This window comes from Corvus moneduloides, chromosome 16, assembly GCF_009650955.1.
Source record: "Corvus moneduloides isolate bCorMon1 chromosome 16, bCorMon1.pri, whole genome shotgun sequence".
In the NCBI taxonomy this organism is placed as follows: Eukaryota; Metazoa; Chordata; class Aves; order Passeriformes; family Corvidae; genus Corvus; species Corvus moneduloides.
Window position 1 is genome coordinate 3,993,415 of NC_045491.1, and position 70,700 is coordinate 4,064,114.

At 49.2% G+C, this 70,700-nt stretch overlaps 1 protein-coding gene and 2 long non-coding RNA genes across 6 annotated transcripts in view; all 3 read right to left on the reverse strand.

Annotated features, from left to right (window-relative positions):
• Positions 1-12,695: 12,695 nt before the first annotated feature.
• LOC116452202 lies at positions 12,696-30,947 on the reverse strand. Of its 2 annotated transcripts, none has more exons than XR_004243433.1 (9): positions 30,878-30,947; positions 30,049-30,215; positions 28,912-29,098; positions 27,241-27,408; positions 23,751-23,844; positions 21,735-21,888; positions 19,428-19,706; positions 18,859-19,086; positions 12,696-12,754 (listed from the first exon to the last, which is right to left on the reverse strand). It is a non-coding gene; the product is annotated as an uncharacterized LOC116452202 (long non-coding RNA). The 2 variants fall into 2 exon arrangements; XR_004243434.1 differs by lacking the exon at positions 12,696-12,754 and adding an exon at positions 16,950-18,705.
• Positions 30,948-33,840: 2,893 nt separating this feature from the next.
• Positions 33,841-41,140, reverse strand: LOC116452128. The gene is made up of 5 exons (XR_004243409.1): positions 40,894-41,140; positions 38,045-38,277; positions 37,414-37,467; positions 36,851-37,022; positions 33,841-33,934 (listed from the first exon to the last, which is right to left on the reverse strand). It is a non-coding gene; the product is annotated as an uncharacterized LOC116452128 (long non-coding RNA).
• An 18,886-nt stretch (positions 41,141-60,026) lies between these two features.
• The window catches only part of MICALL2 (MICAL like 2), a 1,158,523-nt gene continuing 1,147,849 nt past the window's right edge, over positions 60,027-70,700 (reverse strand). For 2 of the 3 annotated variants that reach the window (XM_032125977.1, XM_032125979.1), the window contains 12 exons: positions 69,738-70,409; positions 69,359-69,528; positions 68,406-68,481; positions 68,145-68,260; positions 67,464-67,613; positions 64,691-64,746; positions 64,077-64,200; positions 63,406-63,496; positions 62,999-63,072; positions 62,563-62,677; positions 61,603-61,649; positions 60,027-61,511 (listed from right to left, as the gene is read on the reverse strand). In XM_032125977.1, coding sequence (XP_031981868.1) covers positions 61,432-61,511; positions 61,603-61,649; positions 62,563-62,677; positions 62,999-63,072; positions 63,406-63,496; positions 64,077-64,200; positions 64,691-64,746; positions 67,464-67,613; positions 68,145-68,260; positions 68,406-68,481; positions 69,359-69,528; positions 69,738-70,409 — 1,771 coding nt within the window. In that variant the 3' untranslated portion in view covers positions 60,027-61,431. The remainder of the gene's footprint in view (positions 61,512-61,602; positions 61,650-62,562; positions 62,678-62,998; positions 63,073-63,405; positions 63,497-64,076; positions 64,201-64,690; positions 64,747-67,463; positions 67,614-68,144; positions 68,261-68,405; positions 68,482-69,358; positions 69,529-69,737; positions 70,410-70,700) is intronic. The other variant, XM_032125978.1, reaches the window with a different exon arrangement.

A 70,700-nucleotide genomic window follows, 5' to 3' on the forward strand; every position in this document is an offset into this window, starting at 1 on the left:
AGAGGTGATTTTTCATGGGTTACTACTCCTGCCTCCAAGTTTTCCACTCTGCTGAAACTTTGACAGTGCCTAATAATCCATCAGTGAGTCTTTCCTTGTTCTGCTTCCACTCCATTACCACCTTCGTGTTCCCATTTAGCCTCTTTCTCACAGACCCCGGAAGAGTTGGCTGTCTCCCACCATTCCAAAGCAGTTTGGAGGGTGGGAGCAAGGGCTGGGGTCACTCCACACACTTGCTCTGAGGAGAGGAATCAAAAGGTGGATGCTGAGATGAAGGGAAAGAGTTACGTCATGTCTACAAAGCTGGGAAGAAACTCATTGGTGAAACCTTTAAGAGTCTCAGAGGAAAAGCAAAACAAGGCTGGGATGTGATGATGTGATGATGTGAGAGGGTTAGATCTCTTAGGGTTCATTTGAGCTGCTCTAGAGCATCTGCCCTGCTGGGAGAATATGGGTTTTGTACAGGTCTTGTCACATCTTCCAGCCATGCCTGGTGTCTTGGATACTTTAAGATGTCTCGAGTAGTGCAATCCATCTGGGGACCTGAGCAGAGTCTTTTGTCACCTCCTTTTTCACCAAGGACTGCTGTTCAGATTTATTCTCCAGGCTCATCATTTCTCTTGACTGTCCCTTCCTTCTACCTCCTATGGATTAGACCGAGAGGTCGCATGCATTCAATTTTGTGCGTTCTGCCTTCTGAATGGAACTGAATCCTCGGAACTGCACTGTTTTCTTAGACTAATGAATTCTTTGAGGGGAGTAAAAACCACCTCAGTAATAAATCCAGACTGTGAAGGCTTGATGTATCTGTTTTTCTGTTCGTCTCCACTGCTGCTAGACAGAATTAGCCCTCACCTAATACAGAGTGCAGGCTTGATACAACCTTGTTTAGCACAATTGGTTTGAATCCATTATATTGACAATATCAATTTGTGTAATTCCTGCATTAGGATTTTGTACTAAACTGTATTTGAAAGGAGCTGTTGACCTTGATTAGCTCTTTAATTGTGGTTAAAATCCAAAGTAATTCAGATATCAGCCCTGACTGTGGAAGGAAAGGGCCACGCCACGAGACAGTGCAGTCAATATCTGCCACGTTCCCCACGGACACAGCTCCCCTGTTTTATGGGCTCTGGGTCTCACCACTTTCAGAGTGCATCCAGTTGCCTCCACTTTGACCATACCCTTGGGGCTTCACCTCTCAGGAGCGTGTTGTAGGAGCCGGCACTCCAGGTCTCCTGGACACATTCCAGCTGAGTTATCCTTGTGGCTCACACCATCACTGCTTCTGCATGCAGGTGGGATTTTTTCCTTCGTTTTCCATCCTAAACAGGACTGTAACAAGGCTGGGAACTACACAAGGGCTGCTCAGGAAGGGGTAGGGAGGGGCCTGTCTACAAAGAGAAATTTCAGTGGCAAACATTGCCTGACTCCCCCCGTTGTCTCTTAGCGTCAGAAGAAAGAGAAGAGCATGATTAGAGTGCATTGAGAAGTCTGCACCTGCCTTTCAGAGCCCAGGTGACTGCAGGGGATGTGCAGTGGGGTTATGGACACCCTGGAGAAGGGATGGACGGGCCTGCAGGCACCAAGCTCTTACTGAAACTCAGCAGGAGATGGGTGCCTCATTCTCCCAGGTCTGCAGGAGAAGATCAGCTGTGTGCCCTGAGGTCTGTGCTGCTGCAAGTTTTCTGTGTGAAAAAATGCCAGGCGGGAGGAAAGGCCATTTCCAGGATTCCCATGTGCTGAAAGGGAAAATGGATGGGATGAAGCCGGGAGGGGGGGAACCCTTTTAAGTCAGTGAGGAATTCTGCCAGAAAACAGCAGAAGGAGCAGTTCAGCAGGAATTACAGAGAAGAAAAAAAAATCTGGCAAGAGATATGGCCTGGAAGATGGAGCACTTCATTTTGGGCAAACTGAATGTTTCAATTAAAAATGACAGAGCTGCGATCCTTTAAGAGCAGTCAGAATTTAATAAATTTTTCATGAATGGGAGTAGTCCGTATCCTGAAGACCTGACAAACTCTCTGCTCTTTGGAGATCATATGTTCTCCTGGATCTATGTCTTCCTGGCATCAGATGGCACTGCCAGCCACAGATCAAAGAAAAAAAGCACAAAAAGGCCCACCAGGCATCTTGTGCTACATATGTGTGCAGAATAGAGTGTGCAGAGAGGAGATGGATGCCTGGTGCTACAGCAGGCAGGGAGAGGGTTCATGGGAAGGAAGAGTAAACCAGCAGTGGAGAATAGGACATGGAGATGAAGGAACAGGCTGTGAAGAAAACTAATATCAAGGAGAGGAGTTTGTGAAAGACAAGAGTAGAGCAGTGGAAGTGGAGGGAGGGAGGAAGGAGAAGGGGAGGGAGGAATGTCCCCTCTGTGCCTGGGAAAAAGACAATAAAAGCTGCAGACTCTTGTCACGCAGGACAATCCCAGCACTATTTACTGTTTGCTCATTTAACCTGGTTAATTTTTAATAATGTTGAAATTTTCATTTTAATAATTTAGGTAAATTATTTATTAAACCACAGGATAAAGGAATCATAGCAATTATGAATTGACAGTGTTACCTGAGGCTCATGAAAAGGTAAGGGGTTTTGCAAAGTCCTTGTTATTGGATAAACATTAAATTAGTAACAACTGCACATCCAATTCAAATTACCTTCTTCCAAGTCTAAGATTGCTCTCTCTCGGTCTCTCCTGGGAAGGAGCACTGTGGGCAAAGAAGGTGGCATGAGTCAAGTGCCGTGTAGGGCTAGGATGTTGCTCCTAGATGTCCTGGAGGAGGGGGTGAGGCTGTCTGTCCATCGGGGGATGGCAACAATTCACTGCTCTGACCATGTAGAAAAAGCCAGTCTGGTTAATAGAGAGGATGACTGGATGGGTCTTGTCTGGCTGTGATTGCCAGAGGAGTGGTGGCTTTTCTGGTGCAAAAAATGCCAACAGAAGCATGTTGGTACTTCCTACCCCTTGCTTATATGAGTGCTCCTTACAGTGTTTTGGTGAGGCAGACTCTCAAACCAGCCCAGTGACCAGGGGAACAACCATCTAATGCCAGCTCCCTCATGAAGTGTTCCTGAGGAAACACAGACCCAGTTCTGCAAGATCCCAGGGATGTTCTGGAGATGTTTGTGTAGAAATCTAGAGGCTGCCACTCGAGGAAAGCAACCTTTGCTGAGCAGAAATGGATGCTCTGCAGAGAGACACAGCTCTCTGCTCAAGTAATGGTATTGGGATTGCAAAATAAAGCTTTAAGTGTTTGGAAGGGTGAAACTGATGAGCTTTAAAAACACCTAGGGAAGGTGGCATCCAGATACTCTCAGAAAGAGCAACAAGTTTTGCTTTAGAGTAGAAATCTAAATGGAGAATGGCGAGAGCTGGGAAAGGGAAGAACAAGGACAGGATCTGGAATCTGGTGGCCTCAACCAGGAAAGCCCTGCAGCATTTGCCCAACTTTCAGCATTAACACAGACACACAGAATTCAAACCAACCATCTACAACTTAATAGCAATCCCAAATTTTAAGTGCTGCGATGAATCAGAGCCGTGTTTGCAGTTTCATATTTTTGTGATGTTTAATTTTCAAGCATTTTATTTTAATTACCAGTTTCCAATCATTTTTATGTTAGCTCTGAGTGCCTTTCCTACATTTTCTTCTCAATAATTAAAACTTTTTAATAACATTACTTTCAATCAAAGAATTTCAATTTATCTTCTTCGTTCTATCCTAATAAGTTTTTTTCCCTGGAAATTTCCTAGCATTCAGTAAAGGAAATAAGCATTTCTGAAGATAGTTTTTTCCTTCTAACAAATTGACAGCTCAGTTGTCTTGAAAAAGTTATTTGGCAAAGCAAAAAAGACACAGAGTCCCAAGTGTTTGTACACAGGGTGGCTCAGATACAAATCAGTTCTACCTTCTCTTTGGTTTAAATAACAAAAGCCACTGACCAGCGTGTGAAACCAGTTGATAAACAAACAAACATGTCCCATAGGCTTGAGAAAACGCCCTCTCCGTTTTGAAATCTGCTCAATCACATTTTTGTATCATGCCTGACAGGTGAGAGAATACAACCTATTAACTGAGAAAACAATGTTAAGCACAGTATACAATAGTGAACAAAGGTTTAATTCAACTGCAAGGCCTGCCTGGTTTATAATAAAATAAAACAGCCTCATTACAACAAAACAGAAACAAGTGAAAACACAATTGTTCAGAGTCTCTAAGCCTCAAATGATTCTAAACTTGCCCACCTCCAGGGTTTATAAGCTGCCAGTTTCCAAGCTCTGGAGAGTTTAGCAAAGTCTCTCTGAGGGATGCTTGCACCTCACAGATGAAATCAGAGAGAAACCTTAGAAACTCATAGGCAGAGAAGATGTGGGAGATAAATATGATTCATGGAGATCTCACTAATATGCTAAGGCACTAATCAGCCTTGTGGACAGTCCATTATACCTGGATCAGCATATTCCTGAGAATATCACATTAACTGAAAACAAACAAATCACCAGCCACGGGCATCTCAGCTCTCCTTCCTTTGCCCTCGATGCTCTCTCAGATTCTTCCTTCAGGAGATCAAGTGATAAATTTCAAGTGTAAAAATATTTTGTTACTGCGACTCAACGACAAAGAAAAAAAGCTGAGCAGCTTTTCACCAGAACATGCTTATTCTGCAAAGCCATGGGGTTTGTTAGGGAACCAAGTGTGCTGAACATTTCAATGAAAATTTAGCAGAATCCTTCATGCAGGTGAAGTCCAAGTGTATGTTTCAAATTAAGCAATTGTTTTCCTCTTTCTTGGTGCATAAGGACACTAATGCACAGGCCATTATTTATTTCACAGATCTCTTCCAAGATCGTGGTATTACAGGAAGTATTAAAGTTTGCTCCTTTCATAGTCAATTTTTAAATTTTGGCTTTTCACTCCAATATTGAAACTTCCTACAGAAAGTCTGAGCTTTTCCTACTTTGGAGCCTAAATTCACGTTGGGAATGGCATTACTGCCATGGAGCTGCAGCCTCTGTAAGCAGCTCCTGATCCAAGAAGCACCCAAGAGCCAACCCTCTGAAACCACAACTGATTGGGGCAGGCAATTTACAGCCTCTTTAACTTCCTTTCCACAAAATTTCTCTTCAGTCTAAATTAAGACAATTTGACTCCTTTGGGTGCTCCCCAGTGTCTAGGCAGCTAACGAGCCAGGGTGGAATGAGGTGTCCTTTGGGTGGAGGCTCCCATCAGCTCTTGGAGGATGGAGGAGCTTCTCTACCCCCAGAGCACCTCTATCTCATGTGTTTTTGTTCAGAGAGTGTTTTACTTGCAGCGTGGCTGCAGCCAGAAGAAGATTCTACAGGTTTACAGCTCTCACCATAGGCAAAGAATGTATATACATGAAATTATCTGACATGTGAACCTTATATTATCTGACATGTTTTCTGCTGCCCAGCGGAGGCTGTCAGCTGTTTGGTGGGGCACACACTAAGATGAACATGTCAGAGCAGGAAGCAATTAATAATAACATCTGATTACTTAGAGCAACTCTTCCCAAACTCCTCTTTGGCTAGTAATAACAAAGCTCTCTGTGCTCTTCCATCTTCCACCACTCTTGGATACCCAAGTTAACAGCTGCTATTTTTCAGGGGTTTTCCAAAGCCTAACAGAAGATGAGAAGTCTTCAGTGGTCACCACTTGGCTTTGGTTCAGTTCACGGGCACACAGAGGACATGCAGAGAGATTCAGATGGGCGTTCAGGAGCAGCACACCTGGGAAAGGCAGCAAGGCCATGCCTTTCCTGCAAGGGCAGCTGGGGAGCTCCTGAAAAAGCCAACGTGACTAATGCTGCTGTTTCCCAATGCAAGATACCCCCATCTCCAACCCCACATGCTCTGTAGTGCAGCCCCATCTTCTGCCATCCCTCCCATCCCTCGCTCAGGTGGGGACATTGCACATGTTTGTCTTTATTTTTAAAGTTACCACCCTTTTTTTTGTTATTAAATTTTTTCAAAATGGAAAAAAAAATATATCTCCCTCTTCCCTGTCCCTCCCTGCCATGTTCCCAAGGTGCCAGCTAATCTCCGATGCCCAGCTTGTACACAGCCACCTCTAATTGCTCCTGCATTTTCATCTGGTGTAAGTTCAGTCATCGCTACAGCTGCCCCTCCTCCCTCCGGGAATTCACACCTTCATTATCACTCTTTACTGCAGAGCCGTCCGCAGGCTCCCGGCTCCGAACAGCAGCTCCGATAAAAAATAGAGCAGCTTTTCAGTGGTTTCAATTTTAATTACCAGCATCAAGGCAGCTCGCATTCTCACCAGGCTGTTTCGCACTAATTAAAGTGAGGAGGAGTTTATGGAAGGGACACCAACTCCACTTCACTCCCTCATCTATTATTTACAGACAGTAATACAAATAATTTCCAATTTAAACAGTCTGAGCTGGCCAGCAAAGAGGAGGGAGAGGTGGGGAGAACGCTAAGCAAGGAGAAACTCAAATAAAGAGCAGAAACTAAGAGAAGGGAATGGAAAATCGACTCCCAGTGCCCTCTAGTGGGATGATTTCCTGAGGGGTCGCAAGGTTGGAGGTGTGAACATGCCCAGGAGGCCCAGTGAGGTGGCAGACGTGGGTTTCTCCTTGCCCGGCCTCACCAGTGACCTTCAAGATGTGATGAAGCAGCGGCAAAAGATCATTTTGGATGAGGGTCCAGTTTGCTCCAGCTCTGCAGCAGTGCAGGGGGCTTAGTCCCACAGAATTGCTGTTCATCACTGGTGGTGCTTCATCTCTCCCACGGGCATGGCAAGGTGCTCTTGGAAATGGGCTCTGAAAATCCAGCCCGGGTGGGCTCTGAGCTGGCAGACACCCCGTTGTTGGGTGCCCAGTCCAACCTGAAAGCACTGGTTCTGATGAGGTGTGAACAAAGGATGAAGTTGGGCTGTAGATCATGAATGGGATTTTATGGGAGCCGTGGGAAAATCCCTTTTTCTAGAGGGTGGGCTGCCCACACGGATGATCAGCTCCATCTGCCAGCAGATAGGGTTCTCTGAAGCCAGGATTGTTTTCCTGCTTTCTTCCTGGGTGGGAAATGTTCTCCATCCCTCAGACTGGCTCCGTTCAGCCTCTCACAGTGCAGCGTGTGTCAAGCCTGGAAGTTTTATGGATTTGGAGGACGAGCCCTGAGGATGGGCCAGCGCAGAGGCAGGTGGTTCCATACCCATGAAAACACTGTCTGTAAACAGGGAATGGGGAAGACCCCACAGCACAGTAAATTTTACCATGTCAAAGAATGACAAATGCAATAGTGTCTCATCCACGTTGCTTTGTCCTGGTCAGCGTGGATGAGGGAGCTGGTACCAGGGAACTTGGGTTATAGCTCTGGTCTCTACAGGGCCCTGAAACCATGTCATCTGTGGGTCACATTCCGATTTCATTTAAACCAGTGCTGATCAGGAATAACTCCAATAAGAACAGCGTTACCCTGGATTTACACCAGGCTAAGGCAGATAAGCCAGCAGATCAGCGACTGAAGGAGAAGAAGTTTCAACATAAATGATGTTACTACAGAAAAGTACCTTGATTGAAGCACAAGTGTTGAATGTTAATCACTGTAGGCTTGATCCAGCATCTGTGTGAGTCAAAAGCAATATCCCATTTACTGCAGCATCTCAGGATTAGATCAACAGCAGGTAGAAACTCAGAGACCAAATCATCTTTCTCTTGTACCACTTCTAGAGTGTGTGAAGTGCCTGGGACTTCAGTAAAGGCACTCCTGATTTATGCCAGGGTGCAAAAAAGGATCAGGCCTTAACTTCTGCTTCTTGGGCGCTTCCAGGGAATAATGATGGCATTTGGAGCAATTTTACTTGAGATCATCAATTTAGACCTGGGCCAGGCTGGGTGCCAGAAAAAGTTGTTGCCAAAGGCCAGCTTCTGAAATGAGTGGGGCTCTGAAGTATGATAAAATATTCCACTGGTACAAGAAGAGCAGATATTTCACAGATCCTTCTAACAAAAACAGTTTAGAGACTAGAGCTCAAGGTACACTGCTGTCTCCCCTTTGGTAAACACAAGACTTGGGGCAGATGCTTGACTTTTGTTAGAAATGTGTGAGCTCAGCCCTGGTGAAGTCTCCCTCTCCTTCTAGGGCTGGTACTGAGGAGACCATAGTTACAGACAGGGGATTTTCCCAGGACGAGCATGGAATCAATTTCCCCAAACTTTGCAATTCCTTTGTGCTAGGAGGGGTCAGGTTGGTGATCATTCCTGGGGCCCAGGGTCAGTCTCCATGTGTTTTTTGCTCCACATCAGACTGTGCCTGTCCAAAGAGAGGGGAACAGGCTTGCTCACATGCCACTGACTGGTCAGACCCAAGGCAATGCTCACTCCACACAGGCTGGCAGAGCCCAGCTCAGCTCTAGCACCTGCCAAATGCAGCTGGAAGCACAAATAATTTCATAACTGCTGGTGTTTGTATGGCTGCGCCCGGGTACTCCTGTGGCCAGGCCTGTACATCTCTGTTACGGGCAACTATTTACACTAAAAAAAAAAAAAAAAAAATACAGTGTCATATTTGCTCTCATCTGGATTGATGAGATGGATTTTGTTGTGAAAAACCGGTCATTCATGTCTGCAAATAAACCATTTTGGCCTCAATCAGCTCATCTCCAACAGCATCAGTTAATTGTACTTTGAAATCCCTTTTTTCTCTCCTAAAACGTGTTTTCTGATCATCCTCTCAGAGCAAATATGGCAAAATAACTAACCAGTGTGAGCAGCCACAAAGCCGTAAACATTTTACAGATGTTCAGCCAATGTCCATGAATGCAGACAAAAATTCCAAACTCCAGCCATGTGCAATGAGCCTGGCCCAACTTGGAGGGCGATGTGCAGCTGAGTAATTGGGTGCACTGTAAATGTGCCTGGTTAGTAAGAAAGGGCTTTTCACCACAGATCACAGGGAGCCCCTTCGTGGAGCTGAAATGCCTTTGCACCAGGTCTCTCGCTCCCAGCCAGAAAGTATCTCTCTCTCTGATGAGAAAAGGGGTTTTTCTAATTTATTGCTTTTATGGGATTGTTCCTCCACAGAGGCACAAATAGCAGCATATCAATAAAGCCAGTCGTTTGAAGTTGGATATTTCCACCTCTGTCACAGCAAAATAATTAAAAAAGGATTCACAAGATCATAAATTGCATGTCACCAAGGACACAGCTTCCTTAACCCTTTAAAAGCCAGGCTGTGCCCACCCACGGCCCATCTTACTCAAGGCATGAAGACACATTTGTTATTTTTAGCATCTCAGTCACAAGGGCTTTCTTGTCTGGAAAGAGATACAGTAAGAACCTGTCTGCACAGGGAATGAACTGGCTGGCTAGTGGGATCCTAGCCCAGCTCTGGTATGCAAATGCACATGCAGGTTTGATTTTCAGCCAGGCAAACCAGGAGCTGTGCCGCAGACCTGCAAGAGCCCAGCTTTTAGTCACATGGAAGTTAAAACACGTTACGGGCACATCAGGCATTGGGGATAACATTTGCAAACGTAGTTGAAGAGTGGCAGCATGAAGAGGGCCTAAAACCATTTGCTCTCAGTTAAAAGCTGCTCTAGCTTCAGCTAGGTAGTAGAAAAGGATGGAGGCCATCTGGGCCAGAAACCCCTGTTGTCCTGCAGATCCCTCTCTAGCACAGGCACAGCCAGAACACATCCTGAATCATTGGAAAAAAATGTGTTCATGCCAAAAAAGAAATGAATGTTATTTTCTAGGTGGGTTGCAACTTAGTTCCCGGTACAACAGCCAGTGCTCCCGCCTAATTTGATTACAGTCGAGGTTAGCATCCATTGTTAAATTCTGCAGGTCACATCCTGCCCTCTTACAAATCCAGAGAACTCTGTGGAAAAGGCTGAGGGTGTAAATCTGCAGGTCTGAGCCCTGATGGCACGTGGGAGCTGCACTCCCCAGAGCGTCAGGGCTCAGAGAGGCAGGAGGGTAATGTGTGCTGTGCTGTGGGCAGAGGAATGGACCAGGGTGGCAAGTGCTTGTTTGTGGGGGGAAGCACAACCCCCAGACAGTGGCAGGTTGTTGGTTTGGTGTTGCTGTCAAAAAGGCCACTCTTGAAGCCTGTGGAGTCTGCGGCGTCAGGAGAAATCCCACTGGAGGTGGATTAGTGGGAAGAACGGAGCTGAGTTAAGCATGGTTTATCACAGGGCAGTGTAATTATATTACACATATCCCATGGCTACATCCACTATCACCAGCATGAGCAGGAGGCATGTCTGTTTGCCTCCTTATGCCCTCCCAATCCAAGAGAAAAATCCCTGGAAAAGAGTGGGTTTTTCCTTTTTTCTTACCCCAGCAAGAGGATGGTGGATAGGGTACGGTGTGGGACCTATTTTTCCCAGCCTGAGATTTCTTGTGTAAGCTCCTTAGAGGAAGAAGTAAAGAAAACAGCCATTCTGGTATCTGCTTTTGGTAACACAACCAAAGTTTTCCTGGGAAGAGTGAGATTTGGGACATGTTACTCCATTATCAGAAGCTCAGGCAGAAGTAACACAGGTACAGAGGGTCTAAAGATGGGTTTTTTTCCGAGCAAAGAGTTACTTGCTCTATTACAGTCTCAGAAAGCCAGAGGAGCTCAAAGTCTTTACTCCAAAATAGCTTCAGTTTTTTAATGATCATCAACAAACACAATAAAATGGAAACCTTAAGCCAGGATATCGGGAGGAGGAAAGCAGATGTAGAGCAACAGCAGGGCCGGTGGGTGCTTGGTTTTAACTAATACCCTTTCCCAAGCTCACACTTTGCATGGTTGTAAAATCAGGAGCAGACCCCAGCCCTCGGGAGCCCTGCCCTGCCTTCTGGTCCTCTCTCAACTTGACACCAAATTAGGACCCTTCAGTGGCAGAGCCACAAACCAGGCAGACAGGACTAAACGGCCCCTGGATGCAGGATTACCACGGCTTTGCTGGAGGATGGGGCAGCACAGGGAATTGCAGCTCCCTTCCCATCACAGCCAGGCAGAAAGGGCCTGAGGAAGAGGCTGTGCATATGGAGAAGGGCAGCAGCTGAGCCCCATCTGGAGATCCCTGGGGATGTGCCAGAGAGGGGTGGGAAAAGCAGAGGATGAACTGCAGTGTCCAAAGCAGGAGCGATAAATGGATGCATCTCGGGGAAGGAGAAGGTGCCTGGCATGTGGCTCTGGTTAAACAGAAGGAACAGAGGAGACAGAAAAGATGGCTTCTCTTCAGGCTGACACCAAGTGTCTGCAGGAACAGCTATTTTTGCTGACCCTCTCTGGTTCCACCATGGGGCAGCAGTTAGTGAAACCCTGTGGGCTTATTGAGGCATTGGGAATCCTACAGAAACACCAAACCCAATTCCCTCTCCTGTCCTCGTGGCCTCCAGTCTAGCCCGAGGTTGTGAACTGAGGTCCTCAACAGGCCACAAAACAAAGAGATCTGTACTTCCACTGGAAACCTCCATTCAGGAGTCCACAGACTGGAATAAGTTAAAATCACAGTTTTGTTCCTAAATGGTAGGAATAAATTGCTGCCCTTCTAGACAATTTTTTTCTATTATCTATCCAAAATAAAGCATATAGATAAATAATGAGATCTTACAGTACCTATCAGGCCAGCTATAATAAGCATTTGAGCAGGATGAAATACTGTCTTATTAGGAGAGCTGAAGGTGTGAAGTTTGCCACCAGCGCCAAAGTGCAGAGATGCTCTTATGACAACTCTCTCTTAACATTCATTAGCAAACTGATGGCTAATGTAAGAAAACCCTTCATGTTATCACTAATCCATCAGTGGTACTTGTGGGGCTCCCACCACCATAGCACCCGAGTACCTCCAGCATCCCTGCAGCAGATGATTATCCACAGAGAACCCAAATAATTCATACCTGAAGCTCTGAACAAGTGATGAGGAGGTCTGAAGGAGGGGGGGAAATCCTCTTCCATGCTGGGCAAAGAGTCGTGATGACATCTGTTGGTCTGAGGGCCTAGTGACCTTCAAACTGCATCCCAATCCCACAGGACGTGGTTGTTCCAGGGGAGGGTTAGCTGTGCTCATGCTGCAACACCAACAGCCAGCCTGTGTTGGGACAGAGGGGTCTGAGAAAACCTGGGGGGAGATAAGTGAAAACGAAATTAAGAGAATGTGTCTCTTCTTCAGGTTTTTCCTAGTCGTCCTATTTGGTCTTGGGGTGAGCTGGGGGTGAGGGTGTTTTGGTCTTGAGATGGGCACTGGTCTCTGCCTCACAGCCCATGGGAACTCCGAAGAGGCCAAAGCAGAAGTGGAGGAGCCACAGCATCAACCCCGTGCACCAGGAGTGGGGCCAGAGGCTGAAACCTTGGCTGTGATTTCAAGAGCTGTGGGCTCCCCAGGTGGGGTTTCTCTGGGCTGCCAGGGACCCTGCTGGGACCCACAGTGATGTCTGCAGCAAACCAGAAAGGTCAGGAGATGGAAAGTGGGATTCAGACAGGGCCAAGCCCTCCAAGCACACCACAAGCACACGTGACACTCTCCCTTTTAGTTGAAGAACAGGGAAATGCAGTTGTACTGCAGTGAACATCAACCAGCCCCCTTAAAAAATAACTCCAACCTCTGCCTTACTCACAGAGCACACTTTTCCCCTAATTTCATCTCTGGGACCCAAGGGAGCCAGCACAGGGTTCCCAAGGGAGCCCAGAGCAAAGCTCCCCTCACTTGCCTTGCCCCAGGAGAAGTCAGTGGAAGATCCTTTTCTGTCTCCAACCCTTTGAACTATGCTGCAGAGTAGAGACAAAGGAAAAGAGAAGGGAGAAATTAATTCCAGGCAGTTGAGTGTGTTCCCTGCTCTAGCTTAGTTTGGAGTAGGTACACATAATAATAACATTTTAATAATAATTTAATTTATAACACGCCCCCCTGCCAAGGCACTCAAGGCACTACACAAACAATTAAAATATGATTATAATAAATAAACAGCAATAATTAAAACATCATAAACCAGACAATATTAGAGGCAAACCAAATGCTAAAAAGCAAAACAAAGCAGCATCTTTGGAGGAAGGAGATCCTTGCACAATTCATCTTCCAAATCTCCTGTTGATGTTAGATTGAAATTCTCCTGTGAAGCTGTTTCTGCATCTGCAAAGATTTTGGCAGTGTCACTGTCATTAAAAAAATGGATTTTATACTACCATAAATTAACTAGAGTTTTTCAAGGCTGTAATAATGCAACATTCACTTCCATTTGAATAAATTCAGAACTCAATTTGCTCAGGAAACTCAGTTTATGGTGCCAAATTTGTGTTGACTGCCCTGAGTTTGGGAAAAACACACACTCATACAGCTCGTGGTTCGTACAACGTGCCTCATTACAGAAACCAGAACATATTAAAGATTTAAAACCAAACCCCAAAACTGAATGGCAGACCAGTCTTCCCCTGGCTGTCAGCTCCTCAGAGCCAATGGGATCAGCTTGTCCCAGTTTACACAACTGGAACCAAAAGACCTAAACTAACAAAAGAAGCAATCTCCCTCCAAAACAAATGAGATTCCAACTTGTGCCAGGCGAGAGCCGTGCACTGAACTCTAATGATTAAAGGAGACAGGCTCTGTCAAGGCAGAGGTGGAACTGAAACACAGCCAGTCGGTCCCTCCTCTGAAAAACCTGGCACCAGCCCTCAGACAATTACATCCAGGATCCGTTCACTCGAGTGCCTCAGCTGATCTCAGTGGTTGTGGCAGCGCATGAAGGGAAAATCCTTCTCGCAAACCCAAACGACACAGGGATTTCTCCATACTAGGGGAAAAAAAAACCCCAAACAAAACAAAACGCGTTAGGAAGATGAAGCTGGAGGTTTTCATCCAGCACAGAGAACCAGGAGGATGTTTTTTATCTTGTTCCTCTGAGGTTTTGTTCTCGTGTGTTTTACTTTGAGCTTCAGATCCAAGAATCTTAAAAATCAAGGGGACGGCAAATGACACCACGTGGTTCTCGCACACAAAGCCATCTTTGGGTCTGGGCTCATTCAAAAAGAGCCTTCAAAAGGGTTCATGAACCTTAGCGCATGATGCCACAACTTGGGAGTTTTCAAGGCAGGTAGGATGCCTGCAGTGGAGGAACTGCTACAGATTTTGGGCACAGAGCAAGTCCTTTCATTTGTTTCGATAATCTCTTATCAGGACCCTCTAGAAAATGAAGTGAACCACAGATTCCTGCATTGCCACCTCCAGGAATGGCCCTGAACTTTGTTGCAAGACTGTGCTGGGAAGGGAGCTCTTTGTATCTGCAGGGAAAAAGGAGCTTTCGAGGAGGGGCCCACATTACCAGGGTTGGGGGTTGATTGTTTCTTACCTCTGTTGAATGCAACCTCCTCCCCTTGCAGATCTCATGTGTGCATTAAGGCTCTACTGCCTTTCATAGAAATGGTCCTTCCTGGGTGCTCACCTCTTGAAAAGGAATTTCCAAGGGCAAGAGAGCCTCATCACAAGCTATTGTTCTGGCATCTCCCTGTATCTGGGCAGCAAGGACCATTCATCAATCAGTATTCCCATAGTTTACCCAAATCCTTCACCCTGCATAGAAGTTGTTGAGCAAATTCCAAATTTCCACTCTGTGGAGGTAACTGGGAATTCGTAGCTCTGGAGCTGCTCAGTGGATGTGGTTGGTCCACCTTCTTCTCCAGTAGACAACAGCATTTGGACTCCAACTACACATGAATAGTTTCTATTTTTCATGGAGATGGAGCACACTGAAATGTAGAGCAGCTCATCCAAATCCTCTGCTCTTCCTCATGCTGGGCCACATTTGAGCTAAAAGATTCAGATTCTGAGATGAAGCACAGAAAATTTGCATTCTGTTTTCTTTATCACTATCCTACAAGTATCCTGTGTGACCTTGAACAGGTGAATCAGACACAAACTCTCAAAAATGTCAGATGTCTCTGTCTTTGGGATTCAAAGAGAGCCAAGCATCTCATGCACTGAAGGATGTGGATTAGAGCTCTGTGCCTCAGTTTCCCTATGTGCTTTGCTGCCTTCCAGGACAGATTGGACATCAACATGTCAGTGGTTTTTCTCTTCAGCTTCCTCATTCTCTCAGTCATCAGTATTTTTAGCTCAGATTTGGTCAATCGTGAGATGATGATTCTGCCCATGTCAGCATTTCACCACAGGAAAAGAACCTGGCTGGAGATTCTCCCTGGATTTACACACAGGGTCTTCTTTCCAGATGTCACTCAGGGCTCTGATTCATTTGGAAAGACCTCCCACATCCTCCAAGATTGGGGCAGCTCCAGCACAGGGGTTTGGGAGTCATTGGAAACGGCTTCAGGAGAGAACTCACTGACACTTGAGAGCAGAAATGAGAAGACAGAGGTGGCAGAATTTATTTTATGACAAATCCTAAAAGGAAATTATGCAAAGTAATAAAATAAAGAAGAATTATAAATGAGGACAAGAAATGGGTGAAATATAGAATAAATTATGGGAAAGCAGGAAGGTATGGGGGAAGAATTGAAGGCAGAAGTGCTGAGTTAAAGAATAATTATTAGAAACTGATGGATAGACTGAAGGGAAGAGGGCATTTGGGTTGGGGATTGGTACAAAAGGAAGCTGCACATTTTTGTGCACGGTGGCATTAGCAAAGCATCTCCCTGTTAGATGTGCCTTGGGGATGCAAGGGGTGACAGTCACTATTCATTATTTGGGTGCAAACCCATAAATCTGGGGACAAGGTTGCTCCTGCTTTGACCTGCAGTCAAAATAAACCAAACGTCAGGAATAAAAGGACTGGGTGGTCGCTGCTCAGGTGGTGTTGCATCCTGCAGGAGCTGCCGGCATAGCCACGGCCATCCTCCCTCCTGGCAGCAGTGCCTTGTTCCCTTCTCACCAGCCTCCCCCAGCCCCGCAGCACCTCCTGGGGACTGGGTCTGGAAGGGAGATGCTCCCCACAAAACCCCCAGCAGAGGTTCCCCAGTGAGAGCAGGAGGGGGACAGGGCGAGCCGAGCTGCCGCTGGGTTTGTCTGGGGAATCCTTTGGAGAGTTGTGAGCCCCAGGTGCGGGGAGGGGGCGAGGGAAGCCCCTGCTCTGGCCAGGGACTCTCTCTGGGTGCAGCCGATGGCAGGAGGAGCTGGTCCCAGCCCCACGGCCCCAGCTGTCACTCTGAGCGATGAATTACATGCTATAAGAAGGTGTTGACAGGAGCAGCTGGACATCAGGGAGTGATGAAAAGGGAACAAAATTCATTCCGAGTTCAGACAGACTGGCTCGTTAGGGGCACCGGCGGCAGAGGCCACAGAAGCACTGCTCCATCTCCTGGACATCCACTGAACCGGCTCCCGAAGAAGCCGAGAGCCCCGCAGCCCCTTCCCAGTGCGGGCGCAGCCTCCCGCACCCATCCCGTGTCGCTCCAGGGGAGACACCGGAGTTCCCCCCTGTCCCCCTCCTCGGCCAGCCCGGGCTGAGGTGTCCCCAAGCACAGCACAGGATTCAATCTGGATATCTTCAAAAGGAATCAAATCAAAGACTTTTTGTCCCTCTTGTTTGAGGCTGTAATTTGTATAAACTGTATGAAGAGGGATGGGGGAGGCGGGACGGGAACATTTGGCATCGAAACAATTATCTCCATTTTAATGCAAACTAAACGACATGCTGAAGGGGAATTGTTTCGTACATATGTACAGCAAGTGAACATTAAACCACACGGCTAATAATTAACTGGCTCGACATTACCCTTGCTGTGCGAAATGCGAGGGTGTCCCCTTACATTTAATGTACGGAGAAGTTTGAGGACACGGAGGTCCCGTATGGGATTATTCTTAAAGCTGTGAAAATAACAAAGAGGTTTGTTTTTTGGTTTTTTTTTTTTTTTTCTAAGCCAGGCTACTTCTTGGCATTGAGAGAAGTTGGCAGAGAGAGAAAAAAGTGTCAGTGCTTCTCCCACCCCTTTCCTCCCCCTCTCCCTCCCTTCCTCCGACTCTCCTCCCGTTCCTGACTTCCACTTCTTTCTGCCGCTGGAGAAAAAGAATAGCAAATTCAGAGAAAATTTCATTGACGTTATTCAAAGAGTTTTTCATGGATTATTTACACAAGTGCTGTTCAAACAGCCTTTGTCTGAACATCCCTTGAAATCTGCACCCAATCCTTTCAGATTCAAAGCAATAGCTCAGGGGAGACAAAGGGGAGCGGCTGACATGGGTTTCCTCTGCAAGTGAATGAGAGGTCTGGCTAAACACAGAGGGCTTTGGGATCACAAGCTTCCTTTCAGCCTGGAAAATAAACACTGATCTGAGGCCGGGCAGCTGTACCTCCGAGCAGCCTGCCCCATCCACTGCCACGGAACGGGTGGGGCACACACCTGGCTGCCCACCCCTGGGGCATGGCACCTCTGTCCTTCACCCTCTCCTGCCCTGCTGCAGTGCTGCTGCTGCCCAAACCACGTGTGCCAGCCCTGGGGACCCCGCCTGCACGATGGGGACAGGGAGACCCAGCACCCTGAGCCACCCCAAACCCAGCCCTCTGGCCAAGGGACACATGGAATCCCCCACTGGCCTCCTGGCTGAGATGGTGTCAGAACTAAATGTGCTCCTGCAAAAGCCATGAGTATAAACAAATAGACTCTCTAAGCAGGGAGAGGAAAGAGGGATGGTGGAGGGAAAAAGAGGCAAAGCCACTATAGAAATATTACAAGGGGCACCCATGTTCAACACCGACTCACAGCCCTCTCTCCATCCCAAAGCTTCTGCACAGCACTCCCTTCCCCTCTGGCAGAGGAACAGCGCTCCCCTCCCTCTGACCTGGGAAACCAGGCACCACAGGCTCATGAAACTCTTGAAATGCCCATAACAGAGTCAATTAAAATCAAGGGAGTAAGTGAAATATGTAACAAAGGCCAAGTTCTGCCTTAAATTACACCCATAGCAATGGCCAGCTGTGAGGCGGGGAAGGCAGCACAGCCCCTGCCATGTCTGCCCGTCCTCTCTGCACAGCAAACACAGCGTTAGCTACCTCCTCTTCAAGCCTTCACTACTTTGGGTTGTCACCTCCTTCAGATTAAGACATTAACCCATCCTACACACATAGTTTGATCAGTCCCTCCAAGTGCTCTCTACACTCTTTGCTTACATAAAATTTTTATTTCCTGCACCCTTCTCCCCAGCTCCTGTTTGCCTGTTTCAGCTTTCTTAGCTCACCCACTGGCCCAGTACCAAACGCCAAGTTACTCTAATCAAAAGAATCAACTTTTCTGCTTTGTTTGATACATTGTAAAAGAGTTGCCCCAAGTAAATACTTTCGGGTTTCAGTGGGAGGTTCTCGTCTGGTGGAATTGGCCCCTGTCATCCTCCTACTGCCTGTCGAAATTAATTCTTTTCCTTCTCCACCTGTTTCTCCTTTCTTTCAGATATTCTCCTTCCTCCCTTCTGGCTTTCCCATGACCACCATAAACCCAATCTTTTCCTTCCCTGACTTATCCTCTTCCTTTCTCATCTTCATCTCTATTCTGGATGTCTCCACAGAAGTATGTGAACAGAAACACGAAACTGGAGTGCAAGTTCTGATTACAACAGTCCCATTTCCAGGTGCCCCAGAGGTCTCAGGGTTCGTCTCAGCTCCGCCACTGGAGGCAGCAGAAGTTGGTGGAAGAAACCCTGTTTAGAGAGTAATGAACTTCGCTGGTTCACGGAGTCCTGGTACAGGCACGCAGAGATGCTCTCCAGACCACCACCACCACTAGTAACAATAATAACAATAATAACAATAATAATAATAGTAATTTCTTCATGCAAGTCTAGATATAGCTATCCATAAAAAAGCTGAACCTCCTTTTGAACTCTGTTCAGCTTTCAGCATCACGCCCTCACGGGGCAGAGATTTCCATCCTACCTGGGTGTTCATGAAGACGTGATCATCTTTTATTTTTCAGCAGCTCTGAACTGTTCTGGCTTTCCAGTTTTGTTCATCACTAGGAGACAGAGGAAGGAGAGCCCCTGCAAGGCTGTTTTATCCCTTTGAGTCCCACACAATCCTTGAGTCTTGTCGAATTACCACTTTTAACTTTCCCAGAATTATGCTGCTTGTGAGTCACCTTTAGTGCTGAAGAAGTAGCCTCTCCTAGCAAGAAGATTAAAATCCTATTACTTGTTATTCATGTGTTATTTAATGATATTTTTTACATTATGTATTTATTTATTTTTAAGTTACTTGCTTTGAATCTCGAGTTGGTGTTTGTAATACTAAGTCTAGTTTCTAGTTTGTTTTTCTAATGGGAATAGAATAAAAATACAATATAATCTTTTAGTGGTTATTTTTATATTTATTAAAGGAATGACAAAAGCCAACCTCAACAGCTGGTGACCAAACCCAAATGCCAGTAATGCAGCTGCACAAGATAAGAGCGACAAGGCAACAAAAAGCCCTGAAACTCCAATGTGTCCCTCCTAGAGGCCCATTACCTCTCTTGTAATGATTTGGCATCCAAGTGATGGTCATATAAACTCTGGCTTGAGGACAATCCCATCTCCACACACAGGTATGTCTCCATCCATGGGGAAGGTGGGATGAATGCACGTTCCATCAGTTTTTGAAGGGGACAAACTTCACTTTGGGGCAGGACATATCTTCTTGATAACTGGATGGCTCTGAAGATGAAATTCCACAACCTCATCCAACAGAGAGCTCATGTCAGTGAGGAGATTCCTCTGAGAAAACCTTTTCAGGGCCTGGAAGGAAACCTGAGAGAAATGGGTCATATTGCTGAGATGAAGAGCCAGATGGAAGATGGATGAAAGGGAAATAAAGATGGAAGGAGAAGAGAGGAAACAAGAGGAAGGCTCCAGAAGGAAAATGAGTCTGTGAGAAGGGTAGCCATAAAGGTGGATCCAGACAGAGCCAGGGAAGTGGAAGGTAGTCAAGTGGGAGATCAGAAAGGAAACTGCTGCAGAAAAGAGAAGACATGATCAAGAAAGGAAGGAATAGAGTGACAAGGAGGAAGCAGCAGGAGAGATGAATGGGGTGGAAGAGGCTTGGAGAGACAAAGGAAGCAAGAATGGGAGAGAGGGAAGGAACAAAGCTGGCCCCAGAATGAGGGGCAGCACCCTTCCTGCATCTCTTGGATGCTTTTAACAGGCGCCTGGAAGAATCTTCGTTTATCAGAAATTCAATTAAGTGGAATAGTCCTTATTAATTTTATAGGAATTATTTGTACAGGAAAGCCTGGAGCGAGGAAAGGCCTCCCGGAGCCATTTCTCCTGTCAACACCCTGGGTCAGGTAGGCACTGGCAGTGCAGTCTCACCAGTTGAGATATTAATGAGATGCCTCTAGGTGCAAATGATAGTTTAATAGGTGTTAGTTACCAGGAGCGCCCCTCGCCTGCACACGCCAGCATGCACAGCTCCTGACGAGGCTGCCTCCTTGTTAGAATAAGTAATTAGAATGTAGAAACACTCACTCTGACACTTTAATAAAGTGTCAGCCATCATCAATTTAGTATTTAATAAAAATAAAATTAAATATTTACTACATTTTTTTCATAGCATCGTATTTAAAATACATATTCCTCAAATTTGGGGGATTTGAAATGAGGTCCTGCCAGGGCGCTGGTCACAAAAAATAAGGTCCAAGATTTCTTCTTGGGTTTTATTTGCCGTGTGGAGCAGGGACTTTTTTATGGACAAGAAAATCCTGCAGAGAAGTGTTCTCATATGGAAGAAGAGGTTTCCTCCTCCATCTTCTGAACCTCCCTGTGCTGCCTGGAGACTAAGGATGAGCTGAACAAGCCCAGCCCACACTGCCACTGCTGATGGCAGGCAGTCACTGCCAAGGAGTGAGGGAAAACACAACTTTGTTCCTATTTCATCGGTAGAACAGCCTTCCAAACCAGATGTTGGAAAGAAAACAGAAGAAAATGCTGAAAAGGAAAGCATGATTTAATCCTGGAGGGAATCTGAAAGTTAAAACAGCTTAAACAAGTTTATTCTCTTCCTATCTCACTATCCCATGTGTGCCCTTCCTCAAGGTGCCCACCTGGCCTAGAGAAGCCCAACACTGATCTGCCAAGCTGGGACCCCAGGTGCAGATGGCATCCTGGTCACAAAGCTGAATGGACTGGCCCACAAGATGCTCAGTGGTCCAGCAAAATAGTATCTCCCCCATCTCTGCCTAAACAAAGAGCAAAGACCCGAGGGTCCATGGCAGAGCAGAGTTCTTTTGGGGTGCAGTCAGCCTTGTGCATGTGTCTGTGCCCACAGAGCTGAGATGCTCTGCTGAGCCAGGGCTGCTTTGGAAAACAAAAGGCGAGAGGGAGGAGCAGAAGGAGGCGCAGAGAGTCCCTCTGGTCAAGGTGCCTTGGCAACACGGGGCAGGGGGTGTCCCCAGATAGTGCCCTGCTAACAAGGGATCCTGTCTCAGAGACCAATGAGTCACTGCTGAAAGCCTGGCAACAATTATTTAAATTGAAGCTGCAGTCCTCTTTCTCCTGGATGGGGAGAGTGGTACTGGTCCCTGTCTTTTGGGGTGCCTGCTGGGCTGCCTGCAGGCTGTTTGCCCCTGGGGCATTGCTCCCGGCGGGCTGTGAGTGTTGTTGCACACACCTGAAAGTACCAGGAGACCTGTCCAGTGTCACCAGCCATCTCGGGTCAAGGCCAAGTTCAGCTCCTTGGGTTTTTCTAGGCTGAAAAAGCTCTTTCCTGGGCACAATGCATATTTTAACCCAGGCATCAAACAGGGATTTTCTGGGGGAAGGCGGCTGGGTGTCTCTTACCTCTGGATTAGTTTGGTTGCATTCCCATCTTCTGGAGCCTCAGCTGTCACATCTGGATCCTCACTCAGACTAGGACATCCACCGTGAAAAAGCAGATTATATCCTCCAAAACCAAGGGAAACCAACAGTAACTCCAAGTCTCATCCAAACTGTTCTGCCAGGATTGAAAACAAAGTTTCTACTCCCCTCTAAACTATTTTCCAGCTGGTCTTTCCACAAAACATTCATGATACACAGGCACACTTGTTAGGCTCTGAGCAGCTGTAAAGCATCCCCTGAACACAGTCCTGGGGCTGAGCCCTGCAGTGGCTCAGGTGGCTGCAGGTCTCTGTGATGCCCAGCCTCAGGCTGGAGGGACGGTGGCCAGAGTGGCCAGAGCAGGGTGCACAGGGGGACCGGAGCAGGGTGTGCAAGGGGCGAGTAGGGCTGAGAAAGCACCGGGGCCCCTGAGGCTGCTGGCGAGGTCAGGAACGGGATCTGGTGTGGGGGCAGGCTCCCACGGGCAGCAGGCACGGTGCTGTGGAAAAGAGTGCCACGCTGTGTCTGTGCGAGGCCTCACAGCACGGTGCTCCACGGGGAGCAGCTGCTGGCTCCAGCTGTCCTCCGTACCCGCAGCATCCCCAGCACCCCGGGTCCCTGCACCACCAGCAGCCACGCCAGGAGCATCCCACCGGGAAACAACGCGTGCGGCAGTCAAAGCCGGGGAAATCTCCTGTGCTGCCGGCAAGAGCGAGGCAGCCGGCAGCGATCCCTGCGGCTGCAGCAGAATTCCTGCGCTGCTGCCCGAGGAAAGGGAGCAAAAAGGGAGTGGTTCTGGGTAGAACCACGGCAAAGCCCTGCGACGGGCAGCTGCTCGTGGCAATGCGGCAGCAGAGAGACCTTGGCTTGCATCAGATGCTCTGCCGTGAACCCGGGTATGGACCAACTGCTGCTGCCCCCAGCACCCAGAGGGGGTCTGCAGGAGAGCCACAGATGGGCTTCGGACAAGGGAAGGGAGTGACAAGACAAGGAGGAATGGGTTCACACTGACGGGTTTAGATTACATATGGGGAATAAATTCTTCCCTGTGAGGGTGGAGAGGCCCTGGCACACGTTGCCCAAAGAAGCTGTGGCTGCCCCATCCCTGGAAGTGTTCAGTGTGAAGTTGGATGGAGCTTGGAGCAACCAGGGATAGTGAAAGGTGCCCCTGCCCATGGCAGAAGGGTTGAAACAAGATGATATTTAAAGTACCTTCCAATCCAAACCATTCTATGATTCTATGCCCTTAATGACATCTGAATGGGGGTAACACACTTGGGCAGTGATTCACTTGCTTTCTCCTCCTCTGGGTCCTAATGATGACTGCCTGCCCCTACCCAAACTAAAACCCATGTCTGTTAGGGACTCAGCAAACCCTGTGCCACCAGCAACATCCATCCCCCAGCAGCAGATGAGGCCGCTCTGCTGCCCCAAACGCCTGCAATGAAGCTCACTGTGAAGTTTGTCTGATATAGGTGAATCAATCAGGGAACAGCTTGGAGATGAATCTGATTTTGTACTCCACCACAGGCTTCCTGTGAAGCCTCAGAGAAGAGAGGAACACCAAGAGCCTCTAAGGAAACTGGAGCTGCCAACAAGTCCTTACTGGAAACCCTCACTGCCCACGAGCAAAGTGAGACCTACAACACTCCCATTTTGTAGGACCCAGCCAAAACATAACTCCTTGCAGAGTCTACAAGGTGTTGCTCTGATGCAGAAGTAAAGGGGAGTCTAAAGACAGCCAGTGTGAGCAGGGCAGGAGCTCTGTGGGTTCCCAGCAGCCTGGGCAGACAATGGGGAGTGCTCAGCTCCCGGCCCCACGCAGGGAGAGGTGTTACCGCGGAGAGGAGCTCCGTGGCAAAACAGCTCAGCAGCTGCCCACACTCGATTCGCAAACTAACACCACGTCATTTGTCACCAAGAAAAGCACCCGGCTCTTGAATGGGTAATGCTGGCAGCCTCGCATCAATGTTTTCACAGGCAAATTCATACACTGACCTCCTCGGTGAAACACGCAGCAAATGCCTGGAGTCTGGTTTACATCTGCCATGGGATCCTGTTACATTCAGAACAACCCCTGTCAACGCTGAATCTGTAACAATCAATAAAGAGAGAGAGTTTGTTTGTTCATGTTTTGTTGGTTTGGGGTTTTTTATGTTTTCTCATTCCTAATTGTGTTATTTTGCTACTCCAAGTTTTGCAAGTTTTGCAATTGCCTCCCTCCTCCCCTTCTTGTTTTCTTTTAGGACAAGCTGTCATCTTTTCACATCTTTTCACCAGGCCATTGCAAATGTAAAACTGTAAATTGCAGGACTGTGCAAATAGCACTAATAGCATTTGCATAAAAATTGGTTGCAAAGAGCAATTAGCACTTCATTAATAATCAATGAAGGGCCAATTTACACATTGCCCAAAAGCAAATTGTAAGTTCAATTTTGTCTATAATTGAGCATTTGGTGCTGGGCAACTGTACAATGGTGCCAGGAGAGACCAGCACAGCACTTTTGGAGTCAAATCTCCCCTGAGCTCAGGTTTTCAGTGATCCCCAGCATGGCTCTTCTGGAGGCCAAGCCAGCATCCCCTTCCCAATGGAAGGGAACTCCAGGAGGTAGATTTGTTCAGACGAAACACACAAATGTCTGCCTGCTACCGGTCCTGCTCACATACACCTCTAGTGCCAAGAATATGGGTGATGCTTATCTGGAAGCCTTGGTCCTGCCCAAACGTACCTTGCAGTGATGCTGAGGGGAAGGGGAGATGCACAAAGGACATCAGAGAGGTATCATCACCTCGGTGCTAAGACCTGAACATCCTCCCACTGCAGTATCTGCTACTGCTCTACAAGTGACAGCAGAGCTCTTTCCTTTACTTCTAGGTGAAGGTCTAATATAATCCTTGTGGATGAAGGATTCCTACTAAGCCAATTCATCCAGTCTCCCCTTTGTCACTGCCATCCACACGTGACCTTTCTGGGATATCCCAAATTTGTATGCAGTCACTGAGGTCAGAAAGACCAAACAGCCCCTGCTTTATCACTTTGATTTCGGTGTCACAGAAGGGTTCCTGGTCCTGATTTGGCCATTAGGCCATGCATCCCCCAGCCTTCCCCTCAGGATAAATGGCGGTATCCAATAAACCAGGGCAGCTTAACCACGGCAACAACTTTCCCAGCCCCAAATTCTTTGCTATCTCATCCTCCACTTAAAAGGCACAGCCAGCTCCATTTCATGAGCAGAGCCTGACTCTAAACCACTTGACATCTGAAGTTTTCTTATCACATTTAACACGGATCTCATGAATCTGGTGAAAAGCTAGACGATCATTTAGCAGGGGTTGGTCGCTTTATCTATTTTCCATAATAATTTGAATATTATTACAATGGCACCTTTCATCTGGGGATATACATGCACTTTACATATGTTACATTAATTTCACCGATGAGCTGGGGAAGCACTCCTTATCCCTATTGTGCACATGAGGAAATGGAAGCACAGAGATGATATACTGCTTGCCCAGGAAGCACAGGAAGTTTCTGACAGAGCCAGGAATAGAAATCGCATCTCCCATGTCTTATGCAGAAGAGTATCTTTATGTCCCTGCCCAGTAACTGAGCCCTTAATCCAGACTAAGACACCCACACAGGACCCACTTTGCTGAGAGCAGCACAGACATCCAGAAATGGCAGTGCCTTGCTCTGGGAGGAGACTTGACTGATCCAAAATTTCCCCCACCATGAAGGTTGGAAGTGCCCTCTGCAAGGAGCAGCTTTGGGGGCTCCAAGGGAGGGAGGCTGGCTCTGAGAGTGGTCTCCATCTGAAGTGGATGTTATTAGTTGGTGTAAGCAGATGCTCGATGTGGGATGCTCAGGACTTCTCAGTTTTCACCCAGCAACGTCCCTGCTCCCTTTTTCCTGCCTGTTCAATCCACCTTTACCAAGAGATTGAATTTACAATGGACTTGAACACATTTAAATCCATTTATTGCAAAATTACTTTTCAATAATTACATCACTGTGCTGACTGTGTTGCATAATGAAATTAGCATGAGAGATATTAGAAAGAATATAAAATTATAAGACATATTGAAATACCTCTTTCCCCGTCTGCCTTAGCACAGCCCATAGCTTAACTGGAAAACGAGCACTGCTCCTGGATGGGATTTAAATGCATCAAGTGTAATTTTATAATGTCTTTTATATAAATTAATTATAATGGTTATTGCTGCTTTACATTATTAGATTGAAATTTGCCTCCACTTCAGTGCATTAAAAGAAAGCTGCACCCATTTTGCTCCACAGTGCCCTGAAAGTTCTCATGGCATGGAGCCATCCTGCCCACACTGACACCATCAACATATCTGAGGTTAAAAGCTTTGGGCTCGTGTTGGCTTGGCACTGCCCACCATGGGTCCCAAACCCACAACCAGAGCCTTGGGGGCGAGTGCTGGGGTCCCCATTGCATCCTTCTAAACCCTGCTTTTTCTGCTTCGTCTCTGAGCAATAATAGGGATGCTCAGGCTGGTTTTAGCAATCCCACCTCAACTGTTCATCTGAAAATAATTGGAGGTGGTAAATCCATTGTCAAATCCATGCCGTGGCACGGGTGAAGTGTCTAACTCAGAGCAAGCACAGCCCATTAGCTGACCATGGGCTGCTATCAACCAAGTGCTGCTGGGGGCATGTGGGAGCATCTCTACAAGAGCTGGGGCCATCCTCAGGAAAAGCTCTCCTTTGAAAAAAGAGTTTGGACACTGTGCAGTGATTCCTTTGTCACACCTCCATATTCACATGCACAATTGTTGTTTTTCTCATCTAACTCCTGGGCTATACCTGCCAAACCAGCTAAGGAGAGGAGGCAGTGAGCTATTGGGTGGCTAACAAACCCCTGGCTACGCTGGACAAACCACAGTCACGCAAGGCACAATGAAGACACAGTGATATGCTTTTACTGCCTCTTAATCCTCAATAGAAGTCTACTAATATTCAATTTGTGACATTATTTGCACATTGAATTAATCCAGAAACTAAAGGGCTAATGAGTTATGGAAAGTAGCACACGGTTTAATTGCAACAACAAGGGCCTGCCGGCCTCCCTCCAGTCAGGAATGCCTGGGTAAAAATAAAATTCTGCATGCACTGGTACACACCAGATGGGCAGGGAACAGCAAACTAAACAATGTGAACTATCTGAATGACTGTTCTTTTAAATGCCCTGAGTTTTCCCTTTTTTCAGGCATGCTCCTCGTGAAACAGCACAACATTCATTAAGCATAGCACAAAAAAGTCAGGATGACCAAAGGAAAAAAAATTGACCATGAAAATAATCATAGAATCATTTAGGTTGGAAAAAATCACAGAGTCCAACCGTTAACCCAGCAATTCCAACTTCATGAATAAACCATGTCCCTGAGTGTCACAATTTCCTTACAGAAAGACACCAGGCCTTCAAGGGATATGTTGAAAACGAGAAAAGTCACTTGAAGAACTTACAGAATGAAAAGGACAGTAGATATTTTCAGGACATGATGCCACCAGCCTTTGGCAAAAGCTGCTGCTTCATTCCGTATGCTCAAGCCTCAGCACAGCACTTCCCCTGCAGCAGGACCCCAGCCTTGGTCCACACCCAGATGAGTAAGAATTAGGACTTAAACAGTCAAGCTACAAAAAGAAACAATCATAAAACTTTCCTCTTCCTCAAGCCCCCTTCTCAACCCGCTCTGCAGAAAGGTCTCTCCGCTGTTTCACACCTTTCTGGAACACCTGAATATCCCAGAGTGGTCCCAGCTTCCAGCCAGCAACGCAGCACAGTCACATTCTATGCATGCACCTGTTTTGGGGCCAAATGATCTGAAGGAAGAGGCTGCAATCAGTTATGAAGCTGATGGAAAGTATGAGGGAAAAGAACAGGCTCCCTGTCTGGTTGGTTGCCATTTTAGATGATTTAAAGCCCTTCCCAAAGCTTTTTACTGTGAAGAAAAGCCAGGAAAAGCATCTTCTGCATGGTCTTGTAGACACTGTCCCTTCCCCAAATCCCTGTGTGGCAGAAACTCAAACATTTATGTTATGTTCGTAGTGTGGAAAGATGGCCTTCTCTAAGGTCTCCTCCAAATCTGGTCTAACAAACACATAAAATAGCAAACCCAGCAAACCCAGACAAAATGCCTCCTTTTCCTTGCCTGAGCTTTGTTAATGGTCAACCCAAGCCAAAAGCTCCTGCATTTCTTTTCCCACTGCTGCTTTCCCCAGCTGCTGAAACAAAAGCAAGATGGAGCTGCCAGTGAAAAGGGTTGGAGACCCTCCTCTCAGACAGAGCCTGGCCAGGAGCTCAGGAGTTTGCATCACTTAATAGAAAAAGTGGATAAATCTAAACAGCACTTAATTTATTGATGAAGTAAGAAAGACTGTTTAGTGGGGAAAACATAAGCAAGATCAATAGCAGAGAGCACAAATAACTAAGGCTATCGACACTTAAGTATTTTAAGCCTAATTGCAGGCATATGCACTTTCTAAGGGTATCTCACCTTCTAATAGCACCCTTGAGATTATGGGGTTAATTGATGCAGCTGTTTACTCCTGGCTCACGTGGTCCAGATTGGGATTCCCTGGAGGATGCTATTAAACTAAAGTGTTTAATGAAGTGCTAAAGAGTGGAGTTTCTAATATTCTCTTCCCTTGAATGAAATTGAATAGGAATTGGAGCAAACTTCTCCTCCCCAGGTGGGAGCTGCAGCTCGGCATTGGAGTAAATCACCCTGTGCTGCTCACAGGGAGCCTTGTGATGCAGGGGGGAAAGACCAGACCTGCTCAGGTTCATTTTCAGACTGGGAGTGTGGGGATACTTGTGGGGTTTTTCCCTCCCAAATCACAGAGGGAAGAGACTTACAAACATGCTCCATTTTAGCACTGCTGTTGGACAAGGAATCCGAGGAAGCCAATGCCACTCCTGTGGCTTTTCAGTGTGATACTGGGCTTCTTTCTTTTGGGGTGGGCTGAAAGAGGATTTGATTCTCATTTAGGAAGGAGAACAGATAACAGCACCTGTGATATCACTGGCCCGGGTGTTTCAGCTCGATGGCAGAGGGGGCAAAGCACGACTGCCAGAAAAGAGGCTCTTAAACCCAGTCTCCTTGATTTATAATTTGCCCCAGTCTGGTTTGGTACCTTTGAAAACCAGGTAGATGCCTGCATAGCGTGTGTTTCCTAGGCTGACATCCCTGGTCAAAGGGCACAGCCTCCCTGTACCCATTCTCAAGTGCACAGCACAGAGCTCAGCTGCCTTTGTCTCTGCAATGGGATGGTCTTGGCTCCTCTTCACTTCCTTATACCACCAGCTTCTCCCGAGTGAGGTCTGGCAAAGCAAAGCAAGAAATGAAGGAGATTTCATCTCTGCAACCCCTCACCGTCACCTAGACCCTGCCTGAAGGGACCTTGAAGCCTCCTCTCCCGGGGCCCATCCATCCTGCCTGTGATATTCCCCAGCCTCTCACTCTGAGCAAGGATGGTAATTGCTGCAAGGCAGAAATTGCTTCCTCCATTTGGCTTTTCCAGCCTGAGAGGGCACACAGACAATGAATCTGATGAGGACAGGGCTGTCCCTGGAGTGAGGGGCACGGGGCTGCTCTGCCTGGGTTCAGCAAACTGGGCAGCACGTTGACCTCAGAGCCTTCAAGGTCCTCCCATGGAATCAGGTGCCATGCGCAGACCCCTTACAATCATCCTCTCCCTCCACAACAGCCTTTCTACTGCAACTTGAGATTTTCTTCTCTTTTAAAATCAATTAGTTTGAAGCCATTTTTCAAAAGTCTTTCTGCAGGACGGCTATTCCCAGTGAAAATGCTCCTTCTATTGCCTCCATCCACATTGCACCTCCCTCGGGAGAGCCACAGAGATGGTGGGAAGGAAACATAATGTTTGTAGCCCAGATAATGTTACCAACTCCACTGAAAATGCTTCCAGAAACAAGCACGCTGACTGGCGTGTGCTGGGTTAACTGGATTGGTGGTTTCAATGTGTTTGCCCACAGATTCCAGAGGGAACCATCAGGAGTTGTGGAAGGTAACCGAGGAAAGCTGGTTTGCTGTCAGTCAGCACAAACTGTAATTATGTGGAGAGGTCTGCACATGCACTGTGAAAACCTGTGGGTTTTGTGAACCCAAAAAGGCTGAAATCATGGGTGAAGTGGGTTTGGGGCTTTTTCAGCTGTTTCTATCCCACCTGTCAGAAGGAATGTGGAACAGAAAGAGGTTGTGAATTCTGCAGTTGGATGGGGATTATCTGTGGGAGAAAACCACAGTCTACCTCAGGACAAATCTGTGTCTGTTTCCTCCTCCCTTTGTGTCCAGGACCTCATGGTTTTGGGACAGTGTGTCTGGAGCTGGAGGAGAGGAGAGTTTCCTGCTAAGGCAGCATGGCCACACTCAGGCTTCCAGCTCTCCACCACATTGACCAGGCTCTTCTGGGCAAATCTGAGGGAAAGAGGGAAATAACATGAGAACAGTGAAAACCCATTAGGCTGAAGAGCTTGGCTGTGTGCTGAGGGATGTGTCTGCAGGCTCAGTGCCTTGCAGAGTTGGACATCAGAGGGGCTAAAGAGAAAGGAAAAGGTCCCTGTGTGGTGTTTCCCCATCTGCTCCTCAAGTGTTGCCTCACCTCTGAATAAATATTTCTAATACCAGGACTCCCCAAGTCTCTTGCCCCAAAGCCCCCTGTTCCTTTCTGGTTTTATTTCTGCCCTCTGTACAATGCCCACCTTCCTCCTCGTGTGCCTTTAGCCAGCTGTGCCCTGCAAATGCTTCCCTTGCACCTCAACCCTCCAAATTAATGTCCTGGACCTAGAAAAGCAGCTCTTCTGGGTCATTTTAAGCACATCTTTATCAGCCTTTGTCAGGGAGCAAGATCAGTGTCAGCTCTTCTCTCCCTGCTCTGTTGCATCCCACCTAACTCCAACCCTGCCAGTGACATTCCCTGAGCTCTGCCACCATCCAGTTTCAGGGCACCTTCACCATCTTCACAGCTGTACCCAAAAAGGGGCCATGAGTTTATGCCCTGGACAAGGGCACCAGCTCTTGCCCGGGGAAGGTGTTAATTGCCTCCTTGCTACCAGCCTCCTCTCGCTGGATTTACTCACATTTGCCCATGTGCAGCTGATTTCCCAGGCTCCAGTGGTGTCCCAGGCTCCCAGTTCAATGTCACTTGCGAATGTCACAAAGGGTGTTTTTAGCAGGGTGGCAGGTGGGCTGTCTGGGTGCCTCACAGCCACCTCTGCCGTGGGGCTCCTGCCCACGTCTGGGACCAGCAGCTCCTGGGAAAGTCTTCCTGGGACTTCCCTCCCAATCCAGCAAGCCACGAGCACTCCTCCAAACCCACATTTCTCTTCTGCTACAAACACTGTGAGGGCAGGCTTAAGCTAAGCTGTTTTATTTCACAAATGCAGCCAGGCCAGCACACAGCCAGACAGGGAGGCTTTGCTGATATGTGCAAACTCATTAAACCACTGTAATTTAATTGCTTGCAATTGTCCATCCATCCCCTGACCCCTGCACTCTCCGCAGTGCAGGGCACAGAGGGTCTCCCATCCCTGCAGCCTCCCCCTGTCCCTGGCAGAGCAGGACCTGTGGTGGCAGGAGGGACAACCCACAGTCCCCAGCCCAACTGGGCCATCAAAGCCCCCAGCACCGGGAGAACAAAGTCATTTATGGTGCAGAAAAAAAATGAAAACAGCCAAAAGGCTGCAATGGAAAACCAGCGAGAGAGGAAAATTAACTAAGAAATATTCAGCCTTGATGTCGATTCACTAAAGAATATTTATTGTCCTCTCCCACGTCTTGCTTGCTCTCCTAACAAATACAGTATTTTTGAAAGAAAGTCTCTCTTTACCACTGCTGTCTCTCTCATGCTCTTTCTCTGTCTCACCAGCTCTGTCTCTGCCTCCCTGATACCAACTCTGACAAACCGTGCGATTCTGATGGAAAATTCATTAGTCGTCCTTTTTTTTTTTCTTCCCCATTTTCCCAGTCAGCTTCGCGCCTGATCTGTCAGCCTCTTCCATCCTGATTATCTGGAGACGCCAATTTCAAAGAGACATCTTAATAGTGATGTCAACGAATTAATTAGATGTGTTAATGAGCTAAAAGCAACCCAAATTAAATTAATGCAGTAATAAGCACAGACAGCAAAATTAGCTCCAATTTCTGTAAATGATTCTGAACTGTACACAACATCTCATCCTGCTAGAGCATTACCATCCCCCAAAGCTAATCAAGAACTCCAGTGCAATTAACTGCTTAATTACAAAACACACACACAGCTCATAGATCCAGCAGCAGGAGGGGTGCGCTGGGCTGCGGAGCGAGCGGGGAAATTCTCTGCAACAAACCCCGCACATCGACCCTGCCACAGAGGCTCTGCTCCCACCAAAAGCACCCCCCAAGCTCCTCAGATGGGGTGATCCGGAGCAAGGGCACGCACAGGGGAAGGAGGAGGGTGGCCAGGTGTGGTCCCCAGGAGGACCCTCCCTGCTGGATCCCACCATGGGACTCCCAGCGTGGCCAGGGGTGTTCGCTGGGCCAGTGGCAGAGATGTGCCCATGGCCCCACGTTGGTTATTGTGTTTATCAGACTGGGGGCTGCGTGGAAAAGCCTAATTGTCCAGCTCTGCTCACCTCCCCCTGGGATGAGCGAGGAGCCACTAATAGCTTTGCAGAGCTGCTCAGGTATCTGATTAGCTCTAATTGCAGCTGGGAAGACAGAGGGAAGGAGCAGGATAGTGCTGTGGACAGAGGAAAGGGGAAGAGGATGGTGGAAATGGGGAGAAAGGAAGGGCTGGGGGGAATGGATGGAAATCTCTGGAGGCACGTGTGAAGAAGGAAAGAGAATGGTGCATCCAACAGAGAAATGATGGATGCAAATAAAAAAAAAAGAGGATAAAACAGGCAAACAAAGAACTGAAGGCAGAAACAAAGGGAAGGAAGGCAAGACAAAGAGGGCTGCACACTGCCAGGCCCCACGAAGCAGCCGGGACAGGAGGCTTGGTGGATACAAGAGTGGGTCTTGGACAGGCCCCATCCCAGCCCTGCACAGCTGGGATGTGCTGGAGATGGTGGGAAACACAGCTGCCTCATCGTGGGATGACACAACCCATTTGGAGGTTGCGGAGTCGTTAGTCCGCCCAGTAAATGAGGAATATTTGCAATCAAGATGAAGGCTGAGATTCGCTGTGACAAATAACATCTCCGTGTTTCCCCTTTTTTTCCTCCACCTTTTATTGCAATTAGTTCAGTCTGTTAATAAGCCAAGGATATTTTTAGTTAATTTCAGTTCCAGTTAATTGATTCAAAAGCGAAACCCAGCAACTGAGTTAATTGATCCATGCGTCTTACGCTGTAGCGGCGAGGTGCTCTCTGGGCAGCTGCCGTGGCTGGGGCTCAGAACAGCACGGCAAGGATGGGAAGCAGGGAAGCAGCAGAGCCCCTGCACCGAGCATGGGGGGCAAGCACCACCCCAGCAGCTGTGCCACTCACCCCTGGGTGCAGAAGAAGCTGCAGGGCGATGGCCTTGCACGCGTGCCATGGGGAGCGCGCCAGCCCCGTGCCGCCACCACGCACGCGCTGCAGCAGAAATGCTTGTGCCAGAGAGCTCGGTGCATGGGATGCCCTGGCTGGCTCCATCCAGAGGGATGTCCAGCCTGGCACACTGTCTCTGATGGGCACAGCAGGAGATGGTGTTTCAGAAAAGTGTGCTACCCGTGCTGCTTTGCACTTCCCTCGTGCTCCCTGAGCTGTCTTGGCAGAGATGCTGGAGGGCGCATCCCAGGCCAGGGATTTTAGCTGCTACTTATAAAGCTGTTTCCATGAGTTTGTCTAATCCCCTTTTCCTCCTGTGGCAGTAAGTTCCCAAAGTTCATTACCTGCCGTGTCCAGAAGAGCTCTTTTATCTATCTCAAACCTAATCTCTTACTGTTTTCAATTGAGTGCCTCTTGTTCTTGTATTTACAGGATTTGGTGAACGACCGCTCTGTGTCCAGATTATCCACTGCCTTCAGGATTTCCTAAACCTAAGCCAAATCTCCCTTCAGCCTTTTCCACCTCTGCCTGGCAGTCAGCACCATTCCTTACCTGCCTTGTGTGTTTGCATCTTGTCACAAGGGTCTGGTCCATCTTTCCCACTGGAAGACTGGATCGCCTTACCTGTGAATTCAACACAAGAGTCTCCTGTCCCTACACTGCTGGTGCTCAGGGTGCTCACATCCATGAGCAGCCAACACTTAGCAGCATTTTAATTCATAGAATCAAAGAATAATTTGGGTGGGAAAGGACCTTTAAGATCATCAAATCCAACCATTAATTTAGCACTGCCAAGGCCACCAGTAAACCACATCTCCAAGTGCCACATCTACACGTTTTAATTATCTCCAGGGATGGTGACTCCACCACTGCTCCTCATCCACGCCACGCTTGGGCACAGCAGTAAGTTCAGAACTATGAGAAAAAATATAAAGTTGTTGTGTTCCCTGTTGATGAGTAGAAATGAAGTTGGAATAAAAATCTGCATCGTTGAGCGTACTGACTACTTTGTACCTGGCCACTTCTTTCTTACTCTCATGCAGGAGTTACATTTTTAAGACAAATAATGCATTTTCACAGGGACATTAAGGATGTTATTTCAGTCTCTGCGGGCTACATGCCATGGCACTGAGGACTAGTGATAGAGAGACAGACAAATTCCTTGCTCTCTGCATCTGCAGTGTAACTAAGGACCTTTCTAATGAAACAGCCCAATAAAAAAAAGGTTTTTCAGGAAGTGCATGCTTAAACAATCTCCTGCAATAGAGCCTAATAGCAAGTCCTCCGTGCCAGGAGCTCAATGTGATGCAGTTCCCCCTCTTCCCAATTTTTGAAATAGGATATTGCAATGCACTATCCACGGAGAAAAATCAATAGATGAAAAGCTAGGCAGGGAGCTGAGCTTCTTTGGTGTGCTTGGCTCTGAGAGCCCTCAGCATCTCTCAGGAATGAGGCGCAGGTCCCAGCCTTTCAGCCAGAATTTGAAATAAGGGCAATCCTTCCCATGTCAGAACGAGCAGGGACAGTTTGGGTTTAGTGCTCCTTGGGAAAAGCTGAAGGGAGAGGGTGCTCTTCAATAATGCTGCAAACTACCCTCACTTTAAAATGCCAGTCCTTGATTTGTCAGCCTATTTTTGAATAATTTACAGTGGATTTGGCAGGTTGCTGTGATATACAGAGTAATATGCATGTGGAACTCTTTCGAAGCAGAAGTTAATACTTTCCAGGAGAAAAGGGAAATAATTGTGTCAAAACAAGCCTTAACCACTGGGGTTTACCTGTTTCCTAATACACAGGAGTTTGCAAACATGACTCCCATTAAAGCAAACGAGACACACACATATGAGTCTGTCTGCCTTGAGAAGAAAATATTCTTCACAAGTGCCTTTCTTGGTGTTGGATGATCAATCCACCATCTGCTTTTATTTATTCATGATTCCTCAGACTACTACAACAATATTGACATTAAATACAGCTTCGGCTTATTAATTTTTTTCATTCATATGTATTTTAAGTCAATTTTATTGACTTCCCTTGGCTTGCTCTTTTAGCTGTTTGCTTGTTTTCCTGGCCTGCTACTTTGTGCCTACCCTTACATCCATTTCCAATATTTTCTTTCCAGCTTCTTGCTTCTGTTCCAGGTAGCCGCCAGAGAGTAATTTTCTGTGGATGACCTGAATTCAGACCTGTTGACCAGACTGAATATTTCCCCAGCTCAGGCTGCAGGTTTGGGGCAGTCCTGCTTATCCCAGGATCACTGAGGCTCCAGCAAGATGCTCCCAGCCCATGTAGCTGTTCCAAGGTGGTGGCATCAGGACATCCACATCCCGAGTAAACCATCTGTCTCCCCCATATGCAGATATGTCACTTGTTCTAAGCAGCATTTGTGAAACTCAGGACAGACAATTGTTAGCTATATTTGTCCCCTTTCCAATCTCATTGCCCCCAAGATTCAAGTCCTGGCTAGGACTGCACATTTGACAGCCCACCTCTGGCTCTGACCTGCCCCTACTCTTCCAGCTCATCTCCACACCCCCTTCCTTCACCCCTTCACCGCTGCATCCCAGTTTCAGCAACACAGACCACATCAAACAACCAAGCCACAAAAGGCTCCCAGCCAAGGACCAAGTCTCCATTCAGACCTTAGCCATTAATTTCACAGCAGATTTTTCCCACAAATGTTTTCAAGTTTTGGATCTTGCTCTTAAGATGTCATCCCTGTGAAAGGGCACAAGTCTCATTCTACCCCAGCAATTCACAACCCTACACCCTCCAAAAGCTCCATGTCCATTTTAGGGTGTATTGTCACTCTTTTCTGTAAGATGTTTCCCCTGCCTCTCCAATAAATCTTCCTTTTTCCTCTGTTTCTGCAGCTTTATCTTGCCCATGTCCCTCACGAGTCTGTACTCGTTCCTCTTTGTGCTCTGCTCTCTGATCACTGCTTCCCCCTCTTGTCATATTCTGCACTTGTGGAGTAACAACCTGTCACATCCATAACCTCTTTGCAACAAAAATGTTCTTTGATCTGTGTAAACTACATTTGATGCTGAAATCCTTGATATTAATATCTTTTGTTTGTGTGTCAATGTTCTCTAGAATCTAATTAAGCAATGTTTTGAGAGCATTGTATATGTTTGAACAATTTGGCAGAGCAGACAATATGAGCTATTGACCTGCAAGGATAAATTGTGCTTGCAGATTCTAGGAATTCACACGTGCACGCTTCTTTATGCTATTTCTTCTGATATATGTGCATTCAGAACGAGGCCTTGCCTTGTAATAATCTCTGCAAGGCTTAATCAAGTATCTGCTCGTGCTCTTTACTGTAATTGCAGTGGCAGTTACAGCAGGGCACAGCAGAAGCAGGTTTAAGCTACCAACACACCCAATATTAAAATACAACAAAGAACAAGTTCTACCCATACACTAATAACAGAGATTATTCAATCAATAGCTTCTCGTTATAAATGAATAGGCTAAATTGCCTTTGAATGATGTAAAGATTGACAAGGCAGGGGTCAGCCTGATATAACTACTTACCCTGATTTGACTCGAGTGATTTGAAAGGTGGCACTGAATGGCAGCGGGGTCAGGGGTGCAGGGCCGGGCGGGAGCAGCTACGACACCGAGCATGTCCTCAGAGGGTGCACAGTGGCTCTGGGAGATGCTCAGGACCTGGTAGCAAACGCTGCATACCTCTGCTGGATTGGACCTGGAGAGGGGTTTCAAAAGAGGGAGGGAGGGAGGGAAAAAGAGAACAGCAAATTGTAGCAATGAGAGGCAGAGAGATGGCTCAGCAGGGTGAGGAGCTGTGGTCACGCTCAGTGCTGGCCCCGCTCACTGGGACAGGTCTGGTGGCTTAGGGCACGAAAATCAGGCCATTCTGAGCTTATGCCACCTTGACACCTGCTCAGATGGAGCTCCCAGGTAAGAGCAGCTCCCAGTCCTGGGTTTGGGGCCCGACTTCCCCATCCCCATCCCTGGTATTTGCTGTTCAGTGGAGGAAACGATGCCAGTACAGGGGCCTTACCTCATTGCTTAGAGCTCTTTAGGGAGCTGGAATCAAGGAAGACCAAGGTATCAGTGATACCAGTGGTACCCACCAGGTGGGACTGGGAACACTGCAGAATGGCTCCACAGGACTCCACAACACTGGCCTGGAAACAAATTAGAGATTCAGCTTGGAAGACAGGCACATTTTGAGTGGTGGGGATAACTCACCCTAAACCACCTGCCCAATGCTGCTGCATGGCACAAACCTATGGCTGGAGCCATGAACATGTCTCTGCTCCTGGAGCAGCAAGCACAAACCTCAGGATGTATGAAATAAAGAGCACTCTTGCACAGGGGAGGTCTGATGGAAAATCAGGCAGGGGTTTATTCCCAGAAACCAACCCTCCGATCACCCACCTCTGTTCTGCTGGTGCTGAACAGCCAGAGGTCCCAGGGCTAAAGTCTTACTCCAGATAAGGGCCACCAGCTGACACAGCTGCCCTCCTGGGGAGCCCTGCAGCTCCTGCCAAAATCGTCATCTCCCCACAACTAATTTCCTCAGCTGGGCACTGGCACAGCCCCGAGGGGTCCGGTCTGCCTGAGCCTGCCACAGAGGCTGCAGGGAGAAAAGCGTTCCCTGATGGGAATCTGAACTTTAGTAACACTGACCTGGTCTGCTGGGTGGTTCTGCCTCCTCTTTCCTGTTAGCAGATAATGTCCCATGGCTCTGTGCAGACATACCTGCTTTGCACAGCGCTTTGGGCCAAGGGCAGATGAAGGGCCATGGGGCTTTCTGCATGGTGAGGCTTTGCTTGTGCTTCTGCGTGGGGAGAAACTTCCCTGAAGTTCAAGGCTTTTCCAGCTGATTCAGGCATCCCATCTCTGGCCTCCAAAAAGGCTGGGCTCCTCCAGAAACAGCACAGTGCCATCTGTTGGCTTCCTCACCCCGCGATGGATCAGAACCCTCGAAAGTCCTGGGAAATCAGAGAAAAATGAGGAGAAAAAAGTTATGTGCACCCTGGCTTTCCCCATGCTTCTGCCTGTCCTTCTCACTAACTCTGCAAGCAGAGATGATGGGTCTGGCAGTGGAAACACTTTGCTTTTCCATCTGATGGCTGGCGTTGCGTGTGAGCGGGGCTGTGGCGCTGCCCTCCTCGGGGCCCTGCTCCTCCAGCCTTAGTGGGGCTGGTGACAGCTCAGTCCCACTGGGATCCTGGATAATTAACTACTACCACCACCACCACCCACCAGGGCTCCTCCAGCACAGCTTCCCAGAGTTCTTTTCCATGTGGAAATGAAGAATTTATCAGAGATGCCATATGACCCTGCTGTAACTGTTGATGTCCAGAAATCCTGGACAGAGGGACAGCACAGGCAACCTGTGTCTGGGGCTCATGTACCTGCATGGGAAATCCTAAAAATCCGACTTTGGCACAGCAAACTGAGCAGAAATGGCCATTTCCTGAAAAGGCTTCAGTCCAGCATGCTCCTGGGTGTAGGAATGAGTATCCTCCTGCCATCCCTGGGCTGTCTTGCTGTGTTTTAAATGGGAGCACCTACACTGATGTGGTGGGTGGATTTATCACCGTGCATGGCTCGCACATCAGCTTCAGTGCTTGGGGATGAATCAGGTTGGATGACTCTGAACAAATGAAGATTATATTACCACTGTACAGGATTAAGGAACATGTCTCTGCTCCAAACATTTTTCATTTTATTAAAGAAATAAAGAAAAAAAACACCAAAAGAAAGCTAAAATTCCTAAAGGGGGGGGGGAGGGGGAGGATTTTTTTCTAATATTTTTTAACCCCTTTTCTTGCTAGAGGAGAAGATTTTTGTAAGTAAGCCCAGAGACAGTGTCTCCAGAGAGGCACTAAGGGGTGCTGCCTGGGGCCAGGCAGGAAATTCAGGATCCAGTGCTGATTCTGCCCAGCTTCCTCTCCTGCTTTGAATTTTCCACTGGCAAATGCAGAAGTCAACAGTGCCATACCCCACCACCTCACAGGAGCAACCCAAGCCCTCATTAGTAATACCTGGAAACGGAATTTGAAGATGTAAAGCGTTCCATAAATGTTAAATATTATTATTCTTGCTACAGAGCGAGAAGTGGAAAGAGACAGGGATAAAGGTCAGCTGAAGAGCTCTCTTGTTACTGATGAAACAGTGTCCTGAGTGGTGTATGGATAGAAAGTTTACATCATTTCCACAGAAGAATGCAATTGTCACCTAGAGTAGTTTCACTTTCTAAGTGCACTCGTATCCAGACCAACCATGTTTGGTTTGGAGGTGGCCTAAGCAGCAGAGGGGACAAGAGAGGCTGAAGTGTTCCCATCCACATCTGTCCACCCCAGGAGCTGAGCTGGGGGCTCTCTCCCCATCCTCAGTGTGCAGTGTGTTTGCAGCAGCAGCTCTTTGCTGCTCTCTACCCAGAAATGGCATTTTTCCACTCTGGAAAGTGAGACTGGGGAGATCCCTGCAAAGTGTCACCGTGTTATTTAATAATCCAGGATGGTGAGCTTGGCAGCACGGAGTGAAGGATGGGCATCCTGCAGATCCCAGCCCTGGCACCAACTGCAGTGAGGAAGGGTCCTGGATTTCACATCCAGGCAGATGTCCTTGCACTCAAGACGACAGCCGTGGGGCTTTGGTGGCCACAGGCCAGACACCAGGGAGCCAGCCTGAGAGAAATCTAAGGCTCCTAACATTTTCTACACTAATACTATGTGGAGGGAACATTTGAGTCACTATTTCCGAGCTGAGATGTTGTGCTTGTTTCTGCACTCTCCCTGGGGATGAGCTCCAGCCACCAGGATGTGGCAGGGGCTATTTCTTTCTGGACTAATCTCAATAATTTTTTCAACCTAAGTAGACCCAAATTTTAAAGAAAGTAATTTCCTTATCTCCTTCATAAGGAAACCTTCAATTATTTTTTAAATACACAAAGGGCAGCAGCAGCCAGTGGTCCAAGCTGCATTTTGGGAGTGAGGGTGCTGCACACCAGGGTCAGCCTGAGCAAGGCAGGGGCCAAATGTGTGCCTCAGTTTCCCCTCCCATGAGATACAACCAACACCTATTGACTCATGTGCAAAACACTTCCTAAACCACGCATGAAAGGCCTTACACAAGTAGTTATTAATATTAATAATAATAATTGTTGTTGTTCCTAAGCCAACTATAAAAATAATTTTTCAGAGAAACAAAGTGCCCTGTCTCGTGGTGATAGATTACATGATGCTAGAAATTACTCACAGTATGAAGCTGGTTTCCAGTCTGGTTCTTTTCAATAAATTATAGACTGAGCCCCGAGTGAGTACAGTTGACCAAAGTAAATTCAAAATAGGCGGAAAGTCTATTCTCCCATCAATTGTGCTCACGACCATTTGAGGTTTGCTCCTGAGAAGTTAAATATCCCTCAGCAGTTTCCCAGAAGCTCTTGCTGGGGCTAGTGGGGACACGGCTGGGCAGATGGCCCCGGGCTGTGCACAAGACAAGGGGGATCCTGGTGGGGATGGGCTCTGTGTGAAAGGGGACATGTCCAGCCACCCCCTGGGCGCTGCTCAGCCCTCGCCCGCTGCTCCTCACGACCTTACCGGGCACGGCTGCATCTCCCGCCTTGCACCACCGCTTTATTTATTATTCCCATTTTTCGGGTTCTACGCCCTTCTTTATCCGCTCAATTCCTTCCAGATGGGGCTGCCGCTCCTCCTCCTCGCGGTGCCACGCGGCGCTGCCCGTGGGCAGGTGTAGGGCAGAGCGCAGCATATGCCGCGGCTTTGGCAGCGCCGGCTGCGGCGGCAGCTCCCGCGCGTCTCGCCGGGCAGCGCTCAGCTGGGACCTGGCGCCGCTCGCAAACACCATCTGGCCTTGGCAGGCCCGAGGAGCCTTCCCCGGCACCGCCAGCCCGGTGCCAGCCGCGCTCGGCACGGCCACGGGGCCGCCGCGCCGCTGGGGACAGCGCGCCGAGAAGGGACCGGGCTCCAAGGGGGGGTCCGCCCCTCCCGGCCCCATGAGAGCGGGGAGGCTTTGGCAGCCCCCAGGTGCGTTAGAGAAGCTCAGGCATCATCTCCTGTCGCCACGGGAGCCGCCGGGGCCCTCCAGCAGCAGGCGATGGGGAGGTGGCACGTGGCGGGGAGCCCTCCTTGGGGCTGCAGCGCATCACAGGAGGCAGCAGCCTCTGCTTCCAGCATCTGGACCTGCTCGGTGCGGGCAGGACAAGAGCCACAAATGGGGAGCATTTACGGCAAAATGAATCTCTCTGCCTGGTGGGTCTGCCCTGGAAAGCTGCCCTGTGCCTCTGAATGGCACAGCACACCTGGGACAGGTGGGAACGTGTACAGTGCCCCATCTTCTCCCTAAGTACCAGCACTAAAACCATTGCTGGGTGTCTGGAGTAAGGTCAAAGGGAGAAAAGAATAGAAAAAAGAACAGAACAGAACAGAAAAGAAAAGAAAAGAGAAAAGAGAAAAGAGAAGAGAAAAGAAAAGAGAAAAGAGAAAAGAGAAAAGAGAAAAAAGAGAAAAGGAGACGTGAAGCCTGCATGGCATCCTAACGAAGTCCATGAGGGCAGAGTCTATGGCTACTACAAATCTGTGCAGGATATGTCCCACTCGAGGATTTTAGGATAAATGTAAATCCATTCAGTTTGCTTTTCATGATGCTCACACATTTTGTCTGCACCTTGATCACAGCCCCCTGTGTCCCACCCACCGTCCAGGAAAGCCCTGCTCCTGCCATCACTCCCCAATCCCCTCGCAGTGAGGACTGCCAGGAAAAGGGTGGCATGACCTCGCATGTGCAGTGCACAGCTCTGGGACCAGCTCTAGCCTGGAAATACCTGAGCTGTGGCAAGAGGTGCTTCTGCTCTCACTGAGCTGTCCAGCGCTCCCAGCTCTCTGCCAACATGTGGTCACAATTTACGAACACATTTGCAAAGGAAAAGGGCACAGGAAGCCTGCAGGGAGAAGTGCTTCGCTCCCTTCCATGTGCAGTGAGGGGCCATTCCCACAGGCTGGCACAGCCTCTGCTAAGTGTCTCTCCTGCATTTCCTGGGGGGGAAATGCAGGACACAAAACTTCCTGGAATGAGTGAGCTGTGCTTGCAAACATCCTATCTTCCCCTAGGAAAAAGGGTTTTCCCCACCTCTCCTCAGCTACAGCAGCAGCAGCAGCGGTGAATCACCAGGGCGATGTGTATTTTGGCTCGCATGGGGATTCTTTCCAACCTGCTCGCCCACGTGAGTGGCCTCACCGCAGCAAAGCAGTCCCTGAGCTCTGGTGCTCCGGAGAGCAGGCAAGGGGTGCTGGCCATGAGGGCAATCCTCACCTACCTCTCTTCAGGCACCTCTCCCAGCTCACAAGAAAACTCTCTTATCTTCCCAGGCAGCTCCACCAGAAACTGGCACACCCATAAAAGAAACTTGCACCCACAGAAAGTGGCAGTGTGATATCAGCACCTGCAAGTGACTTCTTTTGTGTGTGTCCAAAGCCAGAGAACACAGCTAAGTGGCTTGGACCCCAGGACCCTGCTGCCCTGGGCAAAGCTGTGCATCATCTGTGCAACTGCACAGAAAATAAGCATGCAAAGTCACGGCTGCAGTGGAGCAGAGCATCTCGCAGGGTCCATTTGCTGCTATTTGCCAGCAAATTCTGGTTGCAATTGCGCTGACACAAACCCACTGCAGACAAGTGTCAGTGACGCTACACCAAACCTCACCAGCTCACCTGCCAGGACCCATCAGTGTAACAAACCCAAAGCTGACCTCTCTTTCCCTTGCTCCTGTGGCGGAAATGATCTCGTTTCTTCCTTGCCAGATCCTCATCTCCAAATGCAAACAAAACCCAAATTTTGCCAGACCCTTGTGTGCCAGAGGCTGTGAACCCCAAACAGCAAGGGGCTGCCTGTCCTGCAGACTACTTTGTGTAGCACAGATGTATCTGTACCTATATAATCTATATTTATATATATAAATGTACTACACAACTGGCTATTTTGCATGTAGAGCAGCTTAAAGACAGGCTGACGCCAAACTTACTTGAAGCCCTTTAGCTCCCAGGCCTCTCTAACAGTGTGGCCATCCCTCTGGGATCCGTCTAGCCTGGGAGGATGCTGACAAAGGAGAAAGAAGAATGACAGATGCTCCCTGTGCACGGAGGCAAATAAAGACGGGATGAGGGGAAAACGGGAGCCTAAAGGGAAAGAAAATGAGTGTGCATGCACACACACACACGCACATGCACACAAAGACAGGCAAGACAAAGGCAAGGGGGACAAGCAAAAGGAGGGGAGCTGGAGAAACCACCCGACGTGCTTGGCGAGGGCTGCTTGCAGCAGCATCTCGTGCTGCTTCGTGAGATCCATCCAGGACATATCTGCGTCGGTGAACCAGAATTCTGACACCGGTCCCTTTGATAAATATTTATCGTGCCTGGCTCTCTATCACTTCAGTTTCCACCAGATTAACCTCGATTCTTCCAACAAAAAATGCCCTGGTGTTCTGCCTGACACACACACACGCCACACTGACCTTCCTCCTCCGGATTCCCCAAGGCCCTCGCTCCCGTTCAGCTAAGGGGAGAATTTGCTCTCATCAATCAGGACCGGATTTCTCCCATGCCATGTAAATAATTTAGAGGCACAAGCATCCATGGCACTGCTTATGTGCAGCCCAAACCCAGTGCCAGGAATCTTGGGAAAAGGGCCCAATAATATTGTACCAGTCCAAAGTAATTAAAGTGCATCATTACATATAAATTTGTAATTAAACACTTTAACGTAATCATCCCGCACAGCACGATTCCTGATGAATTAATTAAAAGAACTCCAGAAATTAATGTTTTACTTGTCACCATTGTTGTGCTAGCTGTAGCCGTCTCCCTGACTATTCCTGCAGCATGTTGTGAAGTAATTATATAATTACTGGGGAACGGGAAGGCCCAAAGTCCCAACAGAGGAGAAACCTGAAACAAAGTGGAAACAGCAACCACAAAAGGCAGAAGCAGTGCCAGTCTCCCCCCATTCAGCCCCAGCAGAGGGGAGCTTGCAAGAGGAGGGGGATGATGAGGTTTCCATCAGCTCCGCTTCACAGATGTGCTCTCCCAGGTGGGAACACCTTTCTTGCTCCCAGATGTGCATGTGGAGAGGTGGCTCCCCTGCTGTCTCAGCCTGGATTCCTTCTCCCTGTACAAAAGTCCTTGTCATGCAGAAGCAGGGCAGTCACACCAACAACTGCCCCCCTCCATAGGTGCTCATCTATTTCCCTGCCTCAGTTCCCCCCCCCCTTCCACACCTTCCTCCTACAGCTCAGGGTTGGTGCCTGGAAGGGTGGCTTCTTCCAGTCCCACTCTCCATCCAACCCTCCTTCCACCCAGACCTCCTAAAATCCCTCCTTTGTGCCTTACATTGCACTGGGCTTCAATTTCCTTTTGCCATCCTCTACTTCAGACACAGCTGAACAACCTGGTCCCCCCAAGGGCCGGCCACATTCTTCCCATCTCAATGGCTCCAAGTGCCACCAGCAGCGTGTCCCCCACTTCTGACAGCCCTGAGCCCCAGGACTGGCCTCCTGCAGCAGCGAAGGGGCTAAGGCTGGGCTCAAATTGAATCATTGGATGCAGCGGGTGTTTGTGCCAGGCCATCTCTGTGTGTGTGTGTGTGTGCCTGTATCTACACACAGCGTGAGCCTCGCTGGCCACCAACTCCCCTGGGGATGCACACGGGGCACTCCTGCAACTCCAGAGCCCAGGCTCTACCTGTTCTGCAAGGAAAATACACAGACGGATGGAAGCAGGAGCCCAAAGGTGCCCCTGCCCTGCTCTGGAGCTGGGTGCCATCAGCCTGCATGTGAGGAAGGGCTGCCGGGCCGGCTCACTGACCCTGCCGAGCCCTGGCAGGACCCAGCCCAGGTGATGGGTGGCACAGAGCCACGTTCAGTGTCCCTCAGCAGGGTGCCCCACAAGCTGGGTGGGGAGCAGCAGGGCTGTCAGAGTGACCCTGTGGGGTGCTGGCCCACATGCTCCAGAACAACACTGACTTTCCTTAAAAAAACCCTAAATTTATGGCTATAGCAATCAGTCCAGAGTTGGAAGCCCCCAGCAGGGCAAAGGATCTCCTGCTGTGCATTTTCCATGAATGATATTCCCAGTACTGGTTCCTACTGCTCACTGTGCCCAAGGAATATCCCTTATTATGCCGGGCACCATCCCTGGTCTCACCTGGATGCACCAATGCTGCCACATGGTGACAAGTCTCTGCTTCCAGCCTCTGCCTTGGCATCGTGGCAATCAGTGGCTTTGGGTTTCCCCTTTTTGTTATTTTCTGCACAGCCAAAACCAATTAAATACGGCTTGGTTTTACAGCAGCAAGGCAAGGGGATCAGGGAGAGTGGGGAAGGCTTGGAAGAGATCACAGTGCCTTCTGGATGAAGCACGGGACAGGGACCCAGCAACTCCCCACCCAGGCTAAGGGACTCCTGCAGTGTGACTCTGTTTCCCCATCTAGAGATTATGCTTAACTGGGGCCGTATTAGTTAACATTTGTACAGCTCTTTGAAAAAGTAAAGTGTTTGAGGCTTTAAATCCTGCCAGTGGGAACAGATCAACAAGATTTCTAACCCTTCTGAAAAATTAAAGCTTTTGCCAATTAAGCTGGCAAACGCATGGATGTGAATCTAAAAACCTCTCGAGCTCAAGACCAAGACTGAAACCTCCTGAGAACAGCCTCTCCTGGCTGCTCCTCGCTCTCCTCCTGGTCACCCATGTCAGAAATATATCAAGTAACCAAGCCCTAAGCCCTTTCAGCAGACACAGACTTGAAACATAAGCAGGCTACAGGTAGAACTGTGGTGGGGCCACCACTCTGGACATTTAAAATGGACAATGTGGATGTGCAGATAACATCTTCTCCTACATTGCCTGACCTGACATTACAAAAACATCATAGTAAGGAATAATTGACTTTAATTTTGCAATTAGCCCTATAATTCGAGTTGCAGCTTTGATGCCATGAGCTATGGATGACCTCCACGCACACATCTGTACCAGCACTGTCTGTGGCTGGGGGATGTTCTGGGGGTTAACTCACTGCTGGGAGGTTACACCCTCCTGGATGACTCTGGGATTTAAGCACAACATTGTATGCCACATAAAGCAATCTGCACACCCTGTCTGTGCATTCTTTTTTGAGCAGATTTGCACCCTTTGCAGGCTGAGCTGATGAGCAGCAGCACCAAGGCAAAGACCTAGGGAAAACCACAGCTTGTCAAAGGGAAGGGCACTGCCCACCATCACACACACGCTTGGAGAGGGACGTGGACTTACCTGGGGTCATGCAAGCCAAAGGAAAACCACGTAGGACAGTGGCAACACCACAATGAGTGATGGTGAAGCAAATCACTCAGTAACTGAACGTTCCCTTCTAGGCTAACTTCCAAGCTGGGATGTCCCCACCAACACTGGTTCAGCTTGTGATAGCTCACCAGCAAAAAGCAAACCCCTGTACCTGCTGTACCTTCCCTGTGTGCCTATGAGGATGGATGAACAGAACAGGCACAAGGTTTGCAGTGCACATGTGCCCAAGCAGGGACACCTGAAGCAAGGTCAAGGGACACTTGGGCAGCAGTTTTTGGTGAAGCCATTTATCCTGCAGGCTCAGCCCTCAGTGCCTGCCCAGCACTGTGTTGTGGGGAAATGCCTGTCAAGGCCCAGGGGAGGGTGGCTCTGGGTCCAAAGGAGTTTGGAGACACCAGCTCAGACTTCTGCTCTCTGACCAACCCATGCAACCTGAAATGAGTCACTCGGTGTCCCCATGGGGGTGGGAATAACCCTGACATTGCACCCTCTGAGCCGGGGCTAGGGTGCAGCCTGGAGGGCGTGCTCCATCCTCCTCCCCATGCTAACCCCGGGAAAGGTCTGGCTCACAGGGCCAGGGGCCCCTTCTTCACCCTTCCCCAGTCCCCAGTGGAACAATTTACCTTTCGGAGCAAGTCCAAGATATTAATTAAGATAAATCTACCTCAATTTTGAGATTCTCTTATCATGTAATTTATCAAAATTATGTTAATTATTTCTGTAGGGCAGCAAAATTATTACCTCTTCCGTGTCTGATTTGTATTAATATTCATAATTTAATAATTCAGCATCCAAGCCATCTGGTTTGGGGAGCCACCCTCCTTCCCCTCCCTCTGCCAGAGCCAAAATGCTCCCCCCTCCCCACTCCAGCACCCATCCAGGCAGCCCCCACCGGCTCCCAACTAAAACTGTGCCACCGGCTCCTGTCGGCATCGGTGTCGGCGTCCCCCCGGTGTCGCTGAGGCTGTCGTGGCAGGATCCTGATGCCCCGGGGAGGGGGAGCAGTCCTTCCCCTGCGCCAGGCTGAGCCTCTGTCACCGGCGCTGTCTCAGCCCGGCAGGTGAGCGCAGCTGAATTGACATTTTCCACACTTTGTGATTTTTACACTGTAATTTGACATAATTAATGCCTACATTACTGCTGATAATTTAGCTAGTTAATTAAACTCGGAGGAGATAATTAAGGGGAGGCTACTGCTTGGACTGCTAATTGTTTTTGTCATTATTTTAGGGGCCCGACAGCTGCCGGCTGAGTCATCCTCCCCATCAGCTGATGGCCACACGTGACAGCGGTGCCGTGGGCACCGGGTGCCCGGTGAAGCGGCTGAGGGCTGCCGGCAGCTCGGCCCTCCGTGGGCTGGCCCGGAGCCAGCGGCCGGAGCCGCGCAGATGGCGAGCGGGGTCCCGCGAACGCGCGGCCCCAGCGCTGCTCCGGCCCGGGGTGGGAGCCCCCGGTTTGGGGCTGGAAGAGATGTGGAGAGATGCAAAGAGGGTTTTGCGGAGGAAGAGTTAAGTGGTGGACAGGAATCAGCCTCCGGGGAGGGCAGAGAGGGAGGATGCTCAGGCCAGTGGTCCCTGAAACGCCTCAGGTGCTGTCAGCTCATGCAGCAAAGGGGATCCCGGCACACTTTGGGGCTCACGTAGAAGCAGAGATCCTGCCCACCCAGCCAGCTGGAGAGGAGAGTGAGACCTGCAATTCCCTGTGCAGCAGTGCCAAGTGCTCTCCCTGGCACTGGGGAAAGCCCATCTGCCTGCAATCCCCAGAGCAGGAGGGGAAGGAGGGCAGAGGAGAGTCCCTCATCCCCATGTCAGTGGCTTTCCCCTTAACCCCACCCCAGCTGCCCTGGGCTGTGCTGCTGCAGCATGTGCCTTCTCCCTCTCAGGTGCTTTGGCTCCATCTTTAACTGTGAATATAACCAAACTCTTACTGCACACAAAAGCAGTGGGCGACAAACCCAGCTGGTCCCTGAAGACAAAAGCGCATCACCAAGCCAAAGTCCCTGCTTCCCACTGTGTTCCTCATCTCCTGGAGCCCTCTGCCAGCCTCATCCCACGCCACCCACCCTGCACCATTCCCTGCAAGACTCCAACCAAAGCGCCAGCTCCCCACGGCACCTGACACAGGCACAAAGTTCAAAATGACTTGGTCAGTGCCTGCATCTCTTCCACACCAGGCCCCTTGTTCTTCCATCCTGCTCGGCAACAACCTAAAACCCCATGGGAGCAGAGAAGCCCTCATCCTGTGGCCAGCTGGGAGGTGCAGGTGCTCTGCACATCCCAAGCATTCCCCCTTCTTCCCTGCAGCCTGGTGGGAGGAAGGCATCTTGAGGCACAGCCATCGGCTTATTCCTGCTCCACGACAGCTAGAGAAGCTTTGTCCAGCCTTCCTGACATGCAAAGCTCCCCAGCCTCCCCCAGCCCACTGGGCAGCACCAGCCCATGGCCCCTGATGGCCAGTTTCCCTCCCCACCACGGGCAGCACTGCCAGGCTGTTTGCTGCCGGAGATTTCTTTCCACCCTCTGCCTCCTGGCGAGCTCAGTGCTCCGAGCTGGAGGCCGGCTTGACATCTCAATCCAGAGATTAGGACAGAGACTGGTCACTGCCCAGTTCTGGCAGTGAACGCCCTTCAAATAATTTGATTAATCATCTTAGCTCCACTCAGCGCAGTTGGCATCCTCCAGAATCAAAGCCTCTCCCGAAATGCTGTGCAGAAAAACCATAAAGCTGCTGTAAAGGTTCAACCAAGCATGGACCAAAGCAGAAGCCGGGACTCCAGAGGCTGTGCACTGGGTTGGCTAAATACTCCCTCTAAATATGTCTACAGCTAGCAGTCAGAGACATATGAGATGTGTAACAAATTGCACAGGGGCTGCTTTTCCTTCTCTCACTGTTAGGAGGAGATTTTTTTTCCCCCCTCATGCATTTCTATTTATCACAACGCAAAACAGAAATGTGCCAAAAGGATTTTATATTTTCATTTGGAACAAAAATATTTGGACAGCCCCAAGGATAGCAATTGCAGCAATCATGAAAAAGTAATACTCTGCGCTTCTGTGGTCCCTTCCATCCAAGCATCTCACAGCACTTCGCAAATGTTGGCCCTGATCCCACGGAGGCCCATGCACATGGATCATCCAGTATAGGAATTCATTCCACTGGGTTCAGCAAATCAGGACTGTGGGGCTCTGTGGGGCTCTGGAGTTGCTCACCTCCACGCTCACCGAGTCAGCTGCTCCATCAGCACTCACACTGCATCCTGAGTTATTTGTTGATATTTAAGTCTGAGCTCCTGGAGTCAGGGGATTGTGTTTCCATTTTGAAAACTCTCTAGTTTGTCATCTTGGTGCAATCCCTGCAACAGGAACCCTAAAATCCCAGAAAGCAAAAGAAAATTAAGACAAACCAAACATACTCCCTTTCCAGCGCAGTGCTTTTTTTGCAGGCTCATCTCTCTTTGGAGTCGTGCTTCAGGATTTCTGTATTTATTTTCACCAGAAGACAGCAATTCCTGCACTCCAATACTCATAAAAGAATAAACCCAGCTGATCTCAAACTGCTCAGGGAAAAATATGGCAGGGAGAGTGATTTGCCAAAATCTGCAGCAGTGAAAAGCATAAACCTCAAATGTCCTTGTTCCCAGTGCCTCCCCTGCCAGAGAGACAACCACAGTCCAAACACTTGAGGGTTTGGTTGGAGTTTCTACTGTCATTGTTTTCTTGCATAAAATCAAAAAAACTTTTCTTTCTTGCTATATCCAATGCCCCAAAGCTCCACCAGGGATGGGAGGCCAAGAGCTCCCACAGACAACATCCCTTCATCTCCCACTCATGCTCCAGTGCCAAAGAGTGGCCAACATTCAAGACAAAGCTCAAGCCACAGCCCTTGCAGGGCTCCTGGGGGTCATCCCCCCTCAAATGGAGACCTTGCACGTCACCCCTTAGGCCTTGGATTGACACCTCCATGAAGGACATGCTAATTGTCACTGCTAATGAGCCCCTCTGCCACAGTGAAGCAGTGGGAGATAATCAGCCATTGCTGTGAGAGCAGTTTCCTTTAAGCATGAAGAGGTGGCCTCTTCCTCTCTACACCCCAGTCCTGGCCTTATCAGGTCACCAGATTCCTCATAAGTGCACAGATGCTTTTGCAAAGATCCCTGGAGAAGCCACTGCCAGTGCATCACCAGGACAGCTCAGCTGAGCGGGAAGCATTGTCCCATGGACGTGCCAGGATGTCATCCAGTGCTTCACTGGGCAACTTGAAGGTGATTATGGCCCCAGGTGACCAGCTACAAACCGGAGCTGATGGCCTTTCAAGGCTGTTTTCTGCTCCTGGGGGCACTTCCAGCAAACCATTCAGTCTCTCTGTGTCCCACCCCCTTCCCCTGCGAGGAAGGACACGTTTGCTGCACTCGGAGAAGTGCGGCTGAGCAATGCCGCAGCCTGCGGTTAACTCCAAACCACCCTTTCACCTCCCTCCCCTCCGTGCTATCTCCTGGTGAAATGAATCTCTGCTATCTGCCCAGTCCAGCGTCTTCATCCCAGCAGAGACAGCCTCAGCCTTGCCTCCCCTGACCCCCTTTCCCCCCGACACGCTCGTGCAGACACATGTGCGCGGGAAGAGCGCCCTTAGCACCGGAGGGGAGCGAGGCGCAAAGGGGGAGCATTAGGTGGAATGAGAGATAGCAAAAGCACAGGCATATCAGACGTCTCCAGGCAAGATAACACGATAAATAATCAATCAATCCCTACAAAATCCTTAAGTGCTTGATGTATCCTCCTGCAAATTGAATCACTTCTTCTACCAGGAAGTTCTCTCTTGTAAATAAATGAGAGCAGAAATGGCCCATATTGAAAAATAATGTTGTTAAAACCACTGATTAAGTTTTACACAAGCATATGAGAGCAAACTAAAAGGTTTTAGCTTTTTAATTTAAGAAATGAGGAATATGATATAATTTCAATTTGTGATGAGATAAGATGTTCTCGATATTGTGGCTTCAATTGGATTATATCCTAATGTACTTTTATAAAGTGTCAGGCTAGCTGCAGATTAAGGTATGTGTGTAATATTCTTTATTAACAATTTAATGGACCTGCTTTCACTCTATCCATCTTAATCAGTGTTTCCAGTCCACCTGGGAGATCTAGTTAGTGCAGAACCTGAAACTCCAACCTGATGAAAGAGGGAACTCAGTGATCCGTCAGTGTCAAAAAACAAGAGGGAAGTACTGATAAAAGACTGTTGAGGATCATCTTTAACCTCATGTCATCAGTACCACTCCAAAAGCTCTCAACAACCGCTCTTGGAGTCACTCAATGAGACCTATGCCCTTCCTCAGATCTGCATCCTTCTCCTGCCAGAATAATAAAGGGGCTTTTGGCAACAGGCAGAACTTCCCAGATCACAAAACGTAGTTGCCTGATCTCGAGGGACCTGCTCCTATAATCCTGTTTCACAGTCAAACACCAGTGCAAGAGCAGCCTGGTTGTGTGAACTCTCCAGCGCTTGTCCATAGTCTCTGCTCTGGTGCTCAGACACTTCCATCTCATTTCCCTCTGAAATTTATTCATGACTAGTCTGTATCTGCATGTTCTGGTATCAACATTGGCCTTTAGCTTAACTAGCTCCTCTCCCTCCCTTGTGGTTATCTGCCTGTGCAATCACATCTCTCAGCCTTCCTTTCATTAGGCCAAATAAGCTGTGCTCGTTTAGTCATCTCTCATAAAGGGGCTTCCCAACACCTTCCCCACTCTGATGACCTGGCTCTGCACCTCCTCCAGCTTTCCAGACTGCACACACCACTGAAAGTCCCCCCGTGCAAATGCTTTCCCATCCCTTGGAAATGCCATCTCTCTAGACAGCTCCAAGAACCAAGGTGCTACCTCAGCCAGCTCCTGCTCTCCAAGCACCCACCTCTCCTACCCACAAGCACCCCAGGAGGGTTAAGTCCTCCACCCCAATCGAGACCTTTCATAGTGCAGCTGTTTGGTGAGAATTTACTATTTCACACACACACGCCAGCCCACCACAGGGTGACCGGGACGGCTCGTGATGCGCTGCGTGAGATCTCACCGCTGGCTGGTTCCTCACCTCCCCTTCCCCACCACTCACACTGCCACGTGCATGCACAAACAGGGACTCGGTGCACGGAACCGGGAGCAGCAGTCTTGTAAATAATGGCCAATCAGGGGAGAAAAAAAATAGGAAAGTTTATACATCTCATCTCCTTTAATTCCCTTGCAATGCGATGATTCTGCAAGGGTGGGTCGGTCGTAGCTGCAGGTGCTCCCGGACGGGGGAGGAGCACAAAAATGAAGTTGTTTGCGGCTTTTGATTCCATCCCTGGAATTATTTACAGCTGCAGGCAATATTAAACTATGTAGAGCAAGTGTCCTCATTTACATGCTAATTCATTTATACCCTCTGGATTGATTTCTCCAATTCATTTTCAGCCCACTAACTCTTCTGATATGAATTATATTATCACTTCCAGAACAGCAGCAGGGAAATGTGACGAAGCCACCCCAGCTCTTCTGATCTCTAATTGCCCTCGCTGTTCGGAGCTGGCATGGCCAGCTGCAGCTTTGCCTCCTGGCTACCGGCACCCAGCTTCCTTCCATTTCCTGGAGAAAAACCAGTGGTGTGGCTCAGAGAGGGAATCATCCCACTGCCATTGCTCATCTTATTCTGGGGAAGACCCAAGCAAGAGGACCTTGGGCTTGCTGCATTTGGAAATCATTCCCTCTCTCTGCCCAGGAGGAGGAGCCACCTCATTTCAGAGTCCATCTGCATTCTGCAGAGGGAAGTCCTGGAGTTGTAAAGAAATTGAATTAATCCTCAATTTCCCAAGGGACTTTGTGAGGCTTCTCAGCTTTTCGCAGCAGCCTCACACCGCACTGGACAGAAAAGACACACTCTCAATTTTCCCTGCCTTGGGAATGAGACACCAGTGGAAAGGACACAGTGCCCAGAGAATGAAGATATGGGAAGTCTGTTCACAGGTAGAAGCAGCTGGAAGCAGTAGGGCTTTACTCCCATCACTGTCGCTGACGAGGTTAAGGCATGCTTTTCCAGGAGGCACATCCAGATGTGCAGATGCCGCTCTGGAATCCATGGCTGAGGTCTGCCAAGGTAACAGCAGAGAAAAGACCCATCTCCTGCACTACACCTAAGCAGAAGGGTGAGTTTCCAGGACACCAGGTGGACTTGAGGGAGGGGAGAGAAAGCACCAGCAAATAGAGGAGGGCATGTGGAATGATGTGGGTGCAGTGCAGGGCTGCCCACAACCCTTCTCCCACAAAATAACTGTGACGTTGTGCAGGTTAATCCATGTGCAGCGCCTGGGCGAGGCAGCAGCTGAGGAACCCATCACCAGGATGATGCTCAGCTGGACAAAGCACCTGAATCTGGACCACTGTCTGGTGGCCAGACACTTCCCTCTCCCTTTGGCCCAAAGTGTCATCCAGCACAGGAACCCAAGTTGTGAGATAGACACCAACACTGTGGTAGATATAGACACATCCAAACTGGATAAACAGACATGACATTTCGTATTTCAAAGACTTCCAGAAGACTTTATACAGCCTAACTCATTCCTTGCTCATACCCAGCATTTTGTTTGAACAGCATGATCTGTCAGAGGGACTGGATGGTCCAGGACCACTTCCCCTCCAAAAATCTGCACAAAATGAAAGCTGTAGGGAAATAAAGAGGTTTTGTGGTTCTGGTTTTTTCTTCTAGCTGGCAGAGAAAGGGCAGCTCTTTGTTCCTGATTTACATCATCTGAAACAATTAATTTGTGAAAGCCACAGTACCATTCCCCTTGACATCCAGTGTTTATTATGCTTCAGACCATTTCAAATGAGCACTTGAAAAGGAGAGGGAGCCCCTCTGCCTCCTGATCACTGGAGGGAAGGAGAAGGTTGTCCTAAACAGAACAACAGACTGTCCCTTCTTAATGACACTTCAAAGCTCCTCGGACAGGAAAATTGATAATTGTGTCAAGTACAGTTTTTCTAAACTTCATCATTTAGCGCTCAAAACTGGGCTATTGAATTCATATAGTTCTTTGATCAAGACCAGTTAATTAAGTTATTCCCTTGATATGACTCTTATCACTTTAGTGCCAGACCTACATCACACTTATGCAATTTACATCCTGGCTTTGATATACATCATTTAAGCTTCCCAGACCAAAATCACCGGGTTTCTGTAGATTCCCTGCTACCTTGCCAGCTTCACCAATAGGACGGGCTACAGGTCAATTATTAATAGAGAGACTGTGCACCCCAGAAGGCTCCTGGGTTTCTCTACTTTTGGTGACTCCTGTCATTCCTTACCACCTGATACCTCCTGACCCTTTGTCTTCATAGCCATCTTCCATTCACCCTCTGTTTCTGACCAACCATCCAGGGGCTCTTTCAGCAAATCCTCCTCCTCCTCCACTCTTCTGCTTTCCACGGGAGAGTGACAAGCTCCAATTTAGGTCTCCACAGTTTTTCTTGGTCTTATCCCCTTAAACCGGATTAGCTAACGTCTTAATGCCAGTGACACCAGTCACAGCTCACCATCTGATCCTGCCTTTCAGGATTTGCTGCATCTATGCACTTTCCATTGCTAAACCAGGTCCTCTGATCTTTTCCAAGTCCCCCAACTCCCCGTCACCACCACGCTGCCGTCGTGGCCTGCTCGTTTTACTCCTCATATCTAAGAGATGCCCAGATCTCCTCCCTTCCTCACCCAGCACCTCCAGAGTCTGAACTCTCCCAACTCGCTGACAGCTTTTGCACTTTCCCTGTTTTCATACCTACAATTCTCTCTTCCAGACTGTTTCCTTCACTTTGAGATACAGCCTTCCTGGAAAACTCTCAGCACCCCTTCCCTGGGCCTCCTTTCTCTTCTGTATCAGACACAAGATCTCGAGGCTTTCCTCCCCACCACCATTTACACACAAACCAGCCCACGTGGTGATTCCTCTTGTGTCTTTTAAACCCCACGTCCTTTCCAAGCACTCCTTCACTCTCCACCCATCATCTCTGCGAGGTGGAGATGCTGCTGCTGTAGCTCTCTCCGTGCAGCTGTGCTGAGCAGTTGCATCAGGAAGTCCTTTTCCTCCCATCTCCACCCCTCTGTCCTAGACCAGCTCATAAACATCTTAGGGTAAAACCAAGTATTTCATCCAACTGTCTGTCCTGATCATCTCTGTGTTCCCGAATCTTAGCTAGTCCCCTGAGTGGAGGTGAGGGACTCTTTTTGGCTCAGTAAAACAACTATTACAGGGCAAGGAGCAGCCTGCATCTCCTAAGGAGGTTCTGCACCTGGCACCCACTTGTGACCAAGAGAGGAGATGGTGTGACCTGCAACTTTCCATCCTGGTTCTTCCTCGCTGGGATGTGACGGAGGAACCACTGAGAGCAGTGTGATGGAAAGAGAGGCAAAGATGAGCCCTGGTGCTTGGCCTGCTCAGTCCCACCACGCCTCTGGGTGCTCCCCAGCATCCCCACCACGGGTCATTCTAGTTCCCAGCTCACTGCATGATGTAAAAACCAGTCACGTTCTCTGTATTGATCAGGCTGTCCCTCCACACACATGTTCCCTTTGTCCCCCCTAAAATAAAACCCCAACTGAGAAGAGTCACCAGCTGGAGTTTAATTTCAGACTCCAAGGCATATCTGGAGCCAATTTGCAATGCGCTTACTCCGAAAATCGCCCTCCCCTGTGACGCTTGACAGCTCCAGACCACAGTCCTGCTCTCAGCTCCGAAGGAAAAATGTTTTAATTTGTCACAAACCAATTATAGCGTCTCATCTATCCCTGAATTACTCATCTTGGCTACAGTCTAGGACAAAGGCCCCCTCTGAGAGGAGATTAGACATGGATATTAACAAGAGAAAAAGTGTCCACTGTCTCACCTTGCTGGGGACGCGGCTTCCAACGAGACAGGAAAAGGAAACCCCTCCTGACTGACAGCCAGAGGGAGGGCTCCCATCCCACAGCAAATCCCTCGTTTCACGCAGAAGAATAGTCACGACAAACTCCGTATTCAAATAATATTCATGCATGGCAGATAACAGAGTCACGGCTGGCAGAGCTGCAGCATGAATATAAATAACCTTCGCTCCCTGGGCTGCTGCTGCAGCCGCTTTGCCACCATGCCAGAGCGTGGGTGAAGGGGCTGTCAGAGCAGTGCAGGGGTAGGGATGCCCCCGTGGAGGCACTGCCTCCTCTGAGCTCCACGTGCTGCCCCTCTAACGAGGCCCCTTTCCCTTGGGCTCTGCACTAGGTTGGAATGCTCTCCCGTGCACTCCCAGCAAGGCAGTCCTCTCCAGCCACCTCCTCCCACCCCGGCTGCCAGGCGTGCTTGTGGCTCTCACAGGGCACACCAGCATCCCTGTGAGTTCTTGCTTTGGACCAGACCTACTTTCCTGGGCTCCAAGTTCCTCTGTGTCAGTGCTCCTTCCTTCCTTTGCCAACCCTTCACTCTCTCCGTATCAGTGCTCCTTCTTTCCCTCCCTAAATCCATGCTGGTCTCATGTATTACCTTTCAACCCAACAGCCAAGACCAGGGTGTTACCTTCCAAGCTGAGACACAGCCTTGAGGATGCTTTTGGACTGTCCCATCTCCTGAGCAGCTCACATTGCGGTTCATCCAGCTGGAAACAGGAGGGGAACACTCAAAGGCAGCACCCAGAGCTCTCATGAGCAAGAAGCACTTTGCATGTACAGTTGCAATGGTGACAAGTTCCAGCCACTTCACTCGGCAGTGAGGACAAAAAGCTGTGGGCAGAACTGGCCTCAGTCAGCTGGAAAAGCTGGATGTGGTGCTGCACTGTCTCAAATAGACTCAAAGCATCAGAGGGCAGCCACAACACTCTCTTCCCCATGCTCACTGCAGATCAGCTTCTTACTTGAATGAAGAGGGAGACGATGAAAGTCGATTTCCCTTTGTGCTCATGGCAAATAATTTGGAGAATTCCCCTTGTTTACTCAGAACTGTTAATGATGCGTCAGAAATTACCTCGGAGATTGTAATTAAAGAAAACGGCAGAAGAGAGAGACACAGACACACACACACACACACACACACAGAGACACACACACACAGCCTAGTCACAGCTTCATCTGCGAGTCTGGAAGTGATGGAGCCAACAGCAGTTTCCCCATCACCCCAAACCTGCAGAATGATCCCCAAGAGCCTCCTAAATGGCAGAGGCTTAGGGGTGCAGCCCCCAGGCCCTGTACAGCCCCCACTCTCCTCTTCAGCTACAAAGAAAGCAGTTGGTGGCACTCCAGGTATCCAGGAGCTGGTGAGGCCACAAACCCGACTGGAGGCTGTCAGGAAATGAGCAGGAAGCTCAGCCCCCTTAGAACCATTTTGGAAGTGGAGCAGCTGACCTAGAAGAGTAATTAAGCTCTCAGTCATCACCGAAATGCAGACACCCACATGCACACAGCAATGTATCTGTCAACCCCCTGCCAGCCTGACCTCAGGGCTCGGCGTCTGGTGGGGCTGGAGCAGAGCACAAACAGCCCTTTCTCATGGAGAAGGGAGAGGAATTTGATTCCTGTTCGGTTACAGGAGGGTGCCTGGATTGCCTAATTACTCAGGGGTGACCACTGTGGAGAGGCAGTCGAGAGCTGGTTTCCCAACACCTCCCTTCCTGCTCAGTCCGAAGGCCAAATCCTCTTGCTTTGCCTTCTGGAGCACTTCCACGGGGTGAGCAAAGCTGCTTGTGCCAGGAGAGCAAACAGGGGTCAGGCAGGGGAATCAGCTCAGCTAAAAGCAGCCAGCTGGAGAAAAGCCATTCCCTTTCTCCACCTTAGCCAACAGCTTAGTTCTTCTAGGGCTCGTTTCAAGCATTGGATTAAGAGAATGGTGGAATTGCAAATCCTGTGAGTCCCAAATTCAAGGCAGAGGAAGGAGGAACAAGCTGGGTCACCCTCATGGTCACCATCAGCATTTGTCAGGGTGTGCAGGAGCTGTGGGACAGGCTGTACAGAGTTTGGTTTTGGTATACCCCGGGCACAGGCAAGGCAGCATTCCATCAGTACAGACAAGAGTTTGGGACTCTGAGCAGGATGCGTTTGGATTACTACTCCACTATTTACCCTCTCATCTCTGGTGGAGAAGTAACTGAGGTCAGTCTTGCAGTCAGCCTCACACCAGCCCATTGCCTCCCATTCCCAGCGGCACGGTGAGGCAGGCTGGGTATTTTTCTACCTAGAGACCACTTAAAACTTTTTAAACCCACACAGCATTTCCACGTGAGCCTCATACCCCCTACAGCATGGCTGCCATCTCAGACAGACTCCAGATGCGAGAAGGAGCAGTTTTCCCTTCAAAACCTGTTCTTGGAGCACGTAGCTAGCAGGTGTACACTGCTGCTGTCTGGCAGCAGTTGGCCTTCTCACAAAAGCAAACCCTACAGCAGGTCCAACCACTGCCACCACAGGGAGCTGGGGTTGTTGTTTAAGCACTTTGCTATCACATTCTTGCACAGGCCCAATCCCTGCCTGTTTTCAAGGTGGGTGAAGGTTGGAGAGGGAAGGATTGGATGAGTTTGGATGATGCTGCCACCATCCTCTAAATCCATGCAGACTAAACTTCCTGAGGCTGGAGAATCAGAGCCTGAAAAGATGAAAGCCCAGCAATAATGACAGCCTGGGATAGCTCATCAGGAAAGGTGTTTCTGTCCTTCAGCAGCAGTGGTTTCCCCTCCCTTCCCCTCAAAGCCCTTCCTTTGGCAGCCCACTAAGGCAGGTTTAGCTCTGGGGATTTGCTGCTACTGCCCAGGTCCAGAAGAGGGGCCCTCCTCCCTCCCCTCATGTTTACACACAGCCCCAGGAAAGAAAGAGCTTCCTGAGAAGCAGACCAGGATGGCAATGCACAGCATGCCAGCCCCTGTGGTCAGCATGTCCCCACAAACCAGTTTGTCTTGCTCTCTGGGTGAGCACAGGCCAACACGGAGCAGAGTGTGGTGGCAGAGCCTCTGCCAGCCTTTTACCCGGCGACACTGCGGCTCTGCCACTCCGGTCACCAATGCCACGGTTCAGCTCTGGCAGAACAAGCTCTGCCTCTTGTCTCTCCCACATCTGCTGGTCAGGCTGGGACCTCACAGGCTTTGGGACGTGCGTGATGCTAAAGCAGCAAGGGGGGAATTGCATTTACCTGACAGCAGGGGCGAGTTTGACACCTAAACAGAATCAGTGAAAAACCCCTTGGTGCCATTGCTCCCCCAGGACGTGCAGCTGTCCTGCAGGCTCTGGGCAAGGAAGTTGCTCCATCACAGGTACACCAAGCTCCAGAGAGGGACTGTCAGTGCTCACAGTGACCAGGACAGCCATACCCCCAGTATCCCCAAATCACACTGGGATGCTGATATTTACTCCAGCAATTTTTTATTGGGCAAAAGCATACGCAGGTATGGAGTGCTCCACCACTTGTGCATCCACTGTGGGCACCGGGAAGCCCCTCGGGCACCGGGTCCCACCCGAGCACATCCCTGCCCCGGCCGGAGAGTCCCACTGCCACCTCGTGGGAAAGGGACGCATCGCCTCTGCTCCGCCGCTGGCACAGCGAGAGCAAACCTCCTCCAGCAAAACCCCTGCTCCTGCTGGGCCACAGCACCCGGAGAAACCTCGAGTACCTGGCATGGAGGGAGAGGGTCCACACAGATCAGAGGCATCATGAATTATTCTGATCTTTCCGTGGCTGTCTCCATGCCTGCTCCCCAGGCTGACTGGGAAGAGAGGCTGCTCCCAGAGCAGGTGAGGGGAGAGTGGAAAGGCTCCCTGCAACAGGACCTGCTCCTACACTCCTGGTCTCACCAAGGTGAGCCACAGCACCGCTTGAGGGCACTGGCTGTCCAGGGACAGAGCTCAGGAACTGAAATACTGGTCCCATGCAGAAGACTCAGGGGTGAGGCAAAGCCATGAATTCCCTTGTACTCCCAGTTAGCACCCGGTTATTGAAACAAGAGTTCTGTTCATTTTCATCAGGATAGGCCAGAGACAATGAAAACCCTGCTTCACTGAGCAGACAGAGAAATAAGGAGGCTACAAATCTCCCCCACAGAGGGAATGAAGCAGTGAGCAGCCTCTCATGGCTTTGAGAAATCAGCCTACAGCAACTTGCAGAAGAGGCTGGAAACAAATCGCTATTGCTGAAACTGCTGTGGGTCGAGAACATCCCACGCCACAGACACAGAGGTGGCTCTGCTCTCTGCTCCCCCCAAACACGGAGCCTCCAGTTTGCACTGGTGTGACAAGAGGGAAACCATCAATCCCTCTTGCCCCGTAACTCCATCTCTGATCCTGGCCAAAGAGCCACAGCACAAGCAGAGAGGGGGGAAAGGAGGGACAAAGGCCCTTCCACAGCCCCGTGCAGTGTCCTGGCTGCAGCCCTGGTGACAGGTATGGGACACCATGGGGTGCCTTGCAGGGCCATGCTCCTGCATTCAGGACTGCAGTGACCTGGGCACTGGGTGGGCAAACTGAGCTCTGCCCTCCTGAGCTGCCAACAAGGCTGAACCAGCTCTGACCCAGAGCCAAAGGAGGAAAACAGAAGTCCACGTGCTGGGAAAGGTATCCTTGGGCCCCATACTGGTGCTACAGGGAATTCATACTGTCCTTTTGGTCAGCAAACCTGCAGTCTCCACGTCAGGGAGCAGAGGAGCCTCTCACAGTCCAGCAGCTCCAGGAAAGCAGCACTCAGGAAGGACCACACCTTTGATGGGTCCCTCTGGGCCACTGGGAAAAGGAACATCAAGCTCCTGAGCTTTACTCTTATTTTTTCTGCTTCCATATTTTGGACAAGCGGAACTTGTTCTTCTTCCTCTCTGGCTCCTGGCTCTCAAGAGATCCATCTGCAGGAGAAGGAGCAGACACAGAGCAGGTTGAGACCCACAGGCCAGGTGCCCCCCAGTGCTGCTCTGTAAGAGAAGAAAGGGCCCTTACCCAACCTCTGTATCATGTCTGCCAACATCTGGTCTTCCTCTTTCTCTCTGTAAGGAACAGCATAGTATTAGAAAGCTTTGCTGTGTTCATGACAAGCTGGTAGACACCAAAACCCATGCAAATAGTGCTCTTATTCCCCCAGTAAGAAATGACCAACCTCCACAGCATACCCTGAGAAGGCTGCAGGAAAAAAACCCTACAGTTAAGAGTCTTAGACATTAGCAAATTCCATCTGGTTCCCTTGAAAGCAAGGGCCTGTGCGGGGATTTCCAGACCTTCTCCCAGCTGGCTGATGAATCATCCAAGTTCATGGAGCGGTGAGACACCACCACACCCGAGGAGATGAATGAAGCTGAGAAACAGTAGCCCGGGGTGCTACAGAGGTGCTCACTGCCATCAGGGACAAGCACACTGCTGTCACTGCCTTGTCCTGGGCTTGTCCTAGAATCCACAAGCAGGAGTTGGTGCTCTGAGGTCAAGAAATGGAGGCTGTTCTCAGCATCAGGGGGCACAAACCCAGCTACTTGACACAGCAGTCTTCCTTTGAACTTGGGAAGGATCCAGTTCATGGCTACAGCTGTTCTTTCACTTGCTGCAGCAGACGAGCACATTCCTGACTTCATGTTCCCAAATTTCTCCTGCATCTCCCATACTGCCTCCAGCCTCCCCATCTCCAGCCTCTCCCTCTCTTCCCCCGCATTCCACATTTCCACAGCCCTTGTTCCCACAGCAGCTTGAGCTTGAGAGAGCAGTGAACAGGGCTGTGGTCCTGATCTCCTTCCAACAGCTGCCAAGGATGCAAAGACAGCAGCATTTAGGACAAGATGGTTGATGACAGGTGACCACCCATCTCTCATGGAGCAGAAGTCTGGACTACAGCCACTCATCCACACCTACAGCCTGGACAGCAGTGGAAATACAATAGTGTTGGCTCATTTCCCACCATCTGAGGACCCTCACCTGAGTCTGTCCTCATCCAGGCAATCCACAATATTGTTCCGATCGTTGACTGTGTTTAGGTACGACTCCAGCAGCTCCTTCTCTTGCTCCTTCTCCCTGGGCGTCTTCAGATCCTCTGCACAAGACAAAGCAAGCCCATCTCACAGCTACAGGCAGTACCTTCCCACTGTGGCTCCTGCCTCCACCCTGCTCCAGCAAGCCTGATTTTATTATCCTCACACTCAGGGGCACATCCTGCCTCCCTGACAAAGCCGAGGTGGGTTGGATGTTACAGGGAGTAACATCCCACCTGACAGGGGACAGCCACAGTCAGGGGACACTCACAGTGCACCCACAACCCCTGGCAGTGCCTTCAGATCTGAAGGACACCCCAGGGCTGGCACACAAAGCGGAGGCTCCTGGGGCCAGCAGGACTCCCAGTGTGGCCAGTCCTTACCTGGTTTGCTCATGAGGCGTCGCAGCTCCATCTCAATATTCCACTGCTGCTCCTCCAGGTTCTGCTGCTTCATCCTGGAAGGAATGACAGAAGTGATGAGTTACTGCCCTGCTATGCCCCAGGGTTGGATCTTTCTCCTGTCATGCTAAAGCCTCATCTCTGTGTTGCCCGCCACCTCTTCCTCCACATTTCTGAAGTTTCCCTCCTCACAAGCTCCTCATAGACCCTGGGTGCTCAAAGGCCCACCAGCTAATACATCATGATGCTGGCAGTTCTCCCAGAGACATCCTCCACCCTTCTCATCCCACCAACTGGCACATCACTTTTTTGGGCTGTAACACTCCCTCTCCTTCACTGCTCACAGGTGAAGTGCACCAGCAGACAGGTGAATTTTTGGTTGTACTTACTTGTACATCAGCTCTGATTCCTGTCGGAGCAGCAGCTGTTTCTCATGGATCAGTTTGAACCAATCCACCATAAGGGCATCCTCAGACTCATCTGCAGAGGAGACAAAGGGCAAGAAGTGGCATCAGTTCAGCCCTCCTGGCTCAAACACAAAATCTCTTGAGGGAGAGCTTAGGATGACTTGTATGAGCCCCAGGCAACCTCAAGTGAAAACAGGAGATCTTCGGAACTCCTGGGTACAAGGGATGCAGGTCATTCCCTCTGGATTCAAGGAAGCTGCTCATGGATACTCTGCTACAGGACACCCAGCTCATCTTCCACACGGCTGCCTCAACTCTGCCCCTCTGCATGACCCCACTAAGCCCTGAGAAACTGCAGCCAGCCATGATGGCCAGCCTGGCTTGGGATCCAAAAGCCAGATCAACAGTGGCCTTCCATTCCCAAAACTCTCTGATCCTCAACCAAACTAACACAAGACCTTGCTCATAAAATACATTACGAAACAGCCAGAGAAGGTTCAAAATTCCCTGGGCTTAATCTTTGTATACCCTGGGCAACCTGGAGTCTCACATGTAGCCTGAGTTCCTAAAAAATGGAGCCACGAGTGCCCAGGAGTAGGACATGAGCCTCACACGTCCCCACCACAGCAGAGCTGGCACCACGTCTCCTTTACCTCCCTCGCAGGCACGCAGCTGCTTCTCCAGATCCACTCCTTTCAATTCCAGTTCGTCCAGCTGCTTCTCGATGTCACGGACTTTCTCCTGGATTTTCTCCTCAGGGAGGTAGTCTGGGTGCAGCTAGGAAAGAAAATGTAGGACAAAACACAGCTCAGCACCCTCAGACTGCCTGCTGAGGTCACAAGAGAGATGGGAAAGGGCATAATGAGCCCAGCTACAGAGCCACAGCCTTGGAGGGCCAGGCCAGCAGAGGTGCAGAGCTGGCTGCTCACAACAGAGCGGTGGCCACTGCAAGCTGTGACACGTGTGCTGCCAGTGGTAACCCACCCACACTTGTCAGTCCACAGACATTCCCCCTCCTTCATTGGGGAATGCAATGTCTACCACGGTTTTGTTTGGCTCTGTCTCATTCCAGCTCTGACTGTCTCCCTGCATGGAAGATAACCAGCAGCCTCTCCACCTTGTCGCTGCCTCAGAGCTTTTCACCCTTTCCCTGGGCATCCAAATAAACCCTCCCAATAAGATAAACTTAGATATGTCTGGACAAGCACTCCAGAAGGATATCCAACAACCCCAGCCTGATCCCCTTACACCTGGTTTCCAGCCATACCTTGTTTGGGGACATCACTTGAAGCTTGTCTTTGCTTTTTGGGACAGGGAGTTTAACTAGAAGGGAGAAAAAAAATAAAAGAATGTCACAACGACCTTTAAATAATTTTATGGTGTGGGACAGTGCCTACATCACCAGAGCACAACAGGTCCCAGCTACCCAACAGAGGTCACAGATGAGACACGTGCATCCACATGCCTCACCAAAGTAAGAGATGTATCCTCACAGCCTGATTTATTCCTTGTGGCTTGTCATTCAGGCCACAGGTTGCTGCTTTCATCCCCAGGGTACAGACAGTCACCTGATTCAGGTGTGACTTTGGAACTTCCACCCAAGAATATTCACTTTCATGTTCATTCACTATCTTGTTAAAACCCAAAGATATTTATTGTGGCAAAACCCGTCCCTTATTAAACTTCCAAAGGATAGCACAGAAAGACTGGGTTACTGTCACAGGAAACACCAAGATATACTAAAAATGTCCCTCTAGTGCTCTTTTACAAAGGAGTATCAGTAAATACTGATGAAACAAAGATGGTCTAGGGGACCTCAGTGTAAATCTCAGGAAACTAAGGTTCATTTCCTCCCACAAAACACTTCCTAGGTGAGAAGTCCCTTAGGCCCCACTACACAGCATTATTTAAGCCCTGGACACCTATTAAAATCAATCCTTAAGCAATGTGTATTTGTTCCACTGTGCCTCAGCTTCCTCTGCCCAACTGTGCTGCAAGGATAACTACAGAAGAGTGTGAGGTATTTGGATACCCGAGGGGCTAGGCTGGATAATTACCACAGAGAGAGAACAGAGGCGTACGTGGATGATGTGATAAGGAAGGAAAACTCTACTATCAAAAGAGCACGGCTGTAACAAAGGCAGCAGCGATGCAGGCTCAGCACACACAAGGAGAAAGACAGGACAGACGGACTAGGGGAGCCTCCTGAGAGTCTCTGGAAACTGAGGAAGAGCTCAAGGGCAGCTCTCCAGTTTCCCAGCCCTTGCTCTGTTGTGCTTTCTAGGAAGAGCACAAAAGGAGAAGATGCTGGATGTGGCTGTGCTGCTCCCGCACTGCTGGCCTCCGTCAGGGATCTCCTCCCTCCGGATGCTGCTGGTTTGCTGCTCTGTGCACTGCCTGCAACTCACACTTCTCTTAAGGGTTCCTCCAAGAGGGACTTGGCCTGCCTGGAGCTCTCTGCCTAAACAACACTTCCCTCTCCCAGCTCAGTCCTGAATCTCTGGGCTCCTTCTGAGTGGGCTCTGCAGCACCTCCAACCAAGGCAGAAAGCTGCAGCACTGATGGTGAGAAGGCCACGGTCACTGGAGGGGAAGAGAATGTAAAATGACACCCTGTGACCAGCTCAGGATCTGATATCCCCTGATACCCCCAGGTTCTGGCTTGACAGACACAGCATGGCTTGGCTGCTTGCCAGCAAGCTGGAAGTAGGACAGCTGGCAGGAAAGCCCTGGAGCCTCCTTTCTCAACAGAAACCACCACCTACCACCAAAGAAATGAGGGATCTACAGAAATGCTCACCTTCCATAGCTCACCACAACCCCAGGACTGAGGGCAGGAACAGCAGGTGACTGTTCACAGGTCTCTCTGATTGCTGAGGTAAAAATCTACACAGAGGAGCAACAGGTCTAACCCACAGCCTGCCCAGTGACAGCAGCAGGAACCAGCCTCTCAGGTGGCAGACTTGGGCACACGGGAAAAGTGGGGGGAGACTGCTGGGAAGGTTTCCCAATGGCCCTCCCCCACGGCAATCATTAAGCTTTAGGATGACAGATACAAACCCAGCCTCCCTTATCATAACTGCTCACTTCCTGGGAGAGAATAACGCTGAACCCTGGGGCTGACTCTGAGGAGAGAGGAGCTGGAAAGTTTTGGGAAAATGCTGGCAAAGGAGGCACATCAAACTTTTTAAAAAGACAACACAACTGGAGTTTCAATGTTTGGTAGCTGTCAAAGACGCTGGCTAAGGACAATGCTGGAACCAGCTGACAAAAAATAAAGCATGATGCCATTGAGCCATCAGGGCCCATCCTGCTCCAAGACAAACACAGGGGGCAGGACTGAGCCCTGCTGAGACAATCTTCTACTCCAGACAGGTAAGACACAGCTAGATGGGGTAAGGAAAGGGGAGACAAAGAAGCTGAGCAAACAGGACAGCAGCAAACATCAGGTTAGTTCCAGAAAATTCCATTAGCTCTGTGGTGGGATATGTCAGAGCAAGGATAGAGGGGCAATGGAGGAGAGGTGCACAGTAAAGCTGTGGCTGAACAAACAGGAGTAAGAAACTGGATTAAGAGTAGGGACAAACTGGTCAGGACATCTTTGAAAATCCAAGAAACAGCAGCCTTGACTCCTGCTCCTGTGGGTCCCACCAGCTGGAGTCTCTGGATGACAGTTCTCTGCATTCCTTTTATTTCCTAAAGCCACTCAACTGAAGAGGAACAGAGACATCAACTAGATCCCAGTTCCCCAAATTAGGAGATGGTCCTCTTCACAGCACTAAGTCTGAAGAATGACAGGGCAATGACCCTGAAAAATTCCTATTTCAGTTTCTTCCTTTCCCACTGAATTCTCTGGCCTTGCTTCTTCCTGCTTAGGCCAAGCTGGCTAATAAAAATCAATTACACAGATTTTCCCCCCATGACAACAGCCACAGGGTTAGCCACGGAAAACTCGAGGATCCATATCCCATACTGACCACTCACGCTGTTCCCTGACAGTGCAGAGGAGAGAGTGACTTTAGTAGGCAGAAGAGATCTTACACGTAGCAGTGTTTGTTTTCAGCTGTTTGCCGTCTTCCTCCTTCTTGGCAGAGGCTCCAGGATCTTTCCAGTCTTGCTTTGAATTATGACAGCTCCTGATAAGATCTGAGCTGGGAATCAACAACTTCTTTGTGAATCCACCAGATGAAGCTGGATTAAGAAGCACAGACAGGTTTTGGGTAAGAAATTTCAACCCTCATCTCATAGAAATCCCTTTATTGCCCAATGTTTCTGGCACTCATCACTACCCAACTCCACTTCTAGTCCTAGTCCTCCTCTCTTGATGATAATAAAGGGCATAAGACCAAAGTAAACATGGAAGAAGCACTAATTGCAAGGCCAGAGTAAGAGGAGAATAAACATTCAGGAGGAGAATAAACAGTTGGGAATCATCACCAAGATTTCTCAACATTACACAATCATGCAAGAGAGAATAAGTGAAATGTCTTGCAGAAGAAGGGAACCCTATGGAAACTGAATCCCTCTCCTTGGGGAAGGATGGGAGGCCACCCATCAAAGGCACAAAATAAAGGAACCATAGGGCCAAAGAAAGTGCAGAGAAAAGACCCCTGAAAGCAAGGCACAGTCTCCACCAGCACATTCCTCACATGTGCCTTGCAGCAGCAATGCCTATCCCCTTCCTGATGAGCAAAATGAAGGCAAAGCTTTTATCCTTCATACCAAAGTCTGGCTTTGCTGATGGGACAACTAATGTGCTTGGCTCTGCCTCCTTGTGTGCTGGGCTCCCTGTTCCCACCTGGGAGTTACCAGTAGGTTTCTTAGAGCCATCTTGGTCCCTGTGAAGAAAAAAGACAAAGGTAGGAAAACATCCCTCTTGCAGAATGGTCCACAGGAAAAGTTCTGGACATCCTGGTCTGGATCTCCATCTGGGATGGTCACACTTGTCATGGAAATCCATCCACCAGCTCCAAAGACACTCACTTGTTGGCTACAGGCTTCAACCGAGATCTCCACCCTTCTGGGCTCTCAGACTTGTCTTCAGCAACATTTGTGCTTCCTGAAGAAAGGAATATAGCAAGGTAAATAAAAATAAACAAGAACAAAAATATCCAATAAAAAGAAACAAGCCAGATTTGAGTCTCGGGAGAATCCTAGGAGATAAGCCATGCACTGGGGCAGATACTATGATGTTATTGCAGCAAACCAGCACCAGCTCAACAAGTTTAACACGGACAGATTCAGATACAACAGGCAGTAAATCATCTCAGTGGCATTTTGTCCCTTTCAGATCAAATTCTTTAACACCTACGCAGCTACAGAAATACAGCCACAGAGTACATGAACAGGCACATTCAACAGCAATACAACACAACCACCTCAGATCTCAGAGAACAAAGGCTGGGGCAGGAAGAGGGAGAGTCCAAAAAACCCCACAAAGTCTCAGCAAACTGCAGACAGACACATCTTCTGGCCCAAAACATACAGGCCATCTGGAAGTGCCTGGGACACTGGGAAGCCCCAGAGTATCATCCGTTGGCCCACTGCTAAGTCACCATGATGGAAGTTTGGTTCAAAACAGACCAAGAGGCTGCATGAGCCTCAACTGCAGCCAAAAAATCATCCCAAACTTCTGGCAAGGTCTCCCATCTGGGAAAACCTAAGCCTTTGAAAGCCACCATGATCCCAATGTTTGATGACAGCAAGCACAACTACAAATACCTGGCGATCCTCAGAGCAGTAAAACTCGCCATGCTAGAGGGAGCAATTGCACAGGGATAAACAGAGGTTGAGCCCCACTGCTCAGAAAACCCTTATGTGGTGGTACAGACAGAAAGGACAGGAGTCATGGATACATCTGCTGTACTGGTCCAAGGGGAAGGCATAAAGCTGGAGTGCTGTGTCCAGCCAGAGCTGTGTGAATCACTCATCCTCACCTTTGATGCCTTTTGACTCCGGCTTGTGCAAAGGGTCAACAGGTTTGCTGGCAGCCTGGCTCTGGGGCACAGGGCCTGGAATCTTTTCCTGCTTTGGTGCTGTGTACCCTGTTTTGCTGGACTGTGTTTTTGGAGCTGGACTCTGAGAACTGGTGGGAGAAAACTTGCCACTGCAAAAAAGAACAACTTAGTGAGTCTTTTTGAAAGGATGGGCCTTTTTATTGCCTTCTGTTCAAATGATTTGTATGTGTCCCTCTACATGTCTTTAATATTGAGCCACAAGAGCAATCAGGACAAAGTAAAGAAAGATGCAGGGACTTCTCCAAATTATCCCAAGGAACATCTTGGCAGAAAAAAGGGAAAGAGAAATAGTGCTTACCTGCTAGGTGCTGAGGAGCCAGTGGAACTCAGTCCTCCTGGCCTGTGTGGAGAAGTGTTTGATCCAGACAGAGCCTGTATAATATGGTTACATGCCTGATCCTTCCCAGCATTCACTCGGCTGACCTCAGCAGTGGTTCTGGGAGGGGCAGTTTTATCAGGGCTGTGAGGAGGCTGGGTTTGTTTTTGAGTGTCAGGAGATTTACTGCTGGAGGACTCCAATGACCGAAAAAAATTTTCTCGGGCTTGCTGTGTTTTTGCTGTGGAAGATGTCCAAGGAGGCTTTGATGGGGTGCCTTCATGGTGATCTGCCTTATTCCCCAACGAGGCACCTTTGCAGTCATCTGATTTATTTACAGCTGAGGAGGACCATGGAGTATTCACACTTTTGAAGCCAGAGCTTCCAGAGGATGAAACAGATGGCTTGGTTGAATTAGTGAAGCCTTCCTGGCTGGGTTTCTTCAACACCTGCTCTGGTTTCTTGGGTTCTGCTGCTTTCTGGAATGCCCTGGCAGCAGTAGGGGCTGGGGTACTGTCAGGTTTTTTCCCAGTACTGTGGAGACCGGAGATCTGGACATTGTCTGGCTGCTGGTGGCTGGTACAGATGAACGTACCAGGCTCAGGCCCAGCTTTGTAGCTTCCAGGAAGAAGCAAGTTCCAACACTGTCTGCACCTGTGGAGACAAAAGTCTCAGGAAACATCCTCCAGAGCACTGGGAGACACACAGCTGGGAGTGCAGGCACAACTCCACCATCCACAGGAGGGTGAAGGTACCGCACTGGCAGTGAGCACATTCTGTGTGCACATTCCTCAGGCACCAGAACAGGAGCTGTTGATAGCACAGCCTAAAGCAGGAAAGGTGTAGATGAAAACAGACCTGTGCAGAGAGTTTCCCTTACACACAGCTCAAGAGCAAGCCCAGGTTGCCTCCACTCTAAAAAAAAATGTGCCACGCCACTCTGTC